The sequence below is a fragment of the Rhodamnia argentea genome, chromosome 3, assembly GCF_020921035.1.
Source record: "Rhodamnia argentea isolate NSW1041297 chromosome 3, ASM2092103v1, whole genome shotgun sequence".
NCBI classification, from domain to species: domain Eukaryota; kingdom Viridiplantae; phylum Streptophyta; class Magnoliopsida; order Myrtales; family Myrtaceae; genus Rhodamnia; species Rhodamnia argentea.
Genome location: NC_063152.1, coordinates 1,494,338 through 1,566,426, shown reverse-complemented (window position 1 = coordinate 1,566,426; position 72,089 = coordinate 1,494,338). Strand labels below are relative to the sequence as shown.

The following is a 72,089-nucleotide window of genomic DNA, read 5'->3' as shown; positions in this document are numbered from 1 at the left end:
TTTTAGTTAATGAAGTTCGAATGAAACCTTGACCCTCATGAGTTATGTAAGCATCAAGTTTTGTCTTAGCAAACACAAAAATATTGCATGCTTTTTGACTTCTAAGTGTACGAAACGTAAAAAGTGGATCTAAATATCCGTCCTTAACGTCAAACTAAACTATGAACAGCCTGACCAGGAAAGATCGTTGATCAAGCATTCCAACTTATCACTAGCTTGAAAACATTGATCTCACTAAGTAGGAAAAAGAAGCATAGATATCAATACTTATGACCAAAAGAAATGATGCAGAACTTGTCTCTGTTATCAATACGTAGAAATATACTTCAAAGGGCTTCACTATTTCAAACATTTTTGCAGATAAACTTAAGGTGAATTCTTGTGGAATCTCAGTGATTTTATCGTTCATTAATGTCATATTTCATTCTAATTCAAGTAAATCATCCCACTTTTTTGGTGGAAAATCAGCTTGGCATGCATTTATATGGCGATCATCTCTAAATTTTCTCAACAAAGATTCTTACCGACAATGTGGCTTTCCATCTGATAAAGGAACTTTTGTCATGCTCAGTAGATCACGAGTAGAATTCTCATTGATAAACTCTTTACAATCAGGAAGTCCACCGAGGTTCTCAAGATCAAGTGGCTTCCTAATTTTGCCTTTCATTGTGTTAAAACTCTCCATCAGTAACGCATTTATCCTCAAATATAGATAATTGTCCGTTATTGCAGGCATCAATTGATCCATCTTCTCGATTTGAGCAGTTTCAAATGCACTCAAACTCTACCTGCGGGACTAAGTACTACAGGGTTGGCTTAGGATTCTAATTGCATACTTCTTTAACACAGGAAGGACATCGCTGCTATAGTTTCTTACTTCTCTGTATGAGGGTCTTGCTTTTTCCTACGAGATTTGAATTGCATACTTCTTTAATACAGGAAGGACATCGCTGCAATAGTCCCACCAGTCACCTCTAGACGCAACAACTGTCAATATACAAATTGATAACTAACAAGATATGAAATTAAATCAACGCAGTTAATTGATTTAAAGAATAGATGCTTACAAGGGCGAGACCTTCGTAGCATTGTCATCGATGTGCAGGTGAACAACGGTGGCACTTGGTTACAATAGAACAACAAATCTTGCAGAAACTTTTGCTTTTCTTCACCACCCACCAATTTTTCCAATATGAAATATATGCCCTGTTTCGTTGCATTACTCTCTGTAAACTTCTCGCTACACATGTAAGCAGGGTCAAGAAAAGCTGTAGGAGCATATATAGAATGAATGATACTACTCTGCTCTAGCTGGAAATTATCCCATAACCTCTGATACTTTTGTACATTAGTCTCATATTATTTTAATAGCCTCATCCGCCCTATTCACAGCTGCATACAAGAACCCAGATGTAGCACCATAGTTATCAACTAGACGAAGGTTTTGAAATATCGATTTTAGAACATGCAAGACTTTTTTCCCTTCAATCCAAAACTCAGAACTAAGAACAATTTCACCCACTTCTTCACCCGATTCATCCTTCTCAAAACTCAATGAAAGCCACTCAGATGATAAAACAAGTAATTGTAGCTCACTTTCAACCCCCATGACTGATTGAAGCATATAATAGTTTGAGCAAAATTTTGTTGTGAATGATTGTTTCGACTCCCAGTTGTTTGTGAACTGTTTCATCAATGGTAAGATGTCATCACACTTGCGAATCTGAGTGACAACTGCTTTTGCTTGATCAAACGCCTTTTGAACACATTCAATTCCATTGTAAATATCCTCGGAGTAGGTGCATTTCATGGGCAACATGAGAATATTTACAATGACGTCAAATGGGTATGAAAGGCATTTGATCAAGCAAGAGCGGTTATCATTGAGATTCACAAGCATGCAGGCTTCTTAACATCAATAAACATGTTCACAAACAACTGGGAGTTGAAACAGTCATCAACAAGAAGATTTTGCTGTAACTATTATATGCACCAATCAATCATGGGGTTGAAAGTGAGCTATGATAGCTTGTTTCATCATCTGAGTGGCTTTCATTTGAGAAGGATGACTTAGGCGTAGAAGTGGGTGTCATTCGCAGTGCCAAGTTTTGGATTGAAGGGAAAGAAGTTTTGAATGCACTAAAATCCATATTTCAAGTACTTCGTCTAGTAGATAGCTTTGGCGCTACTTTTGGGTTCTTGTTTACAGCCATGGAAATGGCAGATGAGGCTAGTAGACAGATTTATGAGACTAATGTACATAAGTATCAGAGGTTATGGAAGAGTTTCAAGCTATGGAAGAGTAAATTCATTCATCCAATACATGCTGCTGCAGCTTTCCTTAACCTTGATTACATGTGTAACGAGAAATTTATAATGGATGAAGCAATGAAATGGGGAATTGATTTCACATTGACAAGATTGGTAGGTAGTGAAGAAACGGTCAAATTTATCGAAGAAGTGCAACTCTACCATAAAAAAGTGCCGAAGTTGTTCACTTTTACGGTAATTACAATGTTACGAACATCTCACCCTTGTAAGCATCTATTTCTTAACCAATTAACCGCATTGGTTTAATTTCATATTTTATTCGTTTTCAATGTCTAAATTGTATATCGATAGTTGTTTTGTGTATAGGTGACTGGTGGGACTTCTGCGGTGATGACTTTCCTATTTTAAAGAAGTATGCAATTTGAATTCTAAGCCGACCCTGCAGTACTTCATCCTGCAGGTAGAATTTAGGCGCATTTGAAACTACTCAAATCAAGAAGAGGAAGCTGTTGGTGCCTGCAGTGACGGACCATTATCTGTATTGGAGGACAAATGCATTACTGATGGAGAATTTCAACTCAATGCAAGGGAAAAATTAGGAACTTCATCTTGTGAAACGCGATGAACTTCCTGATTGTATAAAGTTTGTCAATGGCAATTTGACTCGTGATCTATGGAATGAGACCAAAGTTCAGATAAATTGCCGGAAAGAATCTTTGGTGAGACATTTTAGAGATGATTGCGACTTAAAAACATGCGAAGCTGATCTGTCCCCACAACGTGAAATGATTTACTAGTATACTTCGATATTCAAGAGGGATCGTTGTCGATGGGTTCGCGAAATTGGTGAATTCTGCCATTGCCGAAGAAGCTGAAGCCCTAGCTCTTCGCCAAGGACTCTCTCCCCTGGCGAAACTCCCTGGTCTGAATGCACGGACTGAAGTGGACAAGTCTCCTGATCTGCACGTTGAGGTCCCCAGTGATAGCCTATCAGTTGCTGGGCTTGTTTTAGGTGTTCAACTAAGCCCTTCACGAGTCCAGAATGTTCATCCATGCCTGCATGCTTTCCTTTTTTTCCCCGACCCGACGTGAAAATTTGGGACATATGTAATTCGAGTATCGGGCTGAGTCGAGCTCGGAGTCGTTCAGTTTCTGGCCGGGTCTCTATTATACCCGGCCCATTGACACCCTAGTGATCATGGGCCAAAAGAGACAAGAAAGAAAGGAAAGGGAATGGACCGGAAAAGGGTACAAACAAAGTTTGGAAATGGCACAGGTGGTCCCTCATGTGCCGGCCGGCAGGTTCCGTTTTTTATTGTTGAATTTTTCTTTCTATTTTTTGTTACCTATGCTACTTGCCCTTTTTATATTTCATATGAAAATGGCTGTTTGGGACTGCCAGAATCAGATGCCAACAGTATATTCACAGTCAGGAGGGATGATCCAAACATTTGTGAGGACAGAAACTGGTGGAGGAATAATGCATCTGAAGATGTTTGTGATGCTCTGACACCTTTTGACACGTTTAAATCTTCATTTTTCACTCGCATGCCAAATCTAATCGTCTTTTGCCTGTGCGTTATTCTTTCATTATACGTATGTCAATGTTTTCAATGGTTTATGCCCAAATAAAGAAAAATAAACTTTGTACGCGACTTCAAAATTCAAGTGCATAACTTTCAAAAATCGTCACTTAAATATATACATAGCACCGAAAAGGACTAGAAAAGTTAAAACTCAAGTAAACGATTTTGCTCCGATGTAGCACTCAAGTGAATGATTTTTGAAAGTTATAATACTTAAGTAAACGTTTTGAAAGTTATGGCACTCAAATGAACGCCGTACACAAGTTATGACACTTCTAGTATACTTTTCCCCCAAATATCTAATATATACACCTATGGGGTTAACTATGACAAAATAATGTGAACTTCTTTAGACATTTGTTCCATTTAAATTTGCATTGTAAATCTAGATGTGTTGAATGGGCTCTCTACAAAAGTTATATTGACTCCCGTATTTCAAATGATGTGCGTATCTTATATCGTTTGAGTTGTTTGTAGAGTATATTGTATTCACTATAAGAGTCGAGTACGGGGGAGTCCTCTTTACGTATGGGGGCCTGAGATTTCAAGTTAAGAAACTTAACTACCCTAACATTACGTGACGCCCGTTACCGGTATTTCTTTCTCATTTAGGAAATGCATTACTACTTAACAAGGGATTTATGGCAACTACTAGCTTGCCTCATTGTTGCCAAGATAATGGTTTGTTTCTTCACATCCATCATGCACTCATGTAGGTATCAATAGGCAGAAAAATCATGATACACACTTTTGGGGTACTTGTCACTCTCATCTTGTCAAGGAGTGGGAGGATCTAACGCACATGGCAATAGCCATTATTCTTAATTCCGAACGCTAATTTATCATATGTAAGCGTTCAATAAAACTATTCCCAGAAAAATATTTTCCGACTTATGCTAGAAATCCGAAAAGTGTCATAACTTGTGTAAAGCGTTCACTTGAGTGTCATAACTTTCAAAGGTTCATTTAGGTGCTATAACTTTAAAAAAATCATTCACTTAAGTGCTACATCGGAGCAAAATCGTTCACTTGAGTGCTACATCAACTTTTTCGACGTGCCACGTCAGCTTTCCGGCATACCACATCAGCTTTTCGGTTGCCACGTCAGCTTTTCCGGCGTCCATATCAACATGGCACTCAAATAAACGATTTTTGAAAGTTATGGCATTTAAATAAACGTTTTGAAAGTTATGGCACTCAAGTGAACGCCGTACAAAAGTTATGGCGCTTCTAGTGTACTTTTTCTCTAGAAATCCTATCAGATTGGAAATTACAAATCAAGCACAAGCCAAAGAGATCGCGCACTGAACCTTGCAAGTTTCACTCTTCTATCATGGCCTGCCCTAGAGTTTTCAAGGATAAGTACATCATGAATGCCATAACTTGTGCACGACGTTCACTTGAGTGCCATAACTTTTAAAACATTCACTTAAGTGTCATAACTTTCAAAAATCGTTCACATGAGTGCCACGTCGAAGCAAAATCGTTCACTTGAGTCCTACAGCAACTTTTTTGACGTGCCACGCCAGCTGTTCGACGTGTCACGTCATCTTTCTAGCCCTTATTTGAGAAAATGAAAACTTAGTTATTGATTTCTGAAGTGGAGAATCATGTTGGACCTCCAATTATAAGTGCAAGGAAGCCTTAACCAGTGCCTTCTCATGCTTCAGTTGATCGTTCTTTGAAGTGATGGCAAAATCTATCTTTCCGAGTGATGTTAGCTTTAGAATGGATGAGCACGTTGTGCCAAGAATCAGTTGTTTCGGACCAGCTCTAGCGGCAGCCATATTACCACGAAACAACAGAAAGAATTTTGGATTCAATACTAACGGGATTTAAAATTCTCTTTTTGAGTCAATGAATTTTGCTTTTGGGAATAAAGCAAAAACAGAATGAAATAAAAACAAATTTATTTTATTCTGTAATTCATTAAAATGACAAGAATTGAGAAGAAATTAGGGAAATAATTACGGAATGATATTCGTGAAATGCTATATATGTTGTTATTTTTCGGAATGTAATCGGGAGATGACAGGCAAGATTTATAAATAAAAAGAAAAAATTGATGAGACTTATTGGGTAACATATTCTTCTCATTTGGAGAGGGACCAAAAAATCGAGAAAATAATTTTTTTTTTTTAGGAAGTCATTTTCAAGATCTAAACTTATTGTTTTTGTTCCAAGCAAAATACGGTTTGTTGATCCATTAATTTTTCATCGTCAAGGCAGAGCCACGTCAGCTTTTCCGGCGTCCACATCAACATGGCACTCAAGTGAATGATTTTTTAAAATTATGGCACTTAAGTGAACGTTTTAAAAGTTATAGCACTCAAGTAAATACTGTCCAAAAGTTATGGCACTTCCAATGTACTTTTCCCAAGTTTTCAGGATGTTCTAAACATGAAGTTTAATACCATCGACACCAGGAGAAGCAAGATCGGAGAGGAGTTGGTCGTAAAAGCTGAAAACTTTCTCAGGATCGACAAGGCCAAGGCCATTAGTAGTGATGCTATTGAGAGCATCACAAGGCTCATTTGACTGAACTCCTGGAGATGAGACAAAATGTTAGCACCACCTCGTGAGAGGGACCGTTCGAACGAGCTTGGCCATCTATTAACTCCTTTGGGATTTTCACAGCTTTTGAGGAGGGTCGCAGCACCCTTCATCTGTCATGGAGAAGAGTTTGGCCATTGCTGACAATTTGGAGCTCCATTTTCAAGAAGCTGATTTGTGATTAAAGCACTGTTTCACGAAAAACAATTTTCAAAAAAGAGTTTTCTAGATTTTTCAGGATTTAGTTCGTAGAAAATAAACTAATTAAGGAAAATATTTTCCACTCATTAAAAAAACACATTCAAAAGTTAGGAAAAAAAAAAAAAAATCAATTTTCCTCCTCTATCCTCCCTGCACTTCTTCACCTTCCTATTCTATTCAATTATTTTTTTTATTTTTCTTTTCTTTTTCCCTTTTTGTTCTTTTCTTTCTTTTTCTTTTCATTTTTTGATAACTCTTTAGTAATTTTTCATTCTTTTCTTTCTTCCTTTGGCAATCGTTGGCGAGGCTCGGCCTTGCTCGAGACCGGCGAGGCTAAACTCGCTAGCCACGGGTGAAGAGCCTCATCGGCCTTGGGCAAGTTTGTCCCTCTCCCGTAGTCGATCACTAGTCTTCACCGTAGGAAAAGAATAAATATATATAAATTAAAGAATCATTAAAAAATTAAAAAAATTAAAAACTTGAGAATTTTTAAAAAATTACAATAACTATCCACGTTAGCGCCGGCCGTGCTAAGCGGGATGGCCGGATCCACGTCATTAATTTTCAACCAAACGATGACACAAAAAAGAAATAAGATTTTCCTTACAAAACAATGAAAAATATTTTTCAATTTATTTTCAAGTCTCGAACAACACAAAAAAATATTTTCATTTTCCTAAAAATCGATTTATCGAAAAATATTTTTCAAAAGTGTTATATTTTCTGCAAAACAAACAGACATTAAGCATTAGAGAAATTTTTTCTTACTCCAAACAAGTTGGGTTGCTGTTATTGCACCCAATTGCATCAACAAATCTTGATTTTCCAAACATGGGGAATGCCATGTTGTGCTAACAATTTTTTGATACTCTTCATCTTCAAGCCGAATAGCCTCAAATGTGAACTCTTTGCCGTGTTTCCAAGTTTCAGCCTCAAGTGTGAACTCCTTGACAATCTTGTGGAACTTGTATTTAGTATTTGGAGAAAGGAATTTGCTATGCTGACCGTCCCACCAATTCCGACGGTGGGACAGTCAAAATTCTCATCACAAACCTCTTTTGGTCTGCATAGCAAATTCCCCGTGGACAATCCAGCAAATAATACCATCAGTAAGGGGGCAAAAGAGTAATAAAAATCTCCATCGCATGTCTTCATAAAAAAATGGTGAGCCTTCTTAGTCTCTCTCTGATTAGTGTGAAGGAGGCTTTACCCCCGAGAGGGTCCTGGGTGGCCCATCGTAGGTGATGGTCGCCCCCTCTCTGGTCGATGGCGGAGCCAATGATTTCACAACCCCGAATGCCGTCCTACGTCGTTGTTGTCGGCTTCTGGCTGAACGTTCATGTGTACAGATGTGTATTTTAAAGAGAAGAAAAGGAAAAACATTCACTCAAAAAGAGAAAACCACAAACATCAGCTATGTTTAACTCTTTTTGCAAAAGGTTTGTGGTGAGAATTCGACCGTCCCACCAGGAATTTGCTATGCTGAGCGTCCCACCAATTCTGACGGTGGGATGGTCAAATTCTCACCACAAACCTCTTTTGGTCTGCATAGCAAATTCCCCGTGGACAATCCAGCAAATAATACCATCAGTAAGGTGGCAAAAGAGTAATAAAAACCTCCATCACATGTCTTCACAAGAAAATCGTGAACCCTCTTAGGCTCTCTCTGATATATATCCCTAGAATCGAAATGATTCACGAGAGTGAGGGCATTGCTCGTGACTAGAGGTGTCAAACGAGCGAGTTGGGTCGGGTCAAGTTTGAGTTGAATTGAATATAGTTCAACCAGTATTGACCCATTCAATCCATTTTGACTCATTTTTATGTAATACAATTCTATTGATCCACACCCAAACTAACACGTATTGCTTAAACATTTTTATATTTTATCAGATCATGCAATATTTATTTCTTATAATTTGCTAAGAAGAAAAATGATTTTCTTAAAATACTTTCATGCAGTACAAATCTAGTGATTTTTTTTATTTTTTAAAACTATTTTTATTTTATTAAAAAATTATTTTTTATTTGTATTAAAATTAATTTATCATTTTTTGAATTTTTCTTTTTTAAAATTTTTTTCTATTTTTTTATTAAAAAAAATTAAATTTTTTTACTTTTCCAGTTCGGCAACGGTAGCAATGACCGACAGTGGTGGATGACGACGACCGGCAACGTGGGTTCATTGGAGGGCGAAGGTGGATGGTTGCGACCAGTAGCGGCTTGAGCAGTTTTTGAATTTTTCTATTTTTTTTTAAATTATTTTTTTTTCAATTTGTTATCTTTTGGGCCACCGACGACCTAAGGCGGGGTCCGTGGAGGGCAGCGGCTTGAATAGTTTTTTGGATTTTTTTTTAATTTTATTTTTCTTTCTTTCTTTTAGTTATAAAAATTTTAAAAAATTAAAAAATACAAATTAATATATTTGAGGCCCATTATTTTTGGTCGAAAATTTGAGGCCCACTTACAAGTGATGTTTAGGAAGCTGCAGGCCACAGGCCGAAAATGGATTCAATTGTGTGACCCATTTTTTATCCCTCTGATTCAATTTTAATTTTTTAGATTCATTTTCACTTAGTCCTTTAAAAACTTAGGGCTTATATATGGACCCATATCGACACCCCTACTAATGACCAGGACGAGCTCCACTACCCTATGCCACCGCCACCTTCATGCTTCGGTCCATAACCTACCCTTAAAGTTGTCCATTCATATGTTCCCATTGGTCAGCAACGCCTTCACCCAGGTCTCCACATTGCTCATGTGCCATGTGACGTCAAGCTCATGATCATCCGAACTCCCTTGACTACTCGGCAGAATCACCCATGCTTCAGAAGCAACGTTTTACGGAGAAAAGAGAAAACGCTATGACCCCGAATTGGCCCGAGTCATCTATGAGTCACTAAATCTGTATCATATGATAATTAATATAATTAAAATGAATCAAATTGAATCGAATCATTGTCGACTAGACTCAAATTCGACCTGATCCACTCGTTTAACAAGCCTAATCACCTAGTATGGTATAAAGATCACTTTGAGAAAGCCCTTTTCTTTTCCATTCCTTGGGAACGAGAACATTGTCACCTTATGTGCTTTGAACACAAGTATTAATCCTCTCATACTTTACTAAACCGTATACTCGAGATGGATTTCCCTTGGCTGATCCTCTAGACGATCTTCATTAAATTTGCTTCCATTAATAGGCTCACAATTTGACTTCAAAATAACGTAACATGAGACCTATTAGTCACCCATTAGTCAGGAAGAGTGTCTCCCTTTGTTTGCGTCAAGTCGGGGATCCTATACTTTGCTCAAGAAACTAGCAGAAAAGCGAGAACCAAAAATCACATATTGTAAGGATAACTTGCAGTTATAATCTTCATAATTAATACCCCCTATTAAAAAAAGAAAAAAAAAACTTTGTTGACATGCCAAACTCATCTATTTTTACACTGCTAGAACTACCCTGCAGTTCAAAGTACAAAGCCGTCCAAACTCATGAGATCATTAGACAATGAGCATCATTCTGGATTAAGAAACTTCCCCATCTTGAGCTAAATCGAAAATGCAAAAACTCATACGTTATAGCGACTCTTAGCAGCTTTATCAAGCTTCTTTGCATCCTCCTGCAAGAGCAGACAAGAAAACCATTAAGCTACTTCCGACTTTAAAAAAATGCCTGGAAAATAAAATGAGGATGATGGTTCAATAGTTCCCTCACAAGATTCTTAGAAGAAGAAGAAGAAGAAGAAGAAGAAGAAGAAGAAAAGAGAGAGAGAGATGAGGATAACAGTTGACTGAAAAAAACATACATGGAATATGAACCCAATATTCTCATTGTAATCCAGGAACTCCTTCCACTGCTTCCCTATGCTCACCTGCAGAAATAATTACTGGGAGTTAAAGAGTCCTTTCATTAATTGATGTTGCTGCACCAAAAAAATCAATCATTGTTCGTAGAAAAATCATTTCAGTGGCCACCGCATTACCCCGAACGGATTCATACTCTCATATGCAAAAAGATGACCCAGATTTTAGTTGAAATTAGACAGCTGCCATTTAAGAGCACTCAGAACTCATTTTTGGCCCAATTGCATGGCTAGTAATACCCAGCATAACTTTTTTTCAAAATACACAAAATGAACAAAGAAAAAATTGCTCTCTCAGACATCCAGATGAGAACAAGAAAAGCAAAAGGAGATCAACATCCCTCATTTTCTCAGTAAAGGGACGTACTTCTTGAGTCGAGTAATGCTAAATCAGTGTGATGCAACTACTTGTATAAAACAAGAACCAAGGTTAATGAATACAAACAATGTACATGAAACTTAAATCAAATGATCATTTGATATACAAACAGGCTAAGGACATAACAAAATTTGGTGAAGTAGAAGAACCTGTGGAACTTCATTTGCAGCATTCTTCGTCCACACAGATATTTTCTCCTGCCTATTTCTGACATTAACAACGGCTCCACATATTTCATCTCCATGATCAAATTGTTCTCCAATCATTGCCAGCAACTAATGCGAGAAATAACAGTAAAAGGACTTATAAGAGCATACCTTGCTTGTTGGAATACTTCTACAGAGTAAATGATGAAAAGCATACCGTGTACAGCCAACAGGTATCAGATTTCGCTTTGTTGAAGTTCATAGTCCACTTCCCTCCATTAGCACAAACAGGGTCCTCCCACTTTGGCTCAATTTTGTTTTTAAAGCAATAAAAGTCTGCTCCAACAGCTAATTTGCTTGGATGATGCATGTTATTGTACAGACTGAAAGCATGGTTGGAAGAAAAATCCATCAGACTGATCCACAAGATTAAAATCAACATGATGAAGCTTGCATTGCAAAAAGGAGGCAAAGGTGGAAGCAAAACATCTAGAAAGTGCAAGGCGTGCAAATTTCATTGATTGCAACTGCGTTTAGACAAAGCCCAACATCCACATCAAAGGAGGATCTTGCAATATCGATGTAGAGTCCAAAGCAAAACAAATAGCAATGAAGCTATTTCAACATTAAAACTATGGGATCAGATTCAAACTTCCAGCAAAACTCAAAAAGCATACTTGCAGAGTAAATCGCTGTTCACAGATAATACACAATCCAACCCACGTCCAAGATCAACTACCCATATCACTCATGAGAAAAGCATCAACAACAAAGCTTGAAGCCTCAACCTGACAAATTTGCTAGGAATGGGCCTATGGAGGACAGAATCAATGCCTAAAAAACGGAGATCTTACAATTTATAAAAGCAAGGAAAAGTATTGGAGAAATCAATTTCAGTTTTAAAATCTTCAACTTTTCAACCACCGAAGACGTATTTGCCCAGGACAGAGCATATGCTTTGAGAAGCCAGTAAAATAAACTTCCACTGAATAGTTGAAGTCTCAAAGAAGCTAAGGGAGAGCATAGCAACACTTCTGCTCCACAAATCAACTTCTAGCCAAAAATTAATTTTTCTACTTCTGTTTTTGAGCAGAAGTTAATTTTTCTACTTTTGGAGAGAAGTAAATTTTTTTCACTTCTTCAAGTGGCTCCAAACTACTTATGGAGCATAAAGATGCTCCATGAGTAGAAAAATGAAATTGCCTAATCAAAAAGATTTCTACTCTAGAAATTACGTTACCAAACGGATTTTTATTTTAGAAGTGTTGTCATGCGCGCCCTAAGATTTAAACATACACAAAGGCCTATTGTTTCCAGTAAATAAATAGTACATCTTTTAGGAATTTATGTTTTTCGAATCTACGCTACCAACTTCAAAAAGAAAAACTGAATCGCCACTTTCTAATTCATTGTTGTCAGTAATCACAAACTGGTAATAATTACCCCGGTTAACTTTGAAATTGCAAGTTTCAACAAAAATCTAATAAAAATTTGCGACAAGAGAGGAAGAAAAACTCAAGAGAATAAATCACCGACGACACAGTCAAGCTTCTACAATGTCCCTCAAGCTTTTGGCTAAAAGCTTCTATTGTTCTAAGAAGAAAAGCCAATGCCCCAGCAAGCATCAGAGTTCAGACCGCACATGAAACCTGTTGAAAAACATGATGAAGCAGAATTCCTGAGGATAATAGCACCCATGCAAGTGCATGAGAACGCTGCAGCCCAATTTCCAGTCATGATGCTAATTGAAAACTCAGGGCATGAAGCGCAATCAAAAAACAGTAATTGTTCCTAGGTCTGTGACACTGACGAGTATAGTGAATGCACCATTACGTTCAAGGTCAATATAAGGGATAAGAACTCTAGGAACACCATCCTGACCGGTTCAGTTTAATAAAAGCTAAAAGCTTGATTCTATGCCGCCCATTGGAGGACAAGATTTCTCTATTCAACATCAAGCCAAGAATTAGTAGTTTCTTTGAACTAATAATCTAACTCAACTACATAGAGACATAACACCCATCGCTCAAAACTCGAAACAAAATCAGCCACAGTCCTTCTCTTCAGATACTCTTCAAAACCATAAGGGCAAAACAACTAAAACTCCCTAAAAATAAAACCTTTACATCCAGCGAGAACAACATTAGAACAACATCAAATTCATCAGTCTTAACACGATAGCAACAACTATCCAAACAAGAAAACAAATCAATCGGCACTAGAACACGTTCCAATTCGAGAGGGAAACACAAAAATTCACCTCCAGAATTCTTCGACGGTAGAGAAGGTATAGATCGAGCGCATGGAGGCACCCCAAGCGACCTGCTTCGATTTCGCGGACAGGTTATCGAACCAGAAAGTCCACGAGTGCTCGAGCGGATGCGGCTGGTCCGCTTTCGGCTCCTCTTTCCCCGATTGCTCGGCTAAATCCTCTTCCCCCACAATCTCTCCCTCTTCCAGCTCCGAGTCACCCCTACCCGAAACGCCCTTCGAATTGGGGTTAGGGTTCGCGGTGGCCGGATTCTTCAGGTCTTCGGCGGTTGCAGCCGCCACTGCAGATTTCACCGTCTCGTCCACCACCATTTTTTTTTCTCAGGAAGTTTCGCAGGCTCTCTCTCTCTCTCCTTCGGAGAATTTCGGGCTTCTCACTATTTTGATTGTGCTTGCATGTGAATTGTGAAGTCAATCTTCCGAGTTTTTACATAGAAGAAATAATACGTAACTTCCCAAATAACTATTTTAAAACTATAAAGATATCTTATGCTAAGAATAATAAAGCATATATTAGTTTGTTAATTTGTCTTAATTGTAATTTCAATCACTATTTGTTTTTTTTTTTTTTACTTTCGTATCTCAAATTCTCAATCTATTTGTAGATAGTAAAAATGGTACGAATCGATTATCTCACGTCAATTACTAGACATTACAAAGAATGACGTTGGCATGCCGTTGCTATTGGTACAAGTGAATACAACCGTAGTTCTAATATAATTTTTCCAATTCTCCTTTTCATGAAATTTGCTGGAATTAACCTAGATTTCCATGAAATTCGCTACAATTAGCGAGGTTGTCTTTGTTCGCGATTCGCATCATGTCGAAGTATTATGCTCTATTTTGTTGGTTTTCTTATTATCTCATATAATGCAGCATGTTAGAAGTCTAAGTAGAGCTATTTTCAAATAGGATGACTCAGAAAATATGAGATTGCATCTAAGAGTTTATTTTGTTTTTCATGATAGATATAGGAGTAATTTGTTATTTTAGTGCATAAAATGTTTTAGGTTTAGTTAAATTTCAAAATGTTTTAGGTTTAGTTAAAGTTCATGTTTAATTTTTCAGTCTTAATTCAAGCGCATTTATTTCCTATAACTTTCTCTCATTGGTCAAGTAGATAATGGAATGCTTAATAACAATTAGGCACAAGGCCGATATAAATATACATACAATGAAGGGTATAAACGTAAATACATACACTAAAGAAAAATCCCTAATATAATATATACAATATATCTAACACGCCCCTCAAACTCAAGGTGGGTCAACCAACGAGAGTTTGGATAGAATAGCAGCAAATTATTGTGATGTAAGAGATTTTGTGTATAAGTTGGCAAGATAGGCTGCAGAGGCCACAAAGGGAAGAGAAATGATGCACACTTGGAGCTAATGACGCGTGACATGACAATCAATGTCGATATGCTTGGTACGTTCATGAAAGACCGAATTTGTAGCAATGTGAATAGCACTCTTGTTGTTGCAATGGAGAGGATCAGCAAGAAGACAATGAATCCAAATAATCTCAACCGTAGTTATAGCATAATACTCGGACTCGGTAGAAGAGCGAGACACAACAAGTTACTTCTTAGCATGCCAAGAAATCAGAAAATCGCCTAGAAAGACACAAAATCCTATAATGGACTTACGGTTAGTAACATCCGCTGCCCAGTCATCATCAAAGTAAGCACCAAGAGCAAGTCGATGGGAGAAAAACATAGCATGTTAGAGTACCACGAAGATATCACGAAATCTGAAGCATAGCAAGATAATGAATTGTATGAGGAACCGCTACAAACTAACTAACAAGATGAACAGCATATGCGATATCGGGATGAGTGGTTGTAAGATAGACAAGATCGCTAACAAAAGCCCGATAGTGAATGACATTAGACAAAAGCTCACCATCATCCGGACGAAGCTATAAATGAAGTTCAACGGGAGTAGCCGCAATATAAGTATCAAATAACTCAAGATGAGCTAGAATGTCGGCAATGTACTTCTGTTGGGAGAGAAGAATACCACGTCGACTACAAGCAACCTCAATACTGAGAAAATAAAATAAGAAACCCAAACCTTCATAGCAAACCGATAATGAAGATGTTGCTTAGTAGTAAGCAATATGAGCAGAGTCATCCCTAATAATAATCATATCATCAACATAGAGTAGCAGAATAGTACAACCAACAAGAGAGGTGTGCATGAATATAGCATGATCATTCTCACTCCGAACAAAATTAGCTGACTTAATAACATCCGCAAAGCGCTAAAACCAAGCTCGAGGAGCTTGTTTAAAACCACAAAGGGCCCGACGAAGAAAGCAAACCTAACCAAGAGAATGAACAAGACCAAGAGGTAGCTACATATAGAGTTTCTCATGAATAGAGCCCCATGAAGAAAATCATTCTTCACACCAAGTTGAAAGAGAGGCCCAATTACAAATAGAGGCTACTATAAGAAGAGTGTGAATAGAAGTCATTTTGGCAACAAGAGTAAAGGTCTCCTTATAATCAATCTTATACTCCCGATCAAAATCACGTGCTATAAGACGCGCTTTATAGCGCTCAATACTACCATCAGTGTGAGTCTTCATTTTGTAGATCCAACGACAAGATATCAATGATTTCTCCGATAGAAGAGGCACAAGATCCCACGTACATATGCGTTGAAGAGCAAACAACTCCTCAAACATAGCATCACACCACTCGACATGTCGTACCGCTAAACGATAATGTGATGGTTCCTGCAAAGTGTGGACAGCAGCCATAAAGGAACCAAACTCATCAAAATAACTCGTAGGTGCCACATACCTAGCCGAAGGACGGCGATCTCGCGGAGGATTTCACCAAGGGAACGGTGGGCGAGAATCATCAAGAGGCGTCAAAGTAGAAAATAAAGTAGATGAAGGAGGAGGCATAACGGGAAAAGATGGTAACACTAGGTCAATTGAGAAGATATAATAGGAGGAACAAGAGATGCGCTTGGAGAAAAATCAAGAGGAAAATTCATAAAAATAGATGGAGAGGACTGTGAAGAAGTAGAAGTGGCGGAAAAGAACGGTAGGTGCTCAAAGAACCGAACACTACATATGAATACACCGTGAAGAAGGATCATAACACCCGTAGTCTTTATGTTACGTGTTGTAGCCTAAGAAAGCACACCGAGTTGATTTGGCGGGGAGTTTGGTACGCTCATGAGGTGGAAGATGTATATAACACGTATAGCCAAAAACAAGAAGTTGGTGATAAGTGAGTGGTTTCGAGAAAAGATCTTGGTGAGGGGTGGTTTTAGATAGGACAAGAGAAGGGAGTCGATTTATGAGATGGACAGCAGTAGAAAGTGCTTCGATCGAAAATTCGGTGGGAATGGAATTGGACAACAGGAGAGCACAAGTAGTATCTAGAATATGATGATCTTTTCGCTCACCAAGACTATTTTGAGCAGAACATCATGACATGACAACTAAGGTAATGTTCCCCGAGAAGTTAAGAGAGAATGAAAAGTCGTAGAAAGATACTCCCCATCCGAGTCATAACAAAAAACTTTAATAGTTTTAGAGAATTGAGTGGAGATCATGGCTGTAAAGTGTTTTATATATAGAGTGAAATTTATTATGAGAACGCATGAAATAAACCTAACTACAATGATAATAATCATCAATAAACGATGCATAATACTTGAAACCACTTTTAGAAATTTGAGGAGCAAGACCCCAAATATCTGAATGTACTAAATCAAAATAAGTACTGGAAACAAATGAGCTAACAGGAAAATGAGGTGTAGATTGTTTAACTAAAGGACAACTAGTATAAGGACGTATAATAGTAGATGAAACATGCCTAAGTACACCCCGTTAATGCAAAAAAGATAAACGGGATGCAAATATATGACCCGCACGCTGGTGCCAACGATCAAGGTTGAAGATAGCAAGAACAAGTTGAGGTGAGGGAAGCTTGAGATGCTGCATTAAATATAATCGTCCATGTCTACTACCCCCGCCAATCGTCCGGCCACTCATATGTTCTTGTACAATATAAGAATCAATAGTAAATGTCACTACATAACCCATATCATCTAGTTGCCCAATAGATAAAAGATTAAGGTCTAAATTTGGTATATACAACATATTAGGCACATTAAAGCTATAAGGGATAGTAAGATGGCCTTGTATAGTAGAAGTAATAGATGATCCATCAGCTGTAAAGAGCCATTTTGGATTTTTTAGTGCGATCTACTGAGTGAGATGATGAGCAGAGGCAATCATGTGATGAGCAGCCCTAGAGTTAAGAATTTATGAAGAACTATCACCCGATGATTGCGCAACGAATGCGGTAGCAACAAAGGAAGATGCACTAGAAGAACCAAGATGAAGCTGAACTAAACGAGAAAGTTGAGCCTCAATATTAGCAAGACGATCATTCGAAGACGAGGATGAAGTGGCACAGTCCATGGATGGAGCAGAGACAGGTGCAACCGAGCGTAAGGTTGCATCGGAAAAATTACAACTCTTCTAGAAACATCGATCTTCAGAACGTTCATTTTGCTTACGATAATTACAATAATAATGTGTACCTCACTGAGAAGAGGCACGCTGGGAACCAAACAAAGAACCACGCCGAGAATAGCCAAATTGAAAACCACATTGAGAGGAGCTAGATTGGAAATTAGGCTATGGGGTGGCTAGTACTACAGAGGGATCTAGATATGGAGGAGCACCAAATTTCTCGTTTAGTTTCCTCAACCTAAAGTTCCTTCACTACATCAGAAAGAGATGATACAAGATAACGATAGAGAATCTGACTTCGAACTCCCTCAAAATCTTGTGAGAGTTGCATCAAGAATTCGAAAAGACGATTCTTGTTCTGATCTTCAAGCTTAAATGCAGCACAAGCATTGCAACCAATATATGTGGGACATACTGGCCGAACCAACACATCAAGTTGGGACCAAAGAGATGTTATATAATTATAGAAATCACGAACAGATCATGTACCCCGAGTGGCATGATGAAGTTCCCGCATAAGTTCATAAACATGAATAGAACCCGTTTGTGTAAACATCTCAGCAATTTTATCCCATAACTATTTCGCACCAACAAATTGAGTAAATTGTGGGCGGAGATCGGGGCTAATAGAACCAAATAAGATTGTCTATGCTTTCTGATTAGCAACATGCCAAGCCCTAATTTCAGATTCGCATTATGTAATCCGATTAGCACTAAGTTTGGGCTCAACAGTATCGGACAAAGATACGGGACAAGAGCGAGTACCATCAACATGTTCATATAAAATCATGATAAATAAGAGCAACCATCACCGAGGGTTTCCAAATAACATAATTAGAGCTATCCAACTTAACATCAATACGATCAATCCGATCACTACCATCGGCCATGATTATGAGATCAATAAATAAAAGCGGAAGCAAATATATATATATGAGTGAAGAAGACAAAACCCGAGGTCGATTATGAAAAACAAGGCGAAAGATGAAGCGGATCGGGCGACTCGAAGTTGGAGCGATGAAGACAACGTTGGGCAACCGGTGCGAGACCAAGGCGCAATGAAGAAGACGAGCGGGACCTCCATAATTGGGGATTAGCGTACAATACTCACAAGAAGCAAACATAGCTCTGACACCATGATAGATTTAGAGAAGTAGATAATGGAATGCTTAATAACAATTAGACACAAGGCCGATATAAATATACATACAAGGATGGGTATAAACGTAAATACATACATCGAAGGGAAAATCCTAATCTAATATATACAATATATCTAACAACTTTTAGATTTACTTTCTTTTTTAGCTTTTAATTATACGCTTATTATTTTTGAGTGATTTATGGAATGCGCACTTATGCGTATCCATGTAGATTTTCATATTTAGGAATAAAAATTGGAAATGATTTCGTGCAATAATCTTCTACTTAAAAATAAAAGATACATGTGTCAGATTTTAGGTAAAGCTAGTGTTAGCAAGTTCTTGAAACCCAAAACCTCCGATTAAAACTCTAGTATAATTCCACTAAACGAGAAAGCAAGGTGTTGTAAGAAGGGTCAGGGTCGCCTTATCAGAGGCTTAAGACTTGCTCGCCTAAAAATCCATTAAACCAATCAGGGATTCATCTGGAAGGGATGCCGGCAGCAGATGTAGGTTTCCTCTTTGTCCTTCTAAACAGGGTTGGAATCTCCTTAGTCACCACAGGTTGTATTGGGGCAATTTCTTATAATGAAGGACTTATCTAGCGATCTCAGTTCTGATCATACTCTTTTCTGTTAAATTCTTATGAGCAACCTTGTTTTTGCTAGGTTTTGAGTGTGCTCTTTTCTATTTGATCAAGACATTAAATACGGAAAAATGACTAAAAAAGTCGTAAATTTATTACAATTATGCCGATTCAATCCTAAACATTTTCTTTTTTGCCAATTCACATTTTGTCAATTAAATCCGTCCAATCAATTTTGGTTGGACATTCGTTGATATGAACGTCGGCTGTCCAACATGGTACCGTCGGTGCGGATGTGGACAAGTTTTTTTTAAATTTTTCTTATATTTTTTTCTTTTTCTTTTTCCAGCATCTCATCCCTCGCTCGCTCAAATCGAAAAGAAAAAAAAATCATAAGAAAATTCAAAATATTATTAAAATATTATTAAAAAGTGTCCATGTTAACGCCGATCGTGCGGCAATGCCACGTAGGGCGGCCGACGTTGACGTTAGCGATTTTTAGTCAAAATTAGTGGATGAACTCAATTGGCAAAATGTGAATTGGCAAAGAAAAAAAGTTTATAGCTAAATTGACACAATCGCAATAGTTTTAGGATTTTTTCAAAAATTTTCCCAATTAAATACTCCGGTAGTTTCTCTTTAATTTCTTCTACAAATGAATATAAATACAACATCATAGGAATTAAAGTATCTTAGTAAATATCAAAACTCGTGGCATGAAAACTTATTTTTGACAATAGAACGGATATGCTTTAGGGTACATTGTCTTCTTAAAGTTGACTTCGATACTTACCACCTTTTAATTTTTTGAAGTTGCATAGTGAAACACTTTTCGAAATGATTTGCAGTTTATAATCAAAATCTCATTTCTAAATATTAACAGACTCCCACTATCAATTTATATGAAGTAGTGCCGAAACTGATATAAAACATCGTTCAAACATAAACATACTGGTGTAACGAAATACTATGCTACAAGACATTATGCTTTTTTTCCGGCAAGCGGTGCCATAACACAATACACTAATCCACATAGACGACATCATGTGACAAACTCTTATTGCGATGCTAAAGTATGTTTCGATTCGTCAGCTAAGCTTGACGAGCTACAGCCTTCTCTGGTTGAAGCTTTATCCTCTCCAAATAGGACTTTCCGTTAAGCTCATGGGAAAAGAAGTCTTTGACATATTTCTCCGTCGTTATCCTTCTGAACAAGGCTGGATTTTCCGCAGTCGTCAGAGATCGGATTGGGCCAATTTCTGAGTCCAGCTTAGGGTTGAAGAACATAGCAATTGAGATCCTTTCTCTTGTCGAATTCACCGTGGCTCTGTGCTCAATGCTGTTGTAAAGACCATTGCTAAGAATCTGCCAATTATAAGCAAAGGGAAATCACGTTAGATACGAGTGCAAACGGGCTGGGCTTCAAGGGAATTTTCGGCCCGGCCCGGCCTACTTGAATCTTAGCCCAAAAAGACCAGGCCAATGTGGTCTTTCGTGCTTTCGGATTCTTTTGAATACCCCCAGCAATAGACACCTAAAATTCACAAAATTATTTTTATGATATGTTCATGGTTGTTGATATTTATGTATAATGCCTAGGATATTTCCAATGGATTCGGCCAATGGTCGCCTGACCCAATTCAAGGCTAATGTTAGATACAGTTGGAGGAAAAAGCTTGCCAAAGCAAGAAAAACACTACCTCCATGGTATCTCCCACATTCACTACAAGGGCATGTGGTAGAATGTGAATAGGTGTCCAAACTCCACCCCTTTCAATTTGGAAGCCATCGACCCCGTTGATTTGGTGGAGGATGGTGATGCCGGTAGCATCCGAGTGCGGTGTCAGCCCTACAACAAGCTCCGGCTGCGGGCACGGAGGATAGTACGTCATCCTCATAGTTTGAAAGCCATCCTCAAATAGATCTTTCATCTCGTTCATCTCCATGCCTAACAATTTTGAAATCAAGCGAAGCATCTGCATGGCCAGCTTTTGCGTCGCCTTAATGTAGGAGTCTAGGGTGTTTCTACATGTGAAAGGAAGCTAATAAGAATTATGGTCAAGTCCACAAACCGTGGAAATTTTCAGCATGTGCTAATACGACATGAGATCCAACTCGCATGAACCGTCATATCAAGTCGCTCTCACGAGAGACGCACCTTATCCAAGGGTGCATATTAATCGGCCTTAGACCATATGCAACCAAGATTTTTTTGGAGAGAGAGAGAGAGATATATATTTTCTAGGTTACAACCTGAGTGACAAGGGGAGCTCCGGAAAGAGATGAGGTCTCCTTTTGGCGACGGGGTTGACTATCATGAAGAACCTGTCGCCCCAATCAAGCTTTCCTTCCGACCGTGGGGCACTCCCATAACCTTCGAACTCTCCCGGCTTTACCCCGAACTTCGTTTTCTCCGACAAGGGAAGCTTGAAAAATTCTTCGATCTCATGCCTTAGATCCTCCAACAGAGAAGGGCCTATCCCGTGGTTAACCAGCTGCGTACACAAATTGCAATTCTTAAATTTCAAATTAGTAAACTTACGGTCTTAGATATTATTCAAATTTATGATATAGTTATGATTAGCACTTCCTCAATTTTTTGCTTGGTCACGATTTATTTGATCGCTTTCAAAGCGAATCGATGTTAATAGAACGGTGAAGGTGGACCAAACTCATGGTAAAGTCATATTTAATTGCAAAATAGCCATGTGCATATAAGTACCTTCGTTGATTTTCTGAAATTGCTGACTTGACTTCTCATATTTTCTATAATCAGAACATGCTTTTGTTTCATGCTTTTCTAGAAAGGATTGTGAGTTTGCATCTTGAATATATTCCTAGGTATTTACCATTACATATCCTCAATTTGTATAAAGTATCCCATTTGGGGAGGGGATTGAGCCATGCTACCCTTTGCCATGATTGATCATATTATAATAATTGCAAGTATAAACAGAGAAGAATGAGTATAACTGTATTTAAATAGATGAAGTATAATAATTGATTTGGTTTTAATTTTTATTTTACTTTTTACTTTTCTTCTATTTTCATTCTTTTCCTCTTCTTCTTCTTTTTGTAACTATGGCCAGCGAGGGTTGCCGGGTCCTCATTGGCCACAGTAGAAAAAAAAAAGTAAAGAAGGAAAAGAAAAGAAAGAATAGAAGAAAAAATAAATAAAAAATTCAAAGATAATAAAATGCTATAAAAAATTCTTCACGTCGGTGATTCAATTAGCAAAATATGGAAATGTTTGTAACTCAATTGATACTATTAAAAGGTTTAGAATTAAATTAGCAAAAGAGTAATATTTTTGTAACTTTTTTGATAATTTTTCCAAGTGATCACTGGGTAAAGTGTGTTTTTGATACTGTCCTTTTTTTTTTCTTTTGGCTTTTTCGACAATAACGGAAAAAAGGAAAAAGAAAGAGAAGAACAATAGATTGCTTTTTTTTTTTTTTTGGGTCGAAGAACAATAGATTGCTTAACTTAGTCAATTGTCTTGGGGTCTCCTATCATGATACACAGTTACATAATAGGGTTAATGTTTCTCCCCTGTAGCCCTATTTACTTGCTCGTAAAAAAAAAAAAAAACAAACAAACAAACATACTGTACAGTACGGTGTTGTACCACATTAGTACCCAATATCCAACCTAGAAAATGTTCAGGCGAGCCAAGTCAACCTCGCCACCATCTCCAAGAATTAAAACCTGGGTCATTCGCAAAATAAAACGAAGAGAAATTTGAGCGATGCATCTAATGCATACGCATCCCAGGCAGCTAAGTATTTGGACACCGTGGAGTTCACATGCGGACTGACCGACCGACCGACAGTGTCGGACGGCTCAAGTCGCAGGGCGGAGTTGCTGTTTTTGGTCGGCCTGATTTTCAATCAAATTATTCTAAAAAAATTTGAGATGACGACGACGACAACAACAACGAAGCTTCAAACCGAGGTGGGCTTGAAATAAAGAGAAGAGGAAGTCTGGGAAAACCTGAAAGAGACCCAAGTCTTTGCAAGCCTCATGCAACTTCTGCAGTTCATGATCACCCGCAGTTTGGTCCAAGGACAATTTCCCCAAGTCGATGATTGGAACGACTGGCGTTTCGGTGCTTCCATTACCAGAGAAAGAGAAGATTTGTGGTTCTTGGTCGTGACGAACATACCTCTCTGGAACTGCCTCCATGGCTTCTTTGGCGAGCTCTTGGACGCTCACCACGGAAGAACCAGTATGGAGAGGTGGTGCCCGTGATTCCATTGCTTTTATTCGATGCCGAACTCAGCTCTTGCATGGCGCTATTTATAGTGGGGGAGAGAGAGAGTAAAAAAATTGTTAAATTGCGAGCTCTCTTTTCAACTTACTTAGATCCAATCCACATGTATGGCTTTCTACTCTCTCCTTTTCATTTTACTTAAATCCAATCCACATGTATGACTTTCTACTCTTTTTACTCTCTCTTTTTCATCTTACTTAAATCCAATCCACATGTTTGACTTTTTACTCTCTCTCTCTCTCTCTCTCTCTCTCTCTCTCTCTCATTCGATCTCGCGCTCGCTCACGCGCTCTCACCTCAATTTGGATATGAGTTTTCATAGATTGAGTTAGATATGAAAGTACTTTAAATATACGGATCGAGTCGGGTATGTCTCTCTAAATTTGTATTGCATGGAAATGGATCAATTGAGATAAAAACTTTTTCAACCTGACCATTTGATGGGTTTAGAAGATATGCACATTTTGTTTTTCACGGTCTTTCCACACTTAAGAAAACTTTGAATTCTTTGGTTTCGTTTTTCTAACCCTTCTTCGGCGTTAAGCGAAGGTAGTCTAAAATGGTTTGAACACACGGAGCAATGGTACCATGATGCTGCTGGAGTAAGAAATTTTGACAGAAGTTCTGGGGAGATCTACGACAAGAATAAGCTTTCAAAGGTTGATCTTGAATCTTCTGGAATTACGAAGGATATAACTGTCAATATATATTGTGGTTTCACACAAAGGTCTTTGCTCATCAATCCAAGGAAAAGTTGCCAAGCAGCAAGCACTCTGAAAGATTCAAAAAAATTGGCTTCTAGAAAATATTCCCTTCAGATTTAGAGATTAATAATCAAAGCTTCACAGAGTTCTCTCTCTGTTTTGATCTATCTATGCCATCTTCAACTGAGCCAGATCTAAATCTCTAGAGTTAGATCTATTTGTCCCATCTTCAACCGAGCCAGATCTGGCTCGTTGAGGACGACCGAGCCAGATCTATTCGTTTGAAGAGGGCTCGGCTCCACCTATGTCCTTGCCGGTATCCACTAGCTCTGTACAATCCTCCATTTATGAGATCAAGATTAGGGTTTCAATTATTTCAAATACTTGTTTTTTCTTTTAAGATTTTTCTATCAATATAATTTTTGCAATTAGGATAATAAAAAAAAAGCTACTAGTATGATAATCCGACAGTACTATCGGTTATTTCTGATCACACGATTTTTCAATCAATGAGTGCTTTATGCAAAACACACGGTGATAATGTGTAGGTCTATGGTTGAGATTGTACCGCCCATGACATACTGTTAGGGAAGGAAAGAGTTTACATAGCGGCATCAAACATTGCTCGTGTAGAAATTAACAAAGAAGGAAAGATTCTCATGAAGAAGATGGTACTTATGTGAAGTTTATCTGGCTTCTAATAGTACAGCACAGGAGATAGATGTTCTAGAATCACTGGCACTAGGCTTCTACTAGGTTTTCAAGTCGCAACAAGATATAAACAAGCTATTACGGCGCGAAGGCTGACAAGTCATTGTCCAATACCTTTCTAGAGAACCACCCTTAATTTTCATGTGGTTTTGTTTCCTTCGGTGCTTATATTGTTCGACTGAACGGATGGTAATAACGTCCCATTTAAGTTCGTTCACCAAATCATGCCAGGATTCCATTTTACTGATATGTGATCTTTTCCTTTTCTTTTTGATAGGAAAAGTATAAAAAAAGTCATAAACTTATTGCATTGATGATGTACCAATTCAGTCTTAAATATTTCAATTGGACTAATTTAGTCCTAAACATTTTAACATTGGTATCAATTCAGTCCATTCGATCAATTTTGGCCCGAAATCACCGATGTGGACATTGATTGATCTACGTGCACGATTGGCACCGGCCTTGACATTTTTAAAATAATTTCTAAATTTTCCAAAAACTATTATTTTTTATTAATTTTTTCTTTTTTCCTTCTCTTTTTCTACAAAACACTGCGGAGCTCGCCGACCACCGGGTGAGAGTCACGGCCCTTGCCTAGCCTCACCCAGATGTGGGTAAAGCGCAGGTGGCCAAAGGAAAGGCCAACCTTGCCATGCCCTAGCTAGACTCAAGCGAAGAAGGCCTTGCCCGTGGTTGCCTGCACCTTGCCCACATCTATGCGAGGCCTGGTGAGGGGTTCACGGCACTCGCGCACCGGCCGGCAAGCTCTGGTAACCCTCGTCCAATGGCCAATGAGCTCACCGAAGCTCAATAAATAATTAAAAAACAAAAGGAAAAGAGAAGAAAAAAAGAAAAGAATTTTTTTATAAAAAATAAAAAACATTAAAAAATTATTAAAAAAATCCACATAAGCGTCGGTCATGCCACATAGGATGGCCGGCATTCACGTCAATAATTTTCGTTTTAAACTGGTCCGAATGGACTCAATTGATATAAATATAGTAGGTTTAGAAAATTTTTTGGTACTTTTCCCTTTTTTGATAGCAGGTCATCTTTCAACTTTCGGCTCCATTAATTTCCATAGGCGGAGCACCGCCGATGGTGGCTTCGTAGCTGCCAAGATTAGTATTTGCAATAATCTTACCCTTTTCACATTTCTCAATCCTTCAAAGAAGTACTTCAATATACTTACGGTTCTTATTAGTCAAACATTTTGATAGGGGATGGTACAAAAAAGAAATGTTAAATCTATTGTACTGGTACCAATTTAATTTTAAACCTTTCAATTGGACACCAATTTAGTCCTAAGCTTTTTAATTTGTGGCAATTCAATTAATTTGACCAATTTTAGATGAAAATCATTGACATGGATGACGGCCGTTCTACGTGCCACGATCGGTACTGATATTGACAAATTTTATAATTTATTATTGTACTTTATGAAATTTTTATCTATTCTTTTTATAATCATTTTGGCCAGCAAGGGCTTGGCAACCCTCATTGGCCAAAATTAAAAATATTAAAATTTGTAATATTTGTTCGCGGAGGACGGCCGGGGTCTATGTCGGTAATTTTCGATCAAAATTGATCGGATGAACTGAATTGATAGAAATATAAAAGGTATAGGATTAAATTGATCTCATTAAAAGATTCAGAACTTAATTGACAAGTGTACAATAGGTTTAGAATTTTTTTTTTGTGGTCGAAAAAATAGGTTTAGAACTTTATTGATAATTTTTTTCTTTCGTTTTGACCCATCCAATGGCGTGAGATTGGAGTGTTGAAGTGCATGCTTTTCCTAATCCGTAGTCGATCAAACTCCCTATGCAAATGACCTTTTTGGGAGCAATTCATCTAATTTTGAGGAAATCCTATTGGACTCTAGGTTGTGTTGAGAAAGGTTATAAAAAATTGATTGACGAGACCTTGCTAGATTTTAAATGAATCTTCAGAAAATTTTGTGCAAATGAAAGCTCCATTTGTCTCGAAAAATGATTAATTCAAAAAATATTATCCTAAAAATAATCATTTGTACTGCTTAAAATAATTAGTCAATGCAAATTATTATCATTGTCGATAATAACTTATGTCCAAATGTTTTCATAGAGGATTAAAAAAATCATTCATTCATTTTTGTAAGACTAAGCTATACAAAAGATTATTTTCAGAAAAAAATATCTTTTAAATCATTAATTTTTTGTGCAAAACGAACGAAGCGAAAAAGGAAAATAAAAATCAGGGAGGCTGAAGATCCTTTAGGTTATAGCAGATCATTGCGACGGCATTGAATGTGGAAGAAAGCAATTTGTAAAAAAGATTGAAGTTGGATAGTCAAACCATGACCCAAATTATGCAATTCATGTACCTCTTGAAACGGTCCAATCAGAAAAAAAAAAAAATTGAGTACACTAAACCGGCATGTGGGCCAGTTTTTTCTAGTTCCGTAGCAGAAAAAATATCCGTGATACGTTTAAAAAACTACCATTAGACCTTAGCTTGGGTTTCGATTTTGGTGATTAGCCACTTATTCAAGGATAGACTGAAGAATTGAAGAATTGAACTTGAGACATTTAACTTACAAAACAATTCTTAGGCCACTTGACCATCCCCATGATCGGTGATTAGTCTGTATATTCAAGTCAAAAGTGAATTTTCAATCATTCTAGAAATTTTCCAAATTACTGCTATTAGCATTAATAATAAGGGTTAACACCAAAAACTCCAAATTTGTACAACCGTGATGCTATAACAAATTTATCCCAATATATTTTTTTACCACAAAAAACTCTGAACTAGTATAGCTGTGACAAATTTACCCATATTTTTTTACCACAATAAATCTCAAACGGTTATCTATGATAAGTTTACCCATAACTATTTTTTTTTTACCACCTAAAACTCCAAACAGATATACATGTGAAAATTTATCTCAAAGTAATTTTTTGATTACAAAAAAATCCCAAAATAGTACACCTATAACAAATTTACCATTTGTTAATTTTTGTTAAATATCAACCAGTACATTGATTGAATTTGACTCGTCCTCGATCACCGGCAAAAAGAAAAGGGAAAGGAAAAAAAAAAAAATATTACAAAAATTTAAAAATTTATAAAAAAAAAAATCCAATCGGCGTCGACAATACTTCATAGGATGCTGACATCCATGTCAAGGATTTCTAGCCTAAACTGGTCGGATGGAATGAATTTGTACTTATATGAAAAGGTTTAGAACTAATTTGATCCAATTGAAAGGTTTATAACTAAATTAGTACCAACTCAATAGGTTTATGACTTTTTTTTACTTTTTGCGTTAAAAGACTTATGATGTAAAGCATCTACTTACTTTTGCCAGCTAAAGTTCAAACAATGATTGCACGAAACGGATTGTAAAAGAACATCATAAGTGTCAAAATTTGTATATGGTGCTCACTTTAGTGTCAAAGTTTTTCTTTGGCTCATTTAAGTGCTAAATTTTTAAAAAAAAAATCATTTAAGTACCAACTCCAATTTACTTAGCCGGAAATCCTATGTGACATTTTTTTTTATTAATAGCTTATGCCTAAGTGGCTCGCCGGAGGATCAAGTCAGCATTAAGAAAAGTTAAAATTTAAAAAAATTTTAAAAAATTTAAAAATAAGCTAAAAAACGAAAAAGTGAAAAAAAAAAAAAGAAAAAAAAAGGGCTTGCAGCGCCGAATCCCGGTCAGTGGCCGACAACCCCTGCCATCCGCCAACGAGGGCCTGGCTATGGCGGCCCCAACTAGAGTTGGGCAAGAGTGTGGCGACCCTTACCCGATCTATTGAATTAGTAACAATACAATAGTTTTATAACTTTTTTGATACTTTCGGTTAAAAGGTGATGTCTGACGTAAAGCACATGCTTACTTTTGCAGGCTAAAGTTCACACAAAGACGACAAGGCCTATAGTTTAAACGAACGATGTGGGCAAAGCATCGGATCTGACCCCCATGAAATGGGTTCAGTCTTAGAATCTGCATCAACGGGCCACCAACATGTGCAATGACCCAGTCAACGGAGAGGTTGCGTGGTGGAGAATCTCTTTCTGGAAGAGCGCCACATATTATACGGTGAATTAAAACGTGTGGTTTGACTTTGCTCGGCCTCCTTTTCACGGTTACGTCTTGAAAAGGGCACGACATTTCAAACGCTGGTGAATTAAAACGTGCTTTTAGTTCTTTGTTTTCAGTTAATTCTTATGTATGGGACGTGAGCTTGGACTTTGCTCGTCCTTGTTTCACGTTTACGGTTGAAAATGTGCATCGAATTTGAGTCACGTGAAGGGAACCCCGATCCAGCTAGAATTTTCAAATCCAAATAGGGCCTCGTGGTTCAATGACGGAGCAAGCAAGGAATCTTTTTAAATACTTTTCATGCCGGTGTTGGAATCACAGTTCGAGTGGGCCAAAGCACATCAGTGAGCAGATGAGCGTTTGCTGTGACGATCAATTCTGTCGCGTGTTTGTGCATTTCACATCATTGAGAACTTGCAAGTGTTTTGAAGCTAATAAATCACGGGATAAAATTTGTGAATTCGTTTACGAGATCGAGAGAAATTGTGAGAGCTAATCATTTTGTGAGTTGTTGGATGTAATTATAGGTGAGAGTCATGTGCTGTTTTCCCTAACGAATAGGTCACACCAAGCGAAACACGTAAATCTGAAGTCCAAGTAATCTCTCTATCTGTTTATTGTGGGGTTCGATCACTTACTTTATGCAATAGTTACGTCTTGAGCGAGGCATAATATTTAATTTTTTGGAGAATTAAAACGTGCTTAGTTCTGAGTTTTTAATTTATACGTTATGTAGTGTCGCGGTAAGATAACTTGAGGCATGCGCTTCGACTTTGCTGGTGTTGAGATTAATTTCTATTCAGCATGAAAGTCACGTTGATAATGATCAGAAAGCGCAAGAACTACACCGGCGTTAATCGTTCTCATCCCATCGTGACTGGATTTACCGTCATGGATGACGTTTAACAAATGGGAACTAAATTCAATGCTCGTGAGAAAGGACCGCAATCTCTCACGAACATCAAAGTCTAGTCAACGGGGCCTCAATTTCTAAAGATCAGGGATTAAAGTGGAGGGCGCCATTTTTAAGAGTATTAATCAATCAATCAATCAATCAGTTTGTTATTAGTCCCAAAGAAAGAATTCAATCAATGCCAAGCCCCTTCCACGATTTTGGAAATCTTTTAGAGGTCCTAAAAGAGATGACCGAAATGCAATTTACTAGGGCGATCGATTCCTATTCCGATGCTTTTTTAGGAATCGGGAATCGGATTGGAAGAATCGGATCTCAGTTTCTAAGATTGGGTTCTCGAGTAGTACAATAAAATCGATTGATTATTAGTAGGGATGAGAACCATGGACTATAATGAATAATCTTGTACTGACAAGTTAGATGAAAAAAACCAAATCCGCATAACTTTGAACAGTCGGTGAATGGGTATAGTATGCTCCGTAACGAGGGGGTTTGGTTTAGACCTATTTATGCTTTCATTTGCACCCGTTCATATAACTTCTTCCATCAAGATAGTTATTACACCATTAGGTGATTGCCACACAATTCAAGGTAGTTAATGAACAATTATCACGCAAGTTAATATGGATAATAAAACGTCAATGAAATTACTGCAGGTAATACTAAGCTAAATGTGAGATCACATTATCGGTACGACCACGGGTTATACATATGATATCATGAAGTGCCGAATGAGTAGGGGTAGAAGAATTCAAATTTGCCCAATCACTCTTCCTGTGATCTCCTGCCCCTCTTTGTGGTGTACTCCGCTGTGGAGGCTGGCAGTGACAAGGGTGGTGGTGGGCAGAAAGGAGTGGAGTTAGTTGAGGTCCTCCCTTCTGGTTGACCTATTGATGTTATAGGGCCTATATCTGGCATCTATTAAGCAAGACGTCATCATCAATTGTCCCAAGAAATGGACGATAAAAAAGACACAAATAGGATAAGCCCATGTAATCTTGTGGCGAGCCGCCCATGCATGTCAGCATGAGTGTGTTTATGGACATAGATACAGGACGTATGCGTGTGGAAAGCAAGGTGTTGGTGCCTATTTGGCTAAGGAAGCTGCTCGCCTAACACTGTTGTCAATCACACGATCTTTCAATCAATGAGTGTTTTACGCAAAACACCCGATGATGGTGTATGGATTTATGATGGAGATTGTATCGCCCATGACAGTACTATTAGGAAAGCATCTCCCTTTGACTAAATATGCAACCTAAAAAGGGCTGAAAAAGTTGATCAATTTAATAGATTTTGCAAAACTATCTTAATCAAGTTTGATATATACAAGGAAAAGTTTGATATATACGGGAATGAGCTGGTGATTTCAAATGCAATGCTACTATCAAATGAGTAAGAAAGTAAATGGTGAGATGAAAAGATAATGCATTCAAATCTTTATAGCAGTTCAGCTTAGATCAAACTTCTGTCCAATTTCCCAAACTGAGGGTCACTAATAGGTTGAAACCCACTCGCAATTCTTTGAGAGGATCCAACGTAGCCAATGCTGCTTCTATCAGAAATTGGTAAATAACAATACCCAAATCCCAAGCGCTAGTGCAATAGTCGGTACACTTCTCAAACGAACTTGTAATCAGTGAGAAGCACTCTAAGGAAATGACTTACCGCTCAACAACTCAACTCAAAAGCTTTTTCAGTTCATAGTTGCTCCCGTTATTCATGATTTCTCCAGCATACGTTGATCTTCTTATATAGTATTCAGTATCCAAACTAGTAGTTGTACAATCTACAAGAGAATCAGTTCAAGCGTTGAAGATAAACAACACAATCACCGAGAGATTTGATCGCCTATGCAATCAAATATTCTTAGCATGGTGTATTTTCCACGAACAGAGTTGCATATGTTAGAAAATAACCTTTTTCACCAAAGTGATTGGCGATTGATTGGATTTTCCTTAGTGTATCTCTTTCGGAGTTCATGCATGTGGCTTTATTGTCAATATTTCTTGAGACTTAGATTGATAGTCGTACGACTAAATGGGCCTTCAAATCAGAATGTGTAAATGCGTGATGCCCATGCTCTTCTCAATTGATATAGAGAGCTGCTCATATCAGCGATATGTGAGTCTATTCAATCTTCCCGCTAGTAGTCAACTGACATACACCTTTCCATTTGATATTCCTAAGTACATTAGTAATCAAGGCTCAGTAGAGCTGGTCACCTTACGGCACCTCCAAGTCTGTATGAACTTTATGCTCCTCTGACTTGTTCACCATTTATTAAGGTCCTTCCAGTCTTCCTGACTCTTCTCACTTTTTCTTCAGAACTCATTGATGGTGATAAAGCTTTACTTATATCAACATTACCGGTTGCCAATTTCAAAATACCGTATGAGGTTTCCCCCATAGGGCCACCATGGGTGTATGTCTCCGAGTTTCGGGCGCAGGGGTGTCGGGCCTAGGTTTGATGGTCCTCGATCAAGGTCTAGCGTTTTAAGTCCGGCCTCCGAATCTAAAGCCTGGGAAGCGCCTTGAGACATGATTTCCAAGTGATGCATAAATGTTGGATACGTGCTAATAAGAATTGAAAATCCAAATGCCCGTTTAAAAGTAAGGATAAGTCCACATGCTCTTTTGTTACATATGACAAGAATCCCTGGGTTGTCCCAAAAAAAAAAAAAAAAAAAAAGCCAAGAGCAAGTATTCAAGAAGGCAGAGCATTAAATGTGGTTCAATATACTAGTTCATACAAATAAATATTGCATGGATTTACTATCAATCAACCCAATCCCATTTCTAGCTTATAAAAATTTTCTCAGTTTTTTTCGTTTGTCCTATATCTAAATCTCATCTCTTTGACTTATTTGTTTTGTCACTTTGCAAAGTGTGGGAGTTGAACCCCCCACCTATGACACTAGTATCCCCACCCCCATAATCCATTCACTAGTAGGGCTTATATACCAAATTTTCTTAGTTCACAAAGCTTAGAAATGTACTACATCTTTCTCGGACACATTATTCATGCAAACCGACGCGAGTTTCATCTCACAACAAATGCTTTTACTTGAAAATTAGATGGTTTTAATCTTGTTGTGTTGATACTCTCGTGACATGGAGATAGGATTCGCCCCGGAGCTTGCGTGCAAAAAATCCTCTCTTGAACAATGCTGGGCTTTCAGAAGTAATTAGGCTCTGTGCTCGGCCGATCTCCGCACCGAACACAACAGTTCTGGGTCGCTGTGGACAGCAGAGCTAGATCTGCTTGTTGGAAGAGGGCTCGTCTCCACCCAGGTTCAGGTAGCGTCAGAGATGCTCTTTCTAAAATTTAACAAAGAAGAGGAGTTTCATGAAAAAAGATGGTACTCGCTAGGGGGTACATTGGCTCTGGTTCAACCCGAGAATCGGACTGAACTAGCCTGGACCACTGGCTCAAGGCCAATTCTAGAGAGATCCGGTTCGTTTCTTGACTCCGCCAACCTAGAACAAGTCTAGGACTGGTTCAGCTTTTGGGAACTGGTTCTAAACCGATTTTGAAGTCCTTTTTAGAAAGAAAAGTACTTTTGGACCTATCAAAAATTGAATCGTGGTCCTTAACATGACAATAACATATCCATTTGACCAACAAATGTTTTCACATTGGAATGGTGCAACTTTAATAATTTATCATGAAAATTTGTTTCTTCCCGGTTCCAAGAACTGACCTGTTTGGTTACCATTTACAATCTTTTGGAATTAGGGTGAAAGGGTCAGGAAAAGTATCAAAAAAGTTTTAAACATATTGCATTGATATCAATTCAGTCCTAAACCTTTTAATTTGATCAATATAGTCATAAATTTTTTTGTATTGGTATAAATTCAGTCTATCCAGTCAATTTAGGAAAAAATTTGCTAACGTAAATGCTATCCATCCTACGAGGCACCGCTAACACCGACATGAACATTTTTATATGACTTTGTTTAAATTTTTAACTTTGTTCAGTTTCTTTTTTTTCTTTCTCATTTCTTTTTGCCAGTGGCCGATTGGCCACTTGTGAGGTTAGCCTCGCCAAGCTGCAAGTGGGCAAGTGCCAGTGAGGTCTCCATCACCAGATTGGAATATTAAAAATATTTAAAATATGCAAAAAATAAAATAATAAAATAAAAAAGGGACATCAGCATTTTTGTTTGTAGAATGACAATGCAATCCTCGGCACCCCTTTTTTTTTTTTTTTTGCAAAAACATCATAATTTGCTTACTTATTTGTACTGAAAAAAATACAAAAATAGGAAAATAAGCTAAATAACTATATAAAAAAAGTAAAAAAAAAAAATGCTAGCAGCGGCGTGGGCTTGCATTGCCCTTGAAAGGTTTAGGACTAAATTAATACAAATGCAATAGGTTTAAGACTTTTTTGGTACTTTTCCCTCAAAGGGTTAGTTTCTAATCCTAGATTTGGAACCGACCCACACCGAAGCCGATAATGTCTAATACTTGTTATATATATTCGACTTTTATATTTAAATATACAACAAACAGTCTCACCATTTAGTCAAGCAAAATAGTCTCACTATTTAGTGAGATTGTTTTAGTAAACTATTTGGGTAAAATTATCTAAAACATCCTAAACTTATTATATTTTTACCAATTTAATCTTAAACCTATTAATTTTGCTAATTGAGTTCATTTGGCTAATTTTGATTGGAAGCCGCTAACATGGAAGTTAAACGTTATATATGGCATGACCGGTACTAACGTGGATAATTTTTAATAATATTATATATATTTTTTTTTTTGTTTGTTTTTTCGATTTTTTCCTTTTTTTTCTTTACTTTTTATTTCATGAACCTAGTGAAGCTGATGTCACCAAGCATGACGGCCTTGCCCATGGTTGATGGGGTTGTGAAAGAGGCGGCCCTCGCCCTCGCCAACGGCCAGCAAGGTCGTGATGGCCCAAAAGTTTAGCAGTAGCACCCCCCCCAAAAAAAACTGCAGGCGATAAGGGAAGGGCTTTTGTGCCCTCATTCATAGCTAGTGAGGCCGAGATGGCCACGCCCAGGGCCTTTGACCGCGGTCAAGGCGGCCGTCACCTAGTCTAGGCAAGGCCTTCGTGCCGGACCCTTGCCGGCATAGAGAAAAAGCATATAAAAATAAGGCAAAAAAGGAAAATGAAAATAAAAATATAAAAAAAAAATTAATAATTATTTTTTACAAAATAAAGTACTTTTAAAATTATTCACTTCAACGCCGCTTGCCACGTGGGATGGCCGACGTCAATGTAAGCGATTTTGGCCAAAATTGATTGGATAGACTTTATTGGCAAAATGTGAAAAAGTTTAATATTTAATTGGCAAAATTAAAATATTTATGACTTAATTGGCAAAAGTATAATAGGTTTAGCATTTTTGACAAATTTTCCGATGTATTGGTGATCGTAGGGTACTGTTTATACTGTAATGAACTTTTTTTTTGGGCCAAAATACTATAATGAAGTTTTCTAGTTGCTCTCTCCGAGAACAAGTCCCATCGATGTAACCACGTGTTAATTTGATTTATTGCTTGTTTTCTGGTTAATGCGCTTCGACCTAAACCAATAGTATAATTTGATATCTGATGTCAAGCATTCGCTTAATATTTGCCGGCTAAAGTAGAAACAATGATGGCACGAAACAGACCATATTTTGCATACATGAATATGACATGCATGAAAAGGGTTCAGTCATGTAGTCTGCATCAATGTTTCGATATCGATACTCATAATATATGCAATGACTCATCCGAGAGGTTAGTTGCGTAGTCAAAATTTCCTTCTTTTCACATTTACCGTCTAGAAAAACGCTTAATAGTTTATATGTTGGTGAATTAAAACGTGCTTAGTTCTTGTTTATTACTTAATTCTTATGTAGCTTTGTCATTCATGCTTGAGTCACGTTTTTTGACTTTGTTGAGAGTATGTATCGAGTTTGAACTCATAAAGGAAACCCGATCAAGTAGGTTTCTTAATTTGAGTAAGTTTTCAAGTTTGAGTGTTTCCTAGCTTGAGTAGTTTTTTAAAAGGAGTTTCCTAAATATATAATATTTACATAAGAGAATTGAAATTATACTCAGCTAATTCACACTAGATCAGACAAGAAAGCATTGGGGTTTTTTCTCACTGAGTTTTCTAAGGGAGTTCTCTTGTGAGAGGTTATGAGGTAACACTTGTGAATTTACTTTTGAGTGTAATCTAAAGCTGAGAAATACTTGAATGATCACACGATTGTGAACTCTGTGTTCTCTAGATTCATAGTGATTTCTTGGCGGCTTGCTTTTTGTGGGGTAGGTATCAACAATCCAATCGAAACATGTAAAATTTGCGATGTCCTTATCATTCCTCGTTGATTTCTTGGGTAATTTCTTCTTCTCGTGTTAGACTTGAATTGCAAGACCAATTATATTCGGTGTTATTTCACAACAATTAGTATTAGAGATAAGGTTAGGGTTTTTAGAATTGATTTAGAGCTTTTGCTTGTTTGATCACTGTTTGGAAATGTTGTGTTTGCCATTGAGTCTAGAGGAAGAGTGGAGATTGTGAAGTTCAATGAGATGAGCAATTTTGAATTGTGGAGTATTAAGATGCGTGCTCAATTAAAACCTTGGGCTTGAAAGGCATAAGATGGCAAAGATAAATTGCCGAAGACAACAAAAGAGGCCAATAAAGTAGAGTTAATGGAGAATTTTAAAAGCTAATCTTGTTAAATTTGTCAAATGAGGTATTGATTAAAGTGGTCGGAAAAAGAATGTCTCGGTGTCATAGCCAAAACTTAAGGCACTTTATCTAATGAAGGATTCGAACAATTGTTTATATATGTTGAAAATGATGTTTCAATTCCAAGTGATTGAAGGCATATTCATGAGAATCCATTTAGATAAATTTGATAAACTCATGATGCACCAATAAGGCATTATCCGATGAGAAACAAGGCATGATGTTGTTGGCAGCTTCACCGGATTCTTTTGAGCACTTTACCGATCACCATTGCAGCGGCACACAACGATTAACTTATAAGAGGTAAAGTTCATATTGTTTTCAAAGGAGTGGCAAAAGAAGTTACGAGGAGATCACTTGGCATAGGATATGGAGCAAACTTCAGTTATCCGAGGCAGAGACGAATGGAGAGAGTCTAGAGGTAGCAGATGGAGGAGCCGTTCTAAATCGAGGTTCAATGTTCGGAAACTTCGATGTTATCACTAAAATGAGGTAAGGCACTCTAGGAGAGATTCTCCGAAGTGCAAAGGTGAAGGAGTTAATATGGAGTTTGCAAGTGATGATAATTTTATTAGTACAACAAATAATTGTCCCAGTAACACAGATGATGGGTTAGCAGTCACCACGAGATAATTGGGCGCTTAATTCTTGATGTTTTTGTTAAAATTATATCTCGAGTTTGAGCTTGTTGAACGAAACCGATTAATGAGAAAGTGTGAAGTCGACTGCGTGCGAGTCAAAAATCGACGAATGAGAATTGTTGGCTGAGTTTTCAATAAGCGTGAAGAAGATTTAATTGCGTATGACTTTGTTGCCTTCTCCAAGTCCAATTTCTCGTGCATGTCGGATTCTTTGGCATGCTTGAATTTATTGCCGCAGAAAGAATGAATGGAGAGGAGTGGGCTTCTTTTGTCCCTTTCGTTATCTCTCTTCGGGAGACGCACAAAATGGAAAGATTATGTGGAGCCTCCCATGCGTTGTTTTTTCAACCCAAAGACTTCCTAGTGCTGCAATAAATTATGGGAGCGTTATAAGTGGAGAAATTTCCTTGAACGTTGAAGCGTGCCAATTACGGTGGCCGAGAAAAGAGAGAGTTCTTCTCGTGAGGGGTTACTTGTTATAATTATGCATGTTAGTAATTTAGCCAGTTAAATTCTTATGAGTAGAATTTGTATAATTTCTTCAATGAGATTTCACTAGGAATTATGAGAAGCTAAAAACTGAGTGAGTTATTGGTGTAATTGGAGATTGGGAAATACCGAGAGTATGTTGGAGTGTTTGAGTGATTATACTCTCGTTGTATCGCTTATTTCTATAGTGGAATTCCGTGCTGCTCTCTTCGTGGACGTAGCTTCTGATATTTAAATTGAACCACGTTAATTTGGCGTCCGATTTCCTTTCCTTCATTCCAACCATTTTACCAATTCGCTTGACCCCTTTATCCGGAACAGTTTTTGTCTATGTAACTTGTTAGAAACACTCACTACCAAGTAGTGCATGGGGTTGGTAATGTTCCTTATGAGAAATGGTACTTCTTGTGAAGTATTACAAAGCGAAATAGTTCAAATTAAGATGCACGATGAAATAATGAGAATGTTGATTGATGTGAGGCATGAACTAGAGTTACAATAAATCGTATCTTGCTAAGTGCTTTTGACGGGTTCGACTGTCAGATCTTTGTTGAAGGTACAGGTGTTATGGTCTCTCAAAGTGTGCTTATTATGATGCATGGAAGATTGAATGGGTATATCTCTTTCAAAGAACAAATGATTGGCTAATCTACTTCATTCTCAGAGGCTTTAGGTTTAGGACAAAACACAGTTGTGGCTCATGAGACTCGGACACATGTGAGAGGAAGATGATTGATTGGAGTGAGTGGGGTCTCTTGGGAGGTCATCGAACTGAGAAGCTAAGGGTCCGTATGGTAACGTTTCTGTTCCCGGAAACATATTTAGAACAGAAATATTTTTTTGTATTTCAAATGTTCCCAAGCTACGATTTTTTGAAAAAAAAAACACGTTTAGAAGCAAAATTAAGGAACAAAAAAACTTGTTTTTGTCTAAAAGGAAGTTTTGAAACAACCGAGGCGAGCTTGGCAAGGGCGGCACGTCCCACCATCGTCGATGGTGGTCGGCGGTGGTGGCGGGGCGGTGAGTGGCGGCGGCGGCCGGGCGCGATCGGCGGCAACCACCCGCCAACGATGGTGGGCTGTGATGGCTTGCACAAGCTATCCCTCGAGTTGTTTCCAAAAAGTGTTCCGGGCGGACAAGAAACAAGTTTTTTTGTTCCTTAATTTTGCTTCAAAAGTGTTCTTTTTCTCAAAAATGTCCTCCCGAACACTTTTGGAACATTTTTTTCAAAAAAAAGTTTCTGTTCTAAATATGTTCCGAGAACACTTTCGGAATAGAAACACTTTCTAGGGAGTGTTACCATACAGACCCTAAGCTTCTATGAACACTACGATGTGGGTAGTTAGTGAAAAAGTGAAGTTCAACATGGCAATTCACCAAATCACACAGTTTGTAGGCTGCGAACACTTTTTTGATGATGTTTTGAGAAAAGTTTGTATTTGTCTTCTTTAAAACAAGAGCGAAGTGCTTAGTCAGTTCAAGTCGTGAAAGGCTATGATTGAAAAGAAGATAGGTAGAAAGATCATGTACTTGAGAACTGACAAAGAGTTGAAATTCTGTTATGAGGAACTTAGTTGGTTTTGCTCAGAGGAAAGCATGGTGAAACACCGCATTGATGCCAACATAACATAGCTGAAATGAAGCTGCAAAACTAACTAACAACATTTTACTAGAGAGAGATCGCTCTTTGCACTCCATTATTGGATTATGTGAAAATATATTGGTCGAAGTAATGACTACTGCTTTTTGGTGTGAATATAGATCATCATATCTAGCGATACTCTTTAGAAAATGTGGTCAAGTAAGCTTGTAATTATACCAAACTGACAGTGTTTGGTTGCCGTGCATATGATTGCGTGAGTAATGTACATTGGAGTCGCAAAGAAGTTTTTAGAGTGAATTTTCTATACGTAATCGCGAGATAACATTTATGGGTTCACTTTGAGTATAATCAAGGGTGGATTGACAAGCACTTGAGCGATTGCAATCTCTTTATTTTCCAAATTCATAGTGGATTTCATGACGGCTCATTCTCTCATTCGAGTAGGTACCAACAGGTAGACCAAATCAAATAAATCTCTGGTCCTTATCATTCCTTATTGATCTGTCTGATAATTTCTTCTTCTTACATTAAACTCAAACTGCAAAGTCTGCTAGCTTTTGCGTGATTTCAAAGCAGACTTTCCTCGTCGTTCTCTTTCATAGTTGCGTCCTGAAAAAGCCATGTTAATTAAAACGTGCTTGGTTCTTGCTTTGTAATTAATTTGTTTTTCCGACCAATTTTTTTTTTTTCAAAGTTCTTCATTGACACTTGAGGCACGGGTTTTGACTTTGCTCGTCCTTTTTTCCCAGTTTCGTGCTGAAACAGGCATCGTACTTTTTATGTTGCTGAATTAAAACGTGCTTAGTTCTTGGGTTTTCATTATTTCTTATGTAGTTTCCACAAAGATACTTCGGGCATGTGCTTTGACTCTTTTTTCATGTTGACATTATTTACTATTTAACATGAAAGTAACGTTGATAATGAACAGAAGCAAGAACTACACCAGGATTAATTGTTATTATTTTTTTTGGTAAGGGGATTAATTGTTATTATGCCATCTGTTGGAAATGAAAAAGACTTTTCATAACCCAAGCTCATCTTGTGAATTAGAGTCTTGGAAATTATTATTTAGGAAATTATGTTTACTTATTATTGCTTGTTTTCCGGATAGTTTTAATTGTTCTAGTTATCTAAAGGGTCTATAAATATTATGTAATCCTTCAAGATATGTAATGAATATCAATTACAAATTTCCTTCTTCCAACATTTGGTATCAAAGCTAGTTTGGCTAAGTTTTGTGAATTAGGCTTAGAAAAATCTCGAGTCATATGGCTTCTGTGAATGGTGCCGGGACGATCCAACCTCAACTCCCAAGGTTCGATGGGAAGAATTTTGAAAATTGGAAGATCCAGATGGAGGTGCTATTCGGGTTTCAGGAGCTGACCAAGGTTGTGGAAGAAGGATTCGTGGAGCTAGAAATGCGGGCAGATTTGACAACGGAGGAGCAGAGGACAATAAAAGAAAATCGTAAGAAAGATTGTATGGCTTTCTTTTACACCTTTCAAGCGATAGATTCATCAATCTTTGAAAAAGTGACGAATTCGAAGATGGCAAAAGAAGCTTGGGACACTCTCATCAAAATATACAAAGGCATTGGGAAGGTCCGGAAGGTTCGGGTTTAGACTCTTCGTCGACAATTCGAGCTCCTTCAAATAGAAAAGTCGGAGTCCATTTCCGACTATTTCTCACGGATATTAGCTCTTGTCAATCAAATGAAGGCCAATGGTGAGACTATTGGTGACCAACGGATCGTTGAGAAGATTCTTCGGATGCTAACTTTGTAGTTCGAATATATTGTGACTTCCATTGAAGAGTCTCGGGATCTCTCTATTTTGACCGTTGATGAGTTGATGGGCTCTCTACAAATGCACGAGTAGCGACTCAAGGAGAAATCCAAGACGGTGGAGGAAGCTCTTTAAAGCCAGTTGGTGTTGCTCGATGAAAGGAAGAATCTTTCTAATCAAAAGAAAGATAACAGGCGGCAAGAGAAGCATTCTGGACAACAAAAAGATAAGTCCTATATTCAATGTTTTAATTGTAAAAAGTATGGGCATTACCAATCCGATTGTCGAAGCAAGAAGATTGGTGGTCAAAAGTTTCATGCCAAGGTAGCAAGATTTGTTGATAGCGACGATGAACATGATAATGCTCTTTTATTCGCGTGCAATGCTGCGGTGGAAAACTAGAAGAACATTTGGTGCTTAGACACCGGATGTAGCAATCACATGTGCGGCGAGAAAGAGTTTTTCTCAAAACTTGATGACACCTTTCGTTTCGGAGGTGAGGTTCGGGAATAATGCCAAAGTTCCTATCATGGGAAAGGGGACAATTAAAATCAAGGTGAAGGATGGGTCGGTTCAAAGCATTTCCGACGTTCATTATGTTCTCGGTCTTCGACAAAATCTCCTAAGCATGAGACAATTGTCCGAGCAAGGCTATCACATGACCATTAAGGATGAGCTTTGCACGATTCATGATGACAAAGGAGGGTTGATTGCGAAGGTAAAAATGGCTCGAAATCGACTTTTTCCTTTGTATATTAATTATGCTACCTCGTATTTTAGTGCCTCGGTACAAGATTCTTCATGGCTTTGGCACAAGCGGTTACGGGCATGTGAATTTTGACAGCTTGAAGTCGTTCTCTCGAAAGAAGATGGTGCGAGGATTACCTGAAATTTCTTCTCCAAAGGAGATATGTGAACCATGTGTTATTGGGAAGAAGTGCAAAGAAAGCTTCCCTTCAGGACAATTATGGAGAGCTTCAAAGCCGTTGGAGTTGGTGCACTCCGACCTCTGCGGACCGCTCAGTGAATCGTCAAATCGGGGGTACAAGTATTTTGTTACTTTTATCAATGACTTTAGTCGGAAAACATGGGTTTAGTTCTTGAAGCACAAGTCCGACGCCATTGTTGCTTTCAAGGAGTTCAAAGCCTATGTAGAAAAACAAAGTGGGCATCCAAATTCGAATTCTCCGAACTAATTGTGGCACAGAATATTTGGTTGGTGTTGGCTTCTTCAAGCAGTGTGGCATCAAACATCAATTGACAACACGATATACTCCTCAACAAAACGCAGTAGTGGAGAGAAAAAAATCGCACTATTGTTGATATGGTTCATACCATGCTTTATTCCAAACACTTGCCTAAGCATTTCCGGGCGGAGGCGCTTGCTTGTGTTGTTTACTTGTTGAATTGGTGTCCTACTAAAAGTCTTGAGTTCAAGACTCCAGTGGAGGTGAGGAGTGGTCGAACCCCTTCAATTCAGCATCTTCGTGTGTTTGGGTGTATTGCTTATGCCCATATGTCAAATGAGCTTTGCAAGAAGCTTGATGAGAAGAGTGAGAATTGCATCTTCCTTTGTTACGATAATGAGACCAAGGGTTATCGGTTGTATAATCCGGTAACGAAGAATGTGGTTATTAGTCGAGATGTCACCTTTGATGAGGAAGGTGAGTGGACTTGGAACATAGAGGAAAAGAAGCAGTTTCACTTTGTCCTAGATGAGAAGGAGTCGGTTCAACCCGATTCAGATAGTTAATCTGAACCAAGAGCGGTATCGGTGCAACCTGATCCGGTAGTAGAGACTTAGTCGGATTCTGCTGAAACTTCTTCACGTCCACGGTGAGAACGAGTTTTACCGGCTCATTTGAGGGATTGTGTTTTGTCCAATGATGATGATCCCTCCGATGAAGAAATTATTAATTTTGCTCTCTTTGCAGATTGTGATCCCACAAACTTTAAGGAGGCTTCCCAAGATGATGGTTGGGTTCGTGCTATAGATGATGAGATATATGTGATCGAGAAAAATGATACGTGGGAGCTCACTTCTCTTCTAGAAAGCAAGAAGTCCATTGGCGTGCAATGGGTCTATAAGACCAAGTACAAGTCTAATGGTGATGTTGATGGGTTCAAGGCTCATATTGTAGTCAAGGGTTACAAACAAAAACCTGGAATTGATTATTTTGAGGTACTTGCTCCGGTTGCAAGAATGGATACTATTCGCATAATCTTTGCTTTGGCTGCTCAAAGACGTTGGAAAATACACCAAATGGATGTCAAGTCCGCATTTCTTAATGGCGTACTTGAGGAGGAGGTGTATGTGGATTAACTCGAGAAGTATGTCAAGAAAGGACAAGAGGGCTTAGTCTACAAATTGAAGAAAACTCTTTATGGTCTCATGCAAGCACCGCGAGCATGGTATACCAGAATTGATTCTTATTTCATGAATCATGGTTTTAACCGATGTCCTAATGAGCATGCTTTATATGTGAAGATTGGCATGAACGGTGAGATGATTTGTTTATATGTTGATGATCTCATATTTACCGGAAATTGTCAAGAGATAATTTCTGACTTCATGGAGGCCATCACTCGTGAGTTTGAGATGGCGGACATGGGTCTCATGTATTATTTTCTGAAGTTACACAATCGGAGGATGGTATTTTTATTTGTCAACAAAGTATGCCAAGGATATTCTTGAGCGTTTCAAGATGGCTACTTGTAAACTAATTAGCACTCCAATGGAGGAAAGATTGAAGTTGACAAAAGATGGAAGTGGCTCCTAAGTCGATCCCACACATTTCAAGAGGCTAGTCGGGAGTCTACGATATTTGACTTCTACTCGGCCGGATCTTGTTTATAGTGTTGGGATGGTAAGCAGATTTATGGAGACTCATAGACAATCACACTTGCAAGCGGCAAAAAGAATTCTACTATATATTAAAGGTACTATGGATGATGGTATATTCTACATTGTTTCTAATGATTTTCAGCTTGTGGGATAGACAAACAGTGATTGGGGAGGGGATATTAGAAAAAGGAAAAGTACTTCCGGTTATATCTTCTCTTTAGGAAATAGAATTTTTTCTTGGTCCTTGAAGAAACAACATGTGGTTGCTTGGTCCAATGCGGAAGCGGAATACATAGCAGCAGCTTATTGTGCTACTCAAGCAATTTGGCTAAATTGATGCTCGTTAAGTTACGTCATAAGCGGGAGCATCCGACAATGATTAATTGTGATAGCAAGTCAGCAATTGCCCTTGCAAAGAATCCGGTCTTTCATGGAAGAAGCAAGCACATTGATATAAAGTATCATTTCATTCGAGATCTAGTGAAGTTCGAGGAGATTGTGTTATAGTTTTGCAAGTCGGAAGACCAAGTGGCTGATATGTTTACTAAGCCATTAAAGATGGACTCCTTCCTTAAACTCAAGAGAATGATCGGCATGGTCAAGATGAGCTCGGTTTAAAGGAGGCTATTGGAAATGAAAAAGACTTTTCGTAACCCAAGCTCATCTTGTGAATTGGAGTCTTGGAAATTATTATCTAGGAAATTATGTTTACTTATTGTTGCTTGTTTTCAAGATAGTTTTAATTGTTCTAATTATCTAAAGGGTCTATAAATATCATGTAATTCTTCAAGATATGTAATGAATATCAATTACAAATTTCCTTCTTCCCCATCGAAACTAGATATATTGTCAATGGTGACGTTTAACAATTGGGAACCAAATTCAATATCCATAAAATAGGATCACAATTTCACAAAAGTTGAAGTCTAAAGGATGAACACTCGATTGCTAAAGGTCGGGGACTAAAGTGAATGGCACCATTTTGGGGGAAACAAAAACCCGTGTTCAGCAACACAAATAAATCAATTCAAGTAAATTGAATTTAATATCACAAAATAAGGCACAATTTACTGAAAAAGAGGGTGAATTTGCAAACGTTGGTTCCAAGACTCTTTTAACCCTAAGTTTAGGCTAACCGATTTAAACTCCGCTTGTTTCAAGGAAAATGAATGATTAAAAATATATATATTAATTTTATCACTTTAAATATTTATTCAGTGAACAATTTTTTTTTCCGTTCATTTATTTTTGTATGCAACACTTGCGATTATTTTTGCATTGTTTTTTTTAAATCATTCATTTTTTGCAAAATATATGTAGCCTTAGTAACCGGCCTCCAAAAATCAGTCTTCACTAACGAATGTAGTTAATCAATTATTTGTAGAAAACATAGAACAAATCAACCGGGCTAAGCTTTTGGTTTGGTGTATCGAGAAAGGGGAAAATTGTTCAGCTAATTCTAAATCTATTATACGATAACCGATTTAGTCCTAAACCTTTCAATTGTGTCAATTTATTCATAAAGCTTTTGAGGAATTGCCAATTTAGTTATAAACCTTTCAACGAATTGCCAATTTAGTCATTTTCGCCAATTTCGATCAAAAATCCCTTACGTGGTTGTCTAGTTAGAGCCGACTATCTTATGTGGCATGAGCGGCGTTGAAGTGGATTCTTTTTTTTTTTAAACTTTTTTCCTTCTAATTTTATCATTGCTTCCGCCAGCTTCGAGCGAGAGACGGACAAGCCTGGGTGGCAAGAGAGGCAATGATCCTTGCCAGATCAAGCGAAGGCGAAGGTTGTCCTTGCCCGCTTGAGAGAGGCTGGTTAGGCAAGTGTAGCCCTCAACGGCCAATCGAGCAGCCCTTATCTAAGGCCGGCGACCTTCGCCAGCCATCGATAAGGCTCGACGGTGGGAAAAAGGGAAAAAAAAAAAAATCATAAAATTAAAAATTTTAAAAATTGTCAACGTCGGCGTCGGCTATGTCTTATAGGAAGACAGACGCTGATTACATTACATCAATGATTTTTGAACAAAATTGACTGGAAGGACTAAACTAGTGAATCATTGAAAGGGTTAGGACTAAATTGACAAATTATTAATAGTTTTATGCCTAAATTGGCACAATTGAAAGGTATATGACTAAATTGGCATAATTGAAAATATTGAGACTGAATTGACTATTGTAACATAGATTTAGATGTGTTTTCCTTGACAATGTGAAGGGGAAGTCTCTCGGTCACTTATGATGTGCCAAGGGTCTTTCGCTCATTTTTTAGGTCATTCAAAGTTAGGGATATTCAAAGTGCAATTTAGGGTGCATTTGTTTTACAAAAAAAATTGAAGATAAAGAAAAATATTTTTCATGAAAAATTACTGTCAAAGAAAATGTTTAGTGTTCATTTGTTTAGTGATTTAGTGAAAGTAATTTCCTTCTTGCTAGAAGGGGAATTCTTTTTCCCCAATTTAATCTTGTTATTTTTAATCAATGGAAAACGTTTTCCATAGATGAACAAGTTTTTGGTCATCCAAATATCGAAAAGTCAATAAATGATTTTACAAAAATATTTTTTCTTCAAATAAACGGACCAATACTTCATGATGTTTCAAACATCGCACCTAGAAAATTTTAACAATTGTCAAAGATGGTGCACTCATATATCCATTAAGACCATGTGTTTTAAATGATCGAAAAATGTCATTCCATGAGGACCACATCAAAAAAGTATTCAAAAAACAACAAGTGATAAAAGATGATGACAATGATTACAGAACTCGAGAGAGACAGAGAGGGAGAGGGAGGGAGGGAGGGAGGGAGTAGGGAGCAGGGAAGGGACAGGGATGAATTGTGCAGCTACCATCAATTCAGGGTCTCCAAACCCTCACGTAGAAAAACGAGTGTGAGTGTATCACTCACGGTCTAATTCTTGTAGTCCTATTCATCTTGTCGACTGCATATTCTCTTTCTATGCATGTGATTTCTCTCTGTATATTATTTCAAGTTTTTTTATTGAACTTTCAAACATAATATCATAGTCAAGTTTTACCTAATTTTTTTGGGTGCATCTACCTCATTTATCAAATCCCACGTGTCATTCTTAATTCGCTTTGTACTTGGTCCGGTTTCCGAGTCTAAGGTCCAAGCAGCTGGTATGGTTCTGAAGACAGGAGAGGTCAAATTGGATTCTAATATTTTAGATAATTTAAGCATAAGATTTCGTTGACCACGAATATATTTTCCTTACGTGATGCCACACAGTAGAGGGTGAGGAGGATCTTTCAACAGCTGATGTTTTCGTAAAAAAACAAATGTGCTCCGTTTAACACATGGATTTCCAAGAAGGCCAATATCTATTTTCCTGTTACTTGGGTTTGCACGAGGCTTGGGTACATGCTAATGAAAAATCAGAAAAAGCCCAAACGCCCATGTAAATTTTCGAATCAATTGATTTGGTCATTTCGAGCGGAGCCTAAGTTTGTCACCAAGGCTTGACTGTTGTCCATGTCGTCTCCAAGGCTCAGAGGAAATATCTCTAGGCAGGAGTTTCACCATAAGGCTTCTCACGTTCGGAGCTTCAAGTACGGATAAGTCCACATGCTCTTTACTAGATGAGCCCAATCACATTTCCACGTTATTAAAAGTAAATCCTATTGAAAAATTTAATAAAATACATACGCACAATGATTTTGATTCGAAAAAGTGATTCTGATTAAAATTATTTTTTCTAATTTTGTTTCCTAGATAAGTTTTAGAGGATCAGAACGTGTTTGATAACTGTATAAAATTTTTGTTCTTGGAACGAAATGCGTTTAAGCAATCGTACAAAATTTTTATTCTCTAAAATGATATCTTTTCCCAATTTTTGTCATTTAAGTTAAATAATTACGTAGGTAACTTGTGAAATTCCATCTTACATTTCGAATTAATTGAATATTAATTCATATTGATTCTCTCATATAACATATTGTATATTGCATATAACATTTTTTTTCATGCTATTCCGTCTAATTGTCATGTCATAATGAGTCATTTTTAAAAAAGGATAAGTACCTTGTGAAATTCCATCTTACATTTAATTAATAATATTAATGAATTGATTCTCCATATAACATATTGTGTATTGCATATAACATTTTTTTCATGCTATTCCGTCTAATTGTCATGTCATAATGAGTCATTTTTAGCTTAAAAAAGGATAGACCATGTTGGGTTAGTGTGTGATTTCATATTAGCTCGGGCCCTAGTAGGCCTATACCAAATCACAACAAAGGAATATCAAATTCAATCTTAGCATAATCGATGGCGTGTCTATGTGTACATATAAATAGAGTCACCACCAATCTTTGAGAAAGGTGGATTGGGAACCTTATCGAATGGTCGAGAGAAACCATTCGATTTTACGCAACTAGAGAAATCTAGAGTCCGAGGACTTGGTTACGTTGGTGTTTCCATCGACGCCCTTTATGCACTAAAGTTGAGTGTTTTCAAAACGTTTTTCAAGCAAAATTTTAATTCATTTTTAAACCTATGTAGTGAGCCAATGCTAAGTGTTCATGCATGTTGTTTTTGTCTTTTTCCAAAATTTTCTAAAACTAAACTAAGTCTAAAATACTTAAACCTAAGAAAATTACAACCAATGAAATCAAGTGCCCAATCAAGGAATCATGACGTTAATAAATTGCATCATAAAACCCTAATGAAGCCCTAAGAGCTTAGAGAAATGTGGTTCGGGTTTGATTTCAAAGGTGTTTATGATTTTCCTAAAAAGAATAAAATCTATGAAATTTAGGGAATCTAGGGTCAAATTTATGAAAATGAGGTCAAACTAGCCTAATCTAAAATTTTTTTATTTTTAGGGATTTTCTGAAATTTTCCTTATTTTTTTAGAATTTTTTTTTATATTTTTTTATTATCTTATATATTTTTCTTTGAAAGTGAGACCTTGTTTTGTTTTAGATCGAATGAAAAGTGATGAGAGAACCGAAAAGGAAAAATGAGAGATGTGGGACTTTATTCTATTTTATGATTTTCAAAATTGATTCTTTTTTCAGAACTAATTTTTTTTTGTTCTTATTTTTGCTTCAAAACTGTTCTCGGGAATAGAATCAGAATTAGAATCATTTACGTTACCAAATATGATTATCATCCTTTTTTGTTTCAGGAAACAGAATCGAAAAACCAGAATCATTGCCATGTAGGCCCTTAATCTAATTGAAAATTTTTCATAGAAGATTTTCTCACGCTTAGAAATGTCCTAGGTCCTTCTTGGCCGCATTATTCATGCTAACCGATGCAATTTTCATCTCGCAACAATTCATTCACTCTCAAATTAGATGGTCTTAATCTTGTTTTGTTGAAATTCTCATGACATCGAGGTAGGATTTGCCTTGGAGCTTGCGAGCAAAGAGACTCTTCTTAAATCTTTAGTAATCAGTGACGCTGACTCATAAGTCATAAGTAATGAGGCTCTGCGCTGGGCCGGTCTCTATAACGAACCTTTGGCTGAAAAATGTAGCGACCAATAACCTTTCTTTAGCCACCATCTGCCAATCAGTTGTGGTTGTTTGCATAAAAAAATGACCCATTTGTTGTTATTTTAGACAGTGATAGACTTGGTTGATGAAAGCAAAATTTCATCATATATAAGTAGAATTATCGACAACGTGATGAATCATTTCTGGTAAACAGTACAAGAGAGCCAATCAAAATATGAACATGCAAATTTAAGATCGAAATTCTCTCCCCTCTAAATTTATTGAGATACGCCGGCCACAATCACAAGTAAACGACAAAAACTCATTTTTGCTTAGAAAATCCCCCTTTTTCCCGTTCGTTCTTTTCAATGTCCCCTCTCTCTCTCTCCCTCTCTAAATCAGCCATTGTGGGCATGAGCTTCATGTCTTTTTCCCGTGTGAATTAGCTCGTGTTATCGATTGAGTAAAGAGCAATCCACGTGTCCTAATTGATTTTCTACAAAATATCTATCATTTGATGTGTTTTGTGAATTCATTCCTTCTTAGCTGGAGTGCCCCTCGCCTGTTGTTCGTTTGATTTCTGTCCATGTTTGTCCGTATGTTCTGTTCATTACTAGGTGTAGTTGCCATCTATGAAGCTGAATCACTATTGAGGTTTTCTGGCCAAATGCAAGTAGAACTATATTGATTCTTATGTCCATTTGCTTCTCAATTAAGTTACCCGTACTATATGGCTGCGAACGACTGAATGTCTTTTTTTTTTTTTTTTTCAGAGATACTATTTTAGACTGAATTACTTGGGATGCATGTGCCCATAAGAAATTGCGGAGTCCGTTTCAAGAAATATATCAATCAATTCTGACTTTTTTGGTACATTATTATGTATTGGTTTTTATAAGAACCTTTTGAATCAAGAGTTGTAGTGATTCAGGTGGAGGATTGGGCTCTTGAGGGATGTGGTGTTGCCAATATAGTTGAGCCTCTTGATCAATTATCATGCCCTCAAGGGGGATGATGACTTGACATTGTCCTCATCTTCTTCCGACTTATCATCGACAATCTATTTGTGTTTGGAGCTGGTAGTCGGAAAGGGATGGCCGGTAGTTGATATCATGATTGTGTGAGGTTGTGGCCGTGTCTGAGTTTTGAGCGGATGGAGTTTGAGATGGTGGCCAGCGGATGGAAGTGGGGAAGTGGATGAAGATAGGCGAAGATGGGATAATGATATCTCCGTATTATATTTGAATATTCTAGGTTAACGAAGCTTCAAGCGTCTTCAGGAGCTGTTAACCCATAAATGTCTAAGTTTACATAAAAATGATGACGAGGAAGGCTTGGTGAGTTTCTGGAAAAAGGACAAAGAGAAGATGAGCTAATCGAACTCAAGTTAGCAATAATGAATAAAGAAAGAATATAAAAATGGAGAGAAAGAAAGTAATATAATGGGCTTAACTTGCATGTTAGCAAATTTGGGCTTTGCTTTGGTTTTAGGTCCAATCTAAGTTTTGATGTGTTTGGGCTTAGTTTTGTTCCTGATAGGACTAGGCTTGAACGGATGAGCCCATTTCTAATATAAGGTCGTCCATGTTTTCTTAGGCCTGGAGATCAAATTCTCATAGGCGGATCGGGCCCAAGTGGCCAGCCTAATCCCATTTACCAACAGTTTCAGCCCTTTGCAAATTAATTCTATCGACCAGTATCATCCCATAGGTCTGCATTGTACCAATAATTTCAACCCTTTGCAAATTACTTCAATCAACAGGTACCATCCCACAGGTTTGGATCGTACAAAAAATTTCTGACCCTTTGCGAAATTCAAGAAGGTGCAAGATTGATAGGATTCTCTTGCATCCGAATTGAATGGCTTAACATTCTTGGCCCGTACATGACCTTATAAAAAGTGTTGACGATCATGGACTTGACCATGTCGATAAGGTGCTTCGTCAGGTGGTTAGCCATTCCCTCTAATGTTCATCGAGAATATTCTTCATGGTAGACAACATTGCGGGACTTGGGTCTAATTGTCTTCTATGCTCATCGATGAGTTGTCTCGAGATGTCAACATCTGCACATTGGGCTTAATCCGCCACCGATCGTGCAGTTGATGACTCATAACGTCCTATCCTATCATTGGTAGGCGGCGGTGGCGAATTGTTACCACCAACATTATCGGGATCAAGTTAATTCCTCGTACGTGCCATCGTATCTCCTTAAGTCGCCCACACTGGTCTCATCAAACATCCCAAAAAGATGTTTAGCTGAAATTTCTCCCGCAGCGGAATATCTTTCACCGAAAGTTGTTTTTCAATTTTTAATGAAAGGAGAACAAGTCTTGTGGTAACTCTGGACAATAAATATCCAAGCAAACAGGAGAATCAACAACTTGAATTACGATGATATTGTATAAACACAAACCATACCAAAATTTAATCAACTACAAAGATTGGAAAGCACCATTATTGCAAATGAACCAAACACAAAATAGACCCCGCTAAAATTCAATCGATGACAAAGCTTGACCACATAATGATACCATACCAAAATTTAATTGACGAAGCAACACACACGATAGAGATGCCCACCGAAATTTAATCGACGATACCAATATGAAAATTACAGCCAATAAAACTAAAGTGCATTACAGGAAAGTAAAGATAAAGATAATAAATTCGAATTTGTTTGTATGTGGTCTTTGAAAATTACGATGCAAAGTTCGATGTAGCTATTTAAAGTTTGCAATCGATGGTCATCGACGAAGATTACAAATAGAGGTTACAAACAGAGATTACAAATGGAAGTTACAAAAATATGTTACCAACGGTTATCAATGGTTTCTTCAACTCAGCTAGCTCAACAATTTCCTCGACTCACTATCTTGACAGTTATTTTATTCTGCTACATTGATTGTTACATCCAAAATTGTTGACTCCACTTTTTGTCGATTCATTAAAGTTGTCGAGTCATCACGTTATCAGTAATTCTATTCATACAAGACCAAATTCTATTCTCATTAATTATGTATATTAATTGTTGATAATAACAAAAAATCGATAATTTTTTGGTGCAAACACTAGCACAACTCACACGTGCACCTCAACAGTTGTTTGGAAGCTTGTGTCTTTTTACTTCGTATGATTTAATATAGGCCTCGATATGTCTTGATACGTGACTAAATCACGTTACGCCAGACCATACGTCCCCCTTGCAGATGATCATCGTGCAATTACGATAAATGGGGGACCAGGTTAGGTAACATCCTACAACCATTAAACCCTCAATTGAATGTCGTGATTGGCCATGAATAATGGGTGTCCATCAACGTGCACATGGCCCTGTCCCGTCCATCACTTGGGGGTTATGGATTCGTTGTATATAACTAAACAATAATCTGGGTGAAGAAAAATAAAATTAAAGAATTATATAATTTTTTTAATCGGCATCAAGAATCTTGTGGGGATGAAAGTAAATACTTATATAAAGATAGTGTGTCTTTAAGCAAGCTACTATAAGGGAAGCCCACCACAAAGAGCTAATGTAAATTAACTCTTGTCCATCACAAATCACCACTTCTTTTGAGGTTCTTGTCGTCCGATCCTCTCATTGTGACGATGGACGCGAATCTCACAAAGCTTGGCGGTTCTCTGCCAGTCTCATGCGTTCAGGAGTTGGCAAAAGAGGCTATAACCGAAGTTCCGTCTCGCTATATCCGTGCCGACCAAGATCATCCTCTCATGCACGACGATCATGGATCTTTGTTGCTTCAAGTACCAGTAATCGACATGAGCAAGCTGTCGTCAGGCGATCTCGATTTGATGGAGTCCGAGCTGGAAAATTTGCACGTTGCATGCAGAGATTGGGGATTCTTCCAGGTAATATTTTAGGAGGGTAGCTTTTACTCTTTTTCTTTCTGTGAGGATTACTTCAAGAAGTCGCCTGTTGAAGGTAACCGTTCCCTTTGTGTGGACGCAGTTGATAAACCATGGAGTGAGTTGTTCACTGGTGGAGGAGGTGAAGTTGGGAATACAAGAGTTGTTCAAGCTTCCAATGGAGGAGAAGAGGAAGTTCTGGCAAGAAGAAGGAGACTTGGAGGGTTTTGGGCAGGCGTTTGTTGTGTCCGAGGAGCAGAAGCTTGATTGGGCCGACCTCTTTTTCATGGTGTCCCTCCCAAGACATTTGCGAAAACCTCGTCTTTTTCCCATGCTTCCTTCCCCGTTCAGGTTTTCTCCCTTTCTCATTCTCATGGATCGAGACACTTTATACCAAATGGATATTTTGTTAAAAAGAGTCGGAATTGTCTAAATTTGGGGGAGTAAACTTATTACCCTCCGAGGGTAAGACATCAGGATGAAGGAGGATTAAATTGGCAGATTTGATTTGCCCAATTTCCCCTTCTTTTATTCTATTTTCTCCTCTTCTATGTCTGCCCTTCTCATTCCCCACGTGCACGCGCATAGCTTGCCCACAGACCATGTCGCACACGGGTTGTCTCTACCACTATCACCCCGCCAGCATTGACGAACCAATGGACCTCACCATCCATATATGTTAGAAAGTCCAATTTCAAAAACTTAAACTAATGGGCGAAAAAAGACATTAATGAATAGGATAGACACACATATGAAGTAAGTAGGAGCATAACCTAACTTTAATATCGTGTTAGAGAAAAGCAATGACAATGGCCGAGAAAATGGTGTGTGATGTGGCGGCAATAGAGGGCTGGCCTAAGGTTTTCGAGACGAATGCACACGGTGAAAAAGGAGGGAAGTAGAAGAACCAATTTTTTAATACAAAGGAGTTGAACAAATTTATGCTAATATACCCTAGCGTCACACGAAACAATAATTCATGTAGTGCTGTCTTCGTACGCATAATTTGGTTGATGATTGAGACATGGGAATGAGGACAAAGATTTGTCGCTTTCAGCTTTTCGTGCGCAGGTGATACAATTGTTAACGCAATTTGAGCACAGTTGGGGAAACATTCTATATTGGATTCAGGCCATTCAGATTTCGTTAATTGGTCGGCAAATTACAGCTGGCCGAATCAAACGAAGATCACGATGACATTATTTTATAATTTCTTTACAATTAGAATAATTTTTGCCCATGCCTTTTTCATAAAGAACAATCCAATCAAAATGAGGTAGATTACGAGGAGAGCATATGCCTTCCCGGATCTCTAGCGTCAATTGAGGAACACTTTTTTTTAAGGGTTTTGGTAACTGTTCAATCGTAGATATATAAATCTTAGTATTTAGTAAACACTTCTTTTGAAGTTCGTGTATTTCTAGGTTTTGCGTAGAAATAACAATGAAATCCACTCGGGTATAAAACATTTCAACAGGGAAATGATTCGTCGAAAGACCAGCGGAGAATAGTATTGGCGTGACTGTATAAGAATTGGTGACCTAAAATTCAAGAACAAAAAGTGGGTTGTTGATATTCTAATGAGATTTATTTAATTAAGAATATGAATAGGTTTGTCGTTCAAAGAGAAATTCCATTTATGACTTTTACAAAATTTTGGGTACCATACATAACCTATTTTGCATGCATTATAAGATTAATGAGACCGTGTCAATAAATTATGTCTAGAGTGTGCGACCAGATATGCATGATATAACCAAGCATTCCAAAATTAAATAAAACAACAGTATGAGCCGGATGCATGTAATACTAGCTTCAAGATTAGCCCACATAATCATGAATCCCTTAATTTTACGATGAATGCTGCATGCACAGCCTGTGTATTGACTTCTACACATCCCGTATGAACAATTAATTTTTCCCGTAGACATCAAGCTTAAGTCGGATCACACCGCATCTCTTATGGAAAGGGCTGGTGGTCACTTTATACGTGTGAGGAAAAATTTCACTTTTTGAGCTAGCTTTTAGACAACAAGTAGTTTCAGTTTTAGTAAGTAGTTAATTGTTCATCTAGCAATCTTCTCTATGTGACCATTGGGTCCAAACTTGTTGGTAACCTAGGCTTCAATACCAGTGTTGGGTGTTCTTGGGTCTATTTTCCCCAAAAGTTAGCTCAAAGGATGGGGTTTTCCTTTATACTTATAAACTAACCATTAGCCTCTTCCACTAGGGATGTGGGATAAACCCAACACTTATATCTGTGACTCATATTTTGCGACTCTCTCTCTCTCTCTAACTTATATGTATCATCCTTTTATTTTGCAGAGACGTCTTAGATGAATACACCTCAGAGCTACGAGACCTTGCAACGAAGATACTCCTTCTCATGGCAAAAGCTCTGAAGATGGACGCCAAGGACATGGTAGAACAGTTTGATGAGGGCAGGCAAGCCATTCGGATGAACTATTACCCGCCGTGTCCGCGACCCGAGCTCGTCATCGGCCTCACTCCTCACTCCGACTCCACAGGCCTCACCATTCTTCTCCAAGTCAATGAAAAGGAAGGTCTCCAAGTAAGGAAAGAAGGCAAGTGGGTCTCTGTCAAGCCCCTTCCTAATGCATTCATTGTCAACATCGGAGACATTTTAGAGGTAATGACTGTTATTTCATACACAATTTATACGACTTTTCTTATAAATGCATGAAAATGGATGAATCATCAATCTAAACGAAAATTATGCGGCTGCGAATGCAACAATAATCATGAATAAATGGTGGACATTTCAATTATGGAATGCGGGGAATGACATCATTGTTTATTCAAATGCAATGAGCTAGTTAGTGGCTATAGATGATAGAATATCGCGGACCATATACATCAAAGGGATGACAAATTTGTTTGTGTATTTGTTGATCGACATAGATTGTGACGAATGGTACTTATCGTAGCATTGAGCATCGAGCAATAGTTAACTCGATGAAGGAGAGGCTCTCAATTGCCACATTTCACAGCCCGAAATTGGAAGGGGAGTTCGGCCCAGCACCGAGCTTGATCACACTGGACAAGCCAGCATTGTTCAGAAGGATAGGCATGGCCGATTACTTGAGGGGACTCTTCTCTCGTGAGCTCCAAGGGAAGTCATATCTTGACGCTATGAGGATTGCATAGTATCTTTATGTTTGCACTCTCCATGTACCTCTAATAAGTTGATCATGTATTGACACCATATCTGTGTAATTCATATTCAATTCGCTCCCTCCTTGCTTTTGTTAATCAATTTCATCCCATCGTTTTCCGCGTGACATTACAATGACAAAAATAGAACCTTTTAACTCGTGTACATTTCCTTTTTTGCTGGGAAAGTATTAGCTCAACATTCTTAGATTTTCTAAAAATCTCTATTCTTCTTATAATTGCAAAATGGGCATTGTTGGATTCGCAACAAACGTAAGGCCGAACTTCATTATTGGTAACAAACCCAATGGACAAGTGGAGCGTAAAAGGTGGCTGTGAACGCTTTTGATGGGATTCGACATTGCGAGTGTGGAATTTAGGATGAGAGCATGACCTACAACGCACTACCTTAGAAGAACGGACAAGTCTCGTGCAAAATGAGCAAAATCCAAATTACTAGTTTAAGGTTCGTCCTCTCAACTGCTAATTTGGTTTTGCCATAGTCCAAGGATATTCAACTATGGTTGATAGTACACATGTCAAAGTGGGTCCAAAACCCATTTAATAACTCACAAGCATTTAAATGGGTTATAACAAACTCAACAGACCAACATGATGGATTCACAAAATAAAGATGCCAAAATAAATAGGTTATAAATGGGTCATTGTGAATCCATGTACAACCCACTTAAGACAACCCATTTGGGTCACTTAAAAGGCCTATACCCCTTCTTTTTACTTGTTCTTTCTTTTACTTTTTTTTTTCCCGGCGAGAGCCCGGTCTGTCGGTGACCCTCGCTGGTAACAAAATAAAAAATAAAAAAAATAGACAAATTTGTCCACAATGATTTAGTATTGTAATTTTTTTTTATAAATTTTTATGAAATAATTTATCTTAGGTTGGTTTAAATCTATAAGGTTTTTAGTAATACGGATCGGGTAAGTCAAGTTGGGCATGGGTCAAGAAATTTGTACTACTTATAAATTGATCATAAATGGATTAATGGGTCGGACCATTTATAACTCGACCCACCCCGTTTGACAGGTCTAAATTTATATTTTTGTCGGAGATAGGTCTAGTTGATAGTCAATGTTTTCCTATTAATTATCTCCTTTAGAAATAGTTGGGTCAATGTCGAATCTCTACGAAAAAGAAAAATTGTTAGTTAAGTAATCCAAGTCCCGGTTGGGCTTCTCTTTGTGGCCATAGGTCATGTCCAGGACTTCCATTGGAGCCGACTGCTTTGGATCGCTAATCATATCCAAATCCCCACTAAATCTATACAGTACATTGTGCTAATTCAACGTTGTGTCATGTCAAATGTAATATGATATCAATATGCATAATAGGTAGCGAAAATTATATCACACATGAACGTTTGGATGGTTGATATGGAGTTGAATTCTGTTACTTTATTATCTGTTGACACCTAAATTTTGATTTTTAGTAAATTATTCATTTAAGTATAAAATGAGAATTATCATAGTTCTCACAAAAATTAATTTCTCATGCACTGCATATTTACTTTTCGTCAATCATGCATATCATTACATTCAGGCCAGAGGCAAATCAATTGAGCTCAATTTGATAGAGGACTGGACTAGGCTTAGTTTGGATTTTTTGGCAATCAAGAAGGGGTGCGTGCCGAAAATTAACAAGGCTATTGGAATAATTTTGAGCTTAAATCAGCCCGTTTATTGTTTAATTCGGGAAAATCCTTTTAATTAAAAATGTCCATTAATTGAAAAAAAAGGCTTCATGGGTGAATATTTTGTCACTAGATCAAATTGCAATTTTCACAAGTTGAGGGACAATTTTGCAAATAATGAAAATAAAACGTAAACCCTAGCTCACCATTATAAATACACACGTAGGGTTCACATTTGGGGGGGAATTCACGTACACAATTGCACACACGGCAAACTCTCGGAAGGATGGAGAGAGACAGCCACAATTGAAAGGCGCAGGAGATACGGCCAAAAGGAAAAACAACGAGGAGCGAGCGTCAGGCGGTTGAAGCCATGAAGAAGCCTTCATAGCCGATTTCTTCTCCCTTCTGCCATGGTTATTGGTTACACTGACTTTTCATCAATCTATGCTTTTAATTGTTTTGTTTTCTTGCATAGTAATTGGCCACAAAAAGGCCAAGAAAAGCCAGAGAAGAAGACTCATCTCGAAGACCATTGATGATCCCGTGCTCCTACCTGCTTGTTTCAACGATGGAGTTGTTGATCATGCGGTGCATTCATGACCAGCCGAGCACATCATCGGTTGCCTTTGTCCGACCGTCCGCCTATCAAATCAAGGCGATCTTTGGTGTCGGTGTTATTGCTACTTCCGAGTCCCTCCGACAGATGCTTTTGTTCTGAATTTCCCGCACTCATGAAAACCAGTTTTTGCACTGACGAATTTAGTTTTTAGTTCAATACTCTCAAGTTTGTCTTGATTTGTTGACCTTGGTGCCCTTTGACTAACCAACTTTTGTGCGGTGTAGAAATTTTTCCTTGTGCAGTTCATGCTCCCATGGTGCATGAATTTGCCTAACACCATCGAGATAGGAGGCCACACAAAAAATATAAGGCCATTGGAACCCATCAGAATTTTTGGCGCTTGAGAGTTAAAGAAAGGTTCTACGTGTTCGACTAAATGGGACGTTGGAGATAGTCCTCGACCGGCGGAACCCCAATCGTGCGCACGTGATCAAGCTCCATCATTTGTGGTCGAAGGGTCAGTCGTCCTCCTCTGCACGTGACGTAGCCTCAGTTGTCCAGCGCTGTTCTCAGTTGTCCAGCAGCTCCTTCGGTGTTCCAGCTCGGTCTCGGAGTCACCACAGCGCGCCAATCACCACTGGTGCCCAAAGCTTCAACCGCCGATCGAGAATCAATTTGTTTCGCTCGAGACCCTCTGCTGTCCGCCTCTGTTCAGCAGTGAAACCAGGTTGATCGGCCCCTGTCTTGGCATTATTTGGAGCTCTAATTGTCTTGTTATTTGTGCTAGACTTCCCGGAAAAGTTTGGCAGTGATTCGAGCTCGGATAGGCGCGTTCTTGGACAAATTTTCCAGACTGCGCGTGTGTGGAAACTGCTTTGTAAAAGGTATAAATTTCTCGCTTTTGATTGCAATCCATTGTGTGTTAACTTCATAACATGCATATATGATCGTATACTTTGACGAATATATATGGATTTGTGATCAAGATGTGAAAAATTGAGTCTTCTTCATAGTAAAATTAAAAATCGCGGATTATTGGCATGAAATTCTGTCTTCTTGAAAAATCAGAACTTTTGATGAGTTGATGGGAATTCTGCATGCACGTATGTTCTCATGGCTGAAATTGACATGTGAAATTAATTCTCTTGTGGTGATGATCTCCTAGAAGTTGAGCGTCATGGGTGAACTATTGATTCTTAGAATACCGTAATCCTTAGTCTAATTGCCCTTTTGCTCGTGGATGACCCATGCTCCAAATTTTGTCCATGATTGTTTGCTTGATATGATCCTTGTTTATTTGACGTTATAGATTAGGTTTATTAGCTCCGAATCTTATCTGATCATCGGGAATGGTTAAATTAGATAACGTCGAATTTGTCACGGATAATATTTTGCGGTGAACGTTTATCTTTAGCATATGAGTTGGTTGGTTGAACCGCTATGTTGTTACCTTATCTTAGCTCCGGTGAATTTTCTGAACACATTTGATTAGAGATAATATTTGCGTTCGATTGGATAATCATCCCATTTTTTGAGAATTATTTGAAATTAAATTTTCAAACCTTAAAGATAATTTCTCAAATTAAAAGTGGATCAAGCTTTTTAGGTGAGGAAGTGGACCCCAATGCCATATTTTTGGCCACCCCTCTCATATTTTCGAAAATCCAAAATAAATTGACTCATTTTTATTTTATTTTCGTCATGTTTGTTTGCTTTTGATTGTTATAAAATTTGCACAATTTTAAACAAACATGCCTATAATATATGCTCTCCTTTGTGCCTAGACCCGTCGGAAAAATAAATCACACCCCTTAGCCACGATCTCATGGAATGAGATGGTGATTTAATATAGAAATTCGTGTTACGCCCTTTGGCGAGAAGGGACGTTGTTTTTCTATACACATATCCGCATACTGGTTCGAATCCTCGAGGATGTAGCGGATAAAATCTCGCTCTAGCCCAGATCTTTGGGAATGAGAGGGTTTTTGAAAAAATAGGAAATTAAAGGTATATTATGGGCATTTTTGTTTAATTTTGTTCAGATTTTTGATTGCTTTTGAATGCTTTCTTTTATTGCCGAAAATACACATCCGGAGCATAATATATGATCTCATATTACATTTTTTCAAAAAAATCAAAATCATTCAAATCACATCGATCAATCAAAAAGGAATTTTTCATGAAATTGGTACCGAAAGGGCATTAATTTTTCCAATTAATGTAACTAAGTCCCCGAACCCATTTTTTTCTCGTGCGTAGAAATAAAATAGTTCTCCCTCTATTTTATTAAGGTTTCTAATCAACCTTTCGTAAATGATTAGTGGCAGCTCCAATTGAATATTTTTCATGAATAAACATAAGTTGCGATTCGGTAGGACTTGGGAGGGTTCGAATTAGGTTAGTTGATTTAATTGACCCGATAATCCGTTAGCCTGATTTTAGGTCGCGATAGCTTGGCGACGGACTTAATTTTTAATTTTTCAAAAATTAAAAATGGGTGAATCAAAATTTTCAAAATAATTTTCGGAAATTAATCTTCAATTTTCGAATTTTCTAATTAAACCCTTTAATTTTTGAAAAAACTAAAAATTGGTGGACTTAAGCCGTTGATTTTCATGCCTTGATTGTTTGGTTGTGATTTGCGTTGATTGAGTGTGAATGTGATTGATTTTTGGCCTGGTTGTTTGGAGTTGGATTGCTTTTCATCCAATTATATCTCGATCATGCTCCATTATTCTTGATTTTTCTAATCATTTTCATGCAGGTTTGCTCAATTTTTGGCATTTAATTTAATTATTTCATTTTATTATGAAATGCCATGATTGAGTGAATTATACCTGTCGTGCATGATTTATGACACTGCATTGGACCCTAAAATGTTAGTTGAACCTAGGAAGGTGTCCGGGGAAGGATCCGCCTGGCCTCGGGATGGAGGAATGGATGACCTTGCCCTCGACCCCGATCATGTTGAGAATTCCCCACTCTGGCCTGAATTTGCGGGTATGAGAGGATTTCTTGACATCCCCCAAGCTCAAAAGTTGCTGGATACGACTTAGATCGTTAAGTCAGATTTGCCCTTGAAAGCTCTAAAACACATAGCTAATGAAGCATGCATATGCCATTCTGCTTGTCTCTCAACTCATGATCATCATTTTAGCACGTGTATTTTCTCCCTTCATTTCCTGAGTTGGTCCATGGCAAATTAGGTTTGTCTTTATGGTCTTATCAAGTCCCGTCTTTTTACTTGTATCTTCACATTCCTAGGTCTCTTGTTTAGGATTTTTTTTTTTCGGATTTTATGGTGGTCATACTTTGATTACACTTTTAGATTAACAAAACAGTTCTATTTTCATTCTGACCTTGCTATCTTGTACAAATTTTTACGGCCCTTTCATGTTGAATTCAATTTCCTCAGTCCAAACGAAAAATGTTTGTAAGATCTTGAACCACCATCTCAAAAAATTTTGTGGTAATCTAGTGTGTTTTCTATTTATCATGGAATTAATGGCTGGGGTCGAGCAGGCTGGGATCTCGCACATTCTCAGACTACAGATTCATTTTGCAATTTACTACTAGTAAACGTGCCGTATTGCTAAATTACCAAACATGAAAGTTGTAGGTTGATGTCTTGACTAATAGCCTGAAAAATTTTGGAATTAAATTCTCAGTTTAAGGGACCCCTTCGTTCTTTTAACAGCAGGTGGACGAAACAGTTTTCTGAACGTAATTTTTCACAAAGACGCATTAAACTGATTTGGTCCACTCAGATCTAGCTCAATTGCCCAACACAAAAGTTGTTCATCAGTCTCTTTTCTATAAGCTCGTAAATTTTCAAACCATTTTTACTAACGGATGATTTTTTATGAATAATTTCCTGAAATCCAATGAGGCTGGAACCTGCAGGTCAGGGTCACGAGTCAAGTGTTCATGAGTCTAGTATAGTCATGGATCGACTTGACGTCTCTCATGCATTATAATCATCATATGAACCTCCCTTGAAGGTAATCTATCACGGGTTCCCCACGAGTTACCCGCTCTCCGGCTAAGAAAATGGCAGACAAAGCTGAGTCAACAACGCGGTCCAAGAAGCTCTGCGGGAGCAATTCGAGGCTATGGACCAAAGGTTTGAGGGTATGATGAGCCGGATGATGGAACATATGATGGCTACTACCATTGCTTTTGCTAAGCACCCGACCAGTCTAATACCTCAAGACGTCGCCTCTCCGATCCCTCCCGCAAGCAATCCCGAGAAGGCTTCTGAGCATGTCCCCGGTTACACCATGCTGCTAGAGGATGTTGTCATTACTGGCACTAGCTTGAACGCCCCATCACCAGCTCCTATCTACCAAGCCAGCCCTGTGGCTATGAGACCGACCAATGAAACCGCCAAACTATTGGCCTAGATGGAATAGAGGACAAGAGGTGAAAGAGCGAGTGAAGGAGTCAAACGAACGAATGAACAATCTAATTAATCTCATCGGGCGGATGGTTTATCTTTTGAAACATCTAGTCAAGGCAAAGCAAACATCTCTTCTAAACAACACCAATTCCTGTTTTGGTATGTCTGCTCCGAATCTAGTGACTCTCCCCGACCCGATTAGATTCAGTTAGTGTTCCGGTCCCATCTTTCTTGATGAACGACGTGCCACTCGAGTGCTTGTGGAAAACAGCCGGTTCAAGATCAATCTTCGATCTCTAGAGAATTTACTCAACTGTCTCAACCGATGTTTGTACTTTAGCCAATATTGCTGAAAAAGGGACTGATCCAAAGGGAGGAGGATTTCTCCATGGCTGAAGATGCACGAAGTGTGGATCCAAGCAAGTTCCGTGATTTTCATTTTGGCCGTGCCGGCCACTCGTTGGAGGAATGCTTCACATTGAAGATACAAATCCAAGATATGATTGATGCGATGAATCTCATGTTCCGTAATTGGGAATATTGTCGTGGAAATCCAGACTCGCTAGTAGTCCCAAGCATTTGGTTGGAACATCCAGATCTGGTCAAAGATGGAGGCAACAAGGAGATATGGGATACTTTGGGGCACCCGAGCGGAGGATACAACTTCATGGTTCAATATTCTACACCTACGAGTCATAATGCTTTTCCTCGCGGTGCTGCTTGGAACACATAGGCCAAGAGAGTTCATCTCCGAGGAAAATTAATCTAGGGGCAAGAGGTAGATTCATAACCCGAATACGTAATGAGGTCCAGCCGACCACCGGGCAACCTCACGTATAAGTATTGAGCCATGAAGCTCATGATCGAGTTAAAAATCCTTGGCCGATCCCAGTTCTTCGACCATATGAGGCGGATCCATGCTTCGCCCTCATCTATTACTTGCGGTAGCTCCATAGCCAGACGTTCATCGATCGTTAGCGCCGATCAAATGTTCGGCGACCCTTGTATCGGTCAACATTACTTTTGGCTATCCCCTTATCATCCCAAATGACGATCCTTGGGGCAATCCTTAGCCGCTTGCTTGATCAATTCATCGGTGCGTCGCATTATTCGAAGGAATATGGAGCCGGTCTAATATATCCGAGAGTTCATGCGCGGATGGCCTAGGCCCATAGAGGACCATTCACAGAGTCCCCATTTTCCTAGAGAATTCAAGATCGGAGTTCACCTAAGCATGAAACAAGGGGCATCCTCGATTGTCGAAGCTTGATCGGGGCATGTCCAACTATATGTGTCGGCTAACATGTACGCCGATCCATCGCCGATCGAAGCAAATCCATTCTTTGCTCTCAACTGTTCCTTTGATCATGCTTTGTCGGCTTACAAAAGACAAGACGAGCCAAGGCTGCCCGATCTCCAAGGGAGTATATCTTACCTTGCCCGATCACTTTTGAAACGATCTTCTATTTCCTTTCTTGCATGTGACAAGTTAGGAGACACGTCTTTGATAGCTACCACTGAAGCAGGTCAATAATTGGAGCTTCTCAAATTCTCACCTCGTTTTTTTTTAGATCCTATTCATGCACATTTTTCTATGCGGGATCAAGTGTGAGAAAAGTTGTTTGCCAAGGTTTGAAATCAAGTTCCCAACATTGGCCATATCCGGGGCAATCTCACATTTTGGCAAAACTATACTCACACTGATTGAAAATGAGGCAAACCAGCAGCAGACCCCAACTTGAAAAAGGGAATATATTTCTCTATCTCATGTTGTTTTCAAGGTAACACTTTCCTTTTTGTAGGAATATGCGACCGACCATGACGACCATCAAGAGCTCTTCAAATTTTTGCTCATTTCATCTTTTTTATAACCCTATTCATGCACGACTTGCTATGAAGGATTAAGCGTGAAAAAAAAAACTGTTTGCCAAAGCTCAAAACCAAATCCCCCGCACTAGCCATGTTTCGGGCAATCTTGCATTTTGGCAAAGCTATGATCATCCGATATAGCCCCTCTTGATTCAAAAATGGGGCAAATTGATAGCGAACCCCGACTTGTAAAGGGGGTATTTTTCTCCGAATTGTACGATTTAGAAGATGATATTTTCCTTCTTGCGGGATCATACGACTAGATCACCAATGAATAGAGGCAACTAGAGCATCTCAAGTCTTCACCCAACTCGACCCACTTACATGTTTTGGGGCAACTCGAGCTCCCTTATTCCCGATAATTTTCTCGCATTCTTTCATACTCTGTTTCCTAAGCAAAATGCATAAGATTTTCATGAAACATGACTGATGCTTGAGAATTGCCACATTTGCATATTTGAAAAATGCTCACACTTTGCACCTTACCCAAAAGAAAAAAAAAAATGCTCTCACTTTGCATGATCTATGCCTGATTGTTTTTCATGTTTAATTTACCAATTCTGAACAGGGAGTACAACTACATGTGATACATTGAATGAACAAGAATGGGGCATATCGGGATGATGAAAGGCAAGACATTTCCATACACGTCCAACATTTTAATCTCCTAGTGAGTTGAGCGGTAGCTAGGTTCCGCATTCACAAGGCAAAGGGTTTTCTCGCAAAAGGTACGATAGTTGAAATGACAGAGGTATTCAGTTATCTATTCCAAACACTACAGGTTAACTCTTGATTAACCCCTTTGAACGGCGGTCTCATTTCTTTACCCCTGTCAAGAACCACCTTGCATCGGGGTCCATGACGAGTTAATTCCAGCAACAACACGAGGTAAATGGTTAGAAATTTTCTTGCTCGGAACTAACATTAATCTTCGGGGTTTCTTTGCATTTATACTCGAATTTTAATTCAAGTGCCTTAGGATGATGAAGATCATTCATTTCTCTATCCTACACACTATGTCCTTTGTATAGCCCACTTGAGCCTGCAAATTCCTTTCTTAAACCTCTATTGGTGATCAGTTGCTCACTCCAAGACGAAGATAACATTTTCCCAAGGAGCACAACCGGAGATGATCAAGTCAACAAACAATTCCCGTGTGAATGCATCTTGTATCTTAAATTTTGCATAATTTTTGTTTGTAAAGTTTATTCTTGTTGTAATTCCTAATTTAAAATCATGGGATTAGAAAAAGAAAATGCAGCCTGAAAAAAAGGGCTCCCTCCCAAAAAAAAAAAAAGGGGAAATCTCTTTGAAAAAGAACAAGGTCTCTCTTGAAAAAAAAAAAAAAGAGAGAAAAATGGGAGTCGGGAGTAAGAAAAGCAAAGGCTGATCCCATAAGGAAATCTCGGGCATTAAAAAAGCAAAGTGCCTACCAAAAAGTAAGGCCAATGCCCATTCAAATTCTTGTTCATTTGTACAATACTTTTGAATTTTCAAGTGTACATTTTTGTATGTTAGTTTATAAATTTCGATTTGTTTGCATGTTATTTAACGTAAATCCCCAATAGAGTCCGATTTGAAAGAGGACTCCCCAGAGAGGTTGGTTTGCAAAGTACAATTTTCAGCAGAAAACTACCATCTCACAACAGCAATGGTATCCTTTGAAGATTGTTTCTAAAGGTCAAGATCGGTGACAAGTCAGCAATGATCACCAACATCAAGCCTTTTTTATACATTTTTCGAGCCAAAACGAGCCTTTTTGTTCCTCGGTCCCCAATCCTAGCCTACGTTACAACCCTTCAAATCTCTTCTGATTATGGTGCTTGATTTAATGTAGAGTTAAATGATTTTAAGCATCGCTCGAAGAGGTTCGAGCAAAATTATTTCTCTCTTATTTTTGCGGGGTTCTTAACTTGTGAACCCGGAGCGGATGACGAAGAAATTCATTTCAGTAGCCTTGACTCAACTAGAGTCACCTTTGTGAACCTTTGACCTAGCCATTATTATGGTCCTAATCAAGACCTCCAGATTGGCTCGGTCGTATCAATTACGAGATTACTCGGATCCTTGTCGAATGCGATGATCGTAAGATTGAGTGATTTTTCTTAAATCATGCAGAAAGGATAAATAGCTTTTCTTGAGAGTGAGAGAAAGCCCTTTCGGACTGAAGTCCCTCCATTTAGCTCACATTTGAGGTATTCATAATGTGAGAACCTCCCTGGACAGATTGGGATGGTGATTTAGTATAGAAATTCATGTTCTGCCCTTTGGCAAGAAGGGACGTTGTTTTTCTATACACATATCCGCATATTGGTTCGAATCCTCGAGGATGTAGCGGATAAAATCTCGCTCTAGCCCAGATTTTTGGGAATGAGAGGGTTTTTGAAAAAATAGGAAATTAAAGGTATATTATGGGCATTTTTGTTTAATTTTGTTCGGATTTTTGATTGCTTTTGAATGCTTTCTTTTATTGCCGAAAATACACATCCGGAGCATAATATATGATCTCATATTACATTTTTTCAAAAAAATCAAAATCATTCAAATCACATCGATCAATTAAAAAGAAATTTTTCATGAAATTGGTACCGAAAGGGCATTAATTTTTCCAATTAATGTAACCAAGTCCCCGAACCCATTTTTCTCGGGTGCGTATAAATAAAATAGTTCTCCCTCTATTTTATTAAGGTTTCTAATCAACCTTCCGTAAATGATTAGTGGCGGCTCCAATTGAATATTTTTCATGAATAAACATAAGTTGCGATTCGGTAGGACTTGGGAGGGTTCGAATTAGGTTAGTTGATTTAATTGACACGATCATCCGTTAGCTCGATTTTAGGTCGCGATATTATCATTAAGTTAAACATATGCTTTCTTTCCCCTTATGTGATAATTGATTTTCTCATTAGGTTTGTAATATCTTTTGCTTATAAAAAATGAGTCCAACATGAGATTGATCGTTTACTAATATTATTTCTCAACTAGGATTTAATATTTGTTCATCAAATCCTGGTCATAAACTAGTATGATCAAACATATAATGTATGAGCAGTTTAAAATAGAATCTAGGTATACACAACAAAATACTTTTAAACATTTATTACAAAGATATGCATAATTTCATTCGAATTATGCTAAGAATACATGAGATATTTCATTTTGACTATGCTGTTGGGAAATTTAGCGAATGCGATGAACAACGATGATGGCGAAACACAACGGAAATTGGCTAAATAGGATAATCGAAATCGATACAAGAAACAATCTATTCTCTCAAACACGAATATCAAATTCGATAGAATGTCAAAATAGCAAAGTCTAAGGTCTCCCTTCAAAAACCCTAAAACACCTTGTTATACTGTGTTAATCCTAATTAAAATAGAAAACACAAAATTATGATAAGACCCCTAAAACTATGAAAAATGCCTAAAAACTCATGAAAACGACTCTAAAACACAAAAAAACAACGTCGGTCATAGCATGGTAGTGAGTTTTAATTAGTGACCCATTTCCATGCAGCCAACCAAATTTCAGCCCATTCCCATTTCACTGACCCTAAGTGCATCATCCTCCCCGGAAGGAAAAGATTTGCCCTCGAATCCGCTTTGTCTTCATTGATATCAATCTCCTCAAGTTCTTCCTCATTTGCATGGTAAGTTGACAAATCTGCTACATTAAAAGTCCTAAATACATTGCATCCACCCGGCAGCTCAATCTTATAAGTATTGTCATTAATTCGCTCAAGAACTCTCAATGATCCATCGGCTCTAGGTTGCAATTTACCAAACATATTAGCTTGAAAATGCTCTTTCCCGAGATGAATCCACACCAGATCATCCTTTTTGAAGACGACTCTTTTCCTGCACCTATCCACCCACTACTTATACTTCATGTTCTGCTCCTTGATCCGGTTATGAACCCGTGAATGCAGCTCTTTGATTTACTTGGTATGTTCATCTGCGTCCGAACCGAACCGCTTGTGAACCGGCAATAGAGTGAGATCTAGAAGAGTAATTTGATTACGCCTATAGACTATCCCGAAATGACTCTTATCCGTAGTTCGATTCTGTGATCTAGTATAGGCAAATTTTGCCCGAGATAACACCATGTCCCATTGCCACGGGCTATCTCCAACCAAACTGCGCAGTAGGTTTCCCAAGCTTCGGTTTACAACTTTGGTCCGCCCATCGGTCTAGGGATGGTGAGAGGAACTAAATCGCCATATGGTTCCCATGTGCCTCCAAAGAGTGCACCAAAAGTGACTCACAAACTTCACGTCACGATCGGAGGTTATGGATTTGGGAACTCTATGTAACTTTACAATCTCTTGCAAAAACAATCGAGCGACCTGTGAAGCATCAAAGGTCTTGTTATAGGGAATAAAGCGCGCCATCTTCAAAAATCTATCGACAATCACCATTATGGAATCTTTGTTCCGCTATGTTCTTGGCAATCCCAAGACGAAATAAAGGTTGGCATCCGCCCATGGTGCAACTGGGATAGGTAGAGGCATATATAAACCAGCATTAGTACCTCTGGTTTTTGCCAAATGACATACTTTGCATCTCTCTACAAATCAAGTCACATCACTCTCCATACGGGGCTAATAAGTGCTCACAAAGCAAGGCCATCGTCTTATCCACCTCAAAGTGCCTAGCTAGACCTCCCGCATGACTCTCGGTAATAATGGATTCCTTCAAAGAACACTCGGGGATACACAACCTGTTGCCCTTGAAAAGAAAACCCTCCTCAATCATAAACTGGTAAAAGGGTCCTATTTTACACTTCTTCCAAATATCTCCAAAATAGGGATCATCAACATATAAATCCTTAAAAGAATCAAAGCCCAAAACTCTCACATGCATCGTAGACATCAGAGAATGTCTTACGCTCAATGCATCTACTCCCTTATGCACTGCTCCCGCCTTATGTTTAATGGAAAAAATGAAAACCCGAAGAAACTCCACCCACTTTGCATGCCTAGCGGTCGGTTTATGCTGCCCATTGATGTGCTTCAAGGCCTCATGATCGAATACGAGAATAAATTTCTTCGAAATAAGGTAGTGCCTCCAATGCTCCAAGCTCCTCATTATGGCGTAAAATTTCTTGTCATAGGTCGAATACCTTCTCTTTGCTTCATTCAACCGCTTCTTGAAGAACGCTACGGGTTTATTTTTTTTTGGCTCGGGACTCCCCTAAACCAATATCCGAGGCATCACAATGCACCTCAAAAACCTCACTAAAATTTGGAAGTACTAAAATTAGGGCTTCGATCACCTTTTTCTTCAATAACTAAAATGCAGCGTCTGCCTCTTTGGTCCACACAAATTTACCTCCCTTTAGACAATCCGTAAGAGGCACAATAATGGTGTTAAAATCTCCAAATAAACCTCTGATAAAAGGATGCTAACCCATGAAAGATGCGTATGTCATGAATATTTTTCGGAGTCTCCCAATTCATAATGGCCTCGATCTTAACCGGATCCATCCGAATGCCTTCCTTTGACACAATATAACCTAAAAAGGTCACATTATCGGTTAAAAAGTGACACTTCTTGGTGTTGGCACACAATTTCTGTTCCTCAAGGCCTCAAATACTTTTCCCAAGTGCTTCAAGTGTTGCTCAATCGAAGCGCTATAAACCAAAATATCATTGAAACAAACGACAACAAATTGGCCAATAAAGGGCGAAAAACCTGATTCATCGGCTCTCATAAAAGTGCTCGGCGCATTAAACAACTCAAAGGGCATCACCATCCACTCATACAGACCATCTCTAGTGTTAAATGTCATCTTCCACTCATCTCTAAGTCACATCCTAATATGATGATAACCACTTCTCAAGTCTATTTTCCAAAAGATAGTCACCCCATGCAACCGATCAATCAAATCATCAAATCGAGGGATAGGAAATCGATACTTGATCGTGATTTTATTGATAGCTCTGCTATCTATGCACATTCTCCACGACCCATCTTTCTTAAGAACCAACAAGGCCGGCATTGCATAGGGACTCATGCTTTCTCGGCCTGCGCCTTTCTCTAAGAGCTCTCATACTTGTCTCTCGCAGCTCCTCATGTTCCTTAGAACTCATTTTGTAAAATAACATCTCTTGGAATGAAATCAATACAATACTAAATATCTCTCATGGGCAGCAACCCAAGTGGCATCTCTTCCGGTACAACATCAACAAACTCCTCAAGCAAAGGTAGAACTTGTATAGGAATTTCGGGTCCGTTATAATTCTACTCCATCACTACAACGGTAAAAAGCTTAGGCGCGTTCACTACCTCTTCCTAGAACCGACCTGGATAGCAAATTATTCTTCACATCCTTTCTCAAACCCGAAGGACCTAGGTTAATGGTTCCGGCCATCCTTCTTGAAGGGGTAGGTATTTACGAAGCCATTATGTTGTGTCTTCCTATCGAATCGCCACGGCCTCCCCAACAGAATATGACAAGCATCCATTGGGACTACATCACACCACACCTCATCATAATACCTTTTCCCAATCGAAAATTGCACAAGACACCTCTTACTCACATTCACCTCGTTTCCTTTCCTAAACCATGACAGCTTGTATGGTTGAGGATCATCTTCTGTTTTCAACCCCAACTTCTCCACTATGGTAGTGGACACCATATTCTCGCAACTTTCTCCACATAATATTATGCTACATACTTTTCCTCCACTAGTGCACTTAGTATGAAAAATATTATGCCTAAGCCACGATTCATCTTCTGCCACAACAACATTTAAAATTCTTCTGATGACTAGGGACTCACTAGAATTAGCGTAAAT

At 38.2% G+C, this 72,089-nt stretch overlaps 3 protein-coding genes across 4 annotated transcripts; 1 reads left to right on the top strand and 2 right to left on the bottom strand.

Moving 5' to 3' along the window:
- Positions 1 to 10,020: 10,020 nt before the first annotated feature.
- Positions 10,021 to 24,083, bottom strand: LOC115729394 (eukaryotic translation initiation factor 4E-2-like). Of its 2 annotated transcripts, XM_048276617.1 has the most exons (6): positions 24,013 to 24,083; positions 13,269 to 13,617; positions 11,226 to 11,391; positions 11,012 to 11,137; positions 10,427 to 10,492; positions 10,021 to 10,240 (listed from the first exon to the last, which is right to left on the bottom strand). In XM_048276617.1, exons 2-6 carry the CDS (start codon positions 13,589 to 13,591, stop codon positions 10,190 to 10,192), a joined length of 732 nt encoding a protein of 243 aa, XP_048132574.1. In that variant the 5' UTR covers positions 13,592 to 13,617; positions 24,013 to 24,083; the 3' UTR covers positions 10,021 to 10,189. The 2 variants fall into 2 exon arrangements, with proteins under 2 accessions (XP_048132574.1, XP_048132573.1); XM_048276616.1 differs by lacking the exon at positions 24,013 to 24,083 and having other exon boundaries at positions 13,269 to 13,691.
- LOC115757221 (codeine O-demethylase-like) lies at positions 20,558 to 24,003 on the bottom strand. The gene is made up of 5 exons (XM_030697363.2): positions 23,963 to 24,003; positions 23,505 to 23,871; positions 21,765 to 22,006; positions 21,212 to 21,536; positions 20,558 to 20,876 (listed from the first exon to the last, which is right to left on the bottom strand). The coding sequence occupies exons 2-5, from the start codon at positions 23,766 to 23,768 to the stop codon at positions 20,604 to 20,606; spliced, it is 1,104 nt and encodes a 367-aa protein (XP_030553223.2). The 5' UTR covers positions 23,769 to 23,871; positions 23,963 to 24,003; the 3' UTR covers positions 20,558 to 20,603.
- A 29,257-nt stretch (positions 24,084 to 53,340) lies between the features above and the next one.
- LOC115730822 (protein SRG1-like) lies at positions 53,341 to 56,817 on the top strand. Its single transcript, XM_048276615.1, has 4 exons — positions 53,341 to 53,637; positions 53,738 to 53,985; positions 55,960 to 56,284; positions 56,557 to 56,817. Exons 1-4 carry the CDS (start codon positions 53,377 to 53,379, stop codon positions 56,800 to 56,802), a joined length of 1,080 nt encoding a protein of 359 aa, XP_048132572.1. The 5' UTR covers positions 53,341 to 53,376; the 3' UTR covers positions 56,803 to 56,817.
- Positions 56,818 to 72,089: the final 15,272 nt, after the last annotated feature.

What these genes read in the sequence shown, in the direction of transcription:
- LOC115729394 (XM_048276617.1), bottom strand. Translation starts at nt 13,591, where the DNA reads ATGGTGGTGGACGAGACGGTGAAATCTGCAGTGGCGGCTGCAACCGCC. An exon ending in ATACCTGTTGGCTGTACACG is followed by an intron (nt 11,138 to 11,225) that starts GTATGCTTTTCA and finishes TTCTCGCATTAG; the next exon opens with TTGCTGGCAATGATTGGAGA. An exon ending in ATATTGGGTTCATATTCCAT is followed by an intron (nt 10,241 to 10,426) that starts GTATGTTTTTTT and finishes CTGCTCTTGCAG; the next exon opens with GAGGATGCAAAGAAGCTTGA.
- LOC115757221 (XM_030697363.2), bottom strand. Translation starts at nt 23,768, where the DNA reads ATGGAATCACGGGCACCACCTCTCCATACTGGTTCTTCCGTGGTGAGC. An exon ending in AAGACTTGGGTCTCTTTCAG is followed by an intron (nt 22,007 to 23,504) that starts GTTTTCCCAGAC and finishes TTGTGTACGCAG; the next exon opens with CTGGTTAACCACGGGATAGG. An exon ending in ATGTGGGAGATACCATGGAG is followed by an intron (nt 20,877 to 21,211) that starts GTAGTGTTTTTC and finishes TATAATTGGCAG; the next exon opens with ATTCTTAGCAATGGTCTTTA.
- LOC115730822 (XM_048276615.1), top strand. Translation starts at nt 53,377, where the DNA reads ATGGACGCGAATCTCACAAAGCTTGGCGGTTCTCTGCCAGTCTCATGC. An exon ending in GAGATTGGGGATTCTTCCAG is followed by an intron (nt 53,638 to 53,737) that starts GTAATATTTTAG and finishes GTGTGGACGCAG; the next exon opens with TTGATAAACCATGGAGTGAG. An exon ending in ATGCTTCCTTCCCCGTTCAG is followed by an intron (nt 53,986 to 55,959) that starts GTTTTCTCCCTT and finishes TTTATTTTGCAG; the next exon opens with AGACGTCTTAGATGAATACA.